At 29.9% G+C, this 56616-nt stretch overlaps 5 protein-coding genes across 6 annotated transcripts; all 5 read right to left on the reverse strand.

The window, feature by feature from the left end:
• Positions 1–1742: 1742 nt before the first annotated feature.
• Positions 1743–15614, reverse strand: LOC113516627 (retinol-binding protein pinta-like). 2 transcript variants are annotated; one of them, XM_026901067.3, is made up of 7 exons: positions 15390–15614; positions 10319–10478; positions 6405–6564; positions 5534–5705; positions 4652–4852; positions 3970–4075; positions 1743–2452 (listed from the first exon to the last, which is right to left on the reverse strand). In XM_026901067.3, the coding sequence occupies exons 2-7, from the start codon at positions 10458–10460 to the stop codon at positions 2301–2303; spliced, it is 933 nt and encodes a 310-aa protein (XP_026756868.2). In that variant the 5' UTR covers positions 10461–10478; positions 15390–15614; the 3' UTR covers positions 1743–2300. The 2 variants fall into 2 exon arrangements, with proteins under 2 accessions (XP_026756868.2, XP_026756869.2); XM_026901068.3 differs by lacking the exon at positions 15390–15614 and adding an exon at positions 13594–13753.
• Positions 15615–16709: 1095 nt separating this feature from the next.
• LOC113516629 (uncharacterized) lies at positions 16710–29610 on the reverse strand. Its single transcript, XM_026901071.3, is given in 15 exon segments — positions 16710–16941; positions 17898–18000; positions 19359–19469; positions 20769–20900; positions 21288–21417; positions 22215–22374; positions 23409–23554; positions 26428–26569; positions 26719–26824; positions 27077–27139; positions 27141–27188; positions 27629–27760; positions 27857–27986; positions 28612–28768; positions 29385–29610. Coding segments are annotated over 15 exon segments (1848 nt in total). The 5' UTR covers positions 29524–29610; the 3' UTR covers positions 16710–16792.
• A 3432-nt stretch (positions 29611–33042) lies between these two features.
• On the reverse strand, positions 33043–39884 carry LOC113516628 (alpha-tocopherol transfer protein-like). The gene is made up of 7 exons (XM_026901070.3): positions 39622–39884; positions 37442–37598; positions 36614–36743; positions 35365–35496; positions 34923–35033; positions 34399–34504; positions 33043–33751 (listed from the first exon to the last, which is right to left on the reverse strand). The coding sequence occupies exons 1-7, from the start codon at positions 39758–39760 to the stop codon at positions 33600–33602; spliced, it is 927 nt and encodes a 308-aa protein (XP_026756871.2). The 5' UTR covers positions 39761–39884; the 3' UTR covers positions 33043–33599.
• Positions 39885–43179: 3295 nt separating this feature from the next.
• On the reverse strand, positions 43180–47963 carry LOC113516759 (alpha-tocopherol transfer protein-like). Its single transcript, XM_052900881.1, has 7 exons — positions 47692–47963; positions 47001–47157; positions 45927–46056; positions 44841–44972; positions 44476–44586; positions 44041–44146; positions 43180–43510 (listed from the first exon to the last, which is right to left on the reverse strand). Exons 1-7 carry the CDS (start codon positions 47828–47830, stop codon positions 43359–43361), a joined length of 927 nt encoding a protein of 308 aa, XP_052756841.1. The 5' UTR covers positions 47831–47963; the 3' UTR covers positions 43180–43358.
• Positions 47964–49246: 1283 nt separating this feature from the next.
• LOC113516937 (alpha-tocopherol transfer protein-like) lies at positions 49247–55134 on the reverse strand. Its single transcript, XM_026901443.3, has 7 exons — positions 54914–55134; positions 54206–54362; positions 53557–53686; positions 52697–52828; positions 51970–52080; positions 51224–51329; positions 49247–49557 (listed from the first exon to the last, which is right to left on the reverse strand). Exons 1-7 carry the CDS (start codon positions 55053–55055, stop codon positions 49406–49408), a joined length of 930 nt encoding a protein of 309 aa, XP_026757244.1. The 5' UTR covers positions 55056–55134; the 3' UTR covers positions 49247–49405.
• Between the last annotated feature and the right edge of the window lie 1482 nt (positions 55135–56616).

Consider the following 56616-nt stretch of genomic DNA (forward strand, 5'->3'; position numbering starts at 1 on the left):
AAGAAAAATATCTTCGTTTTTCGGTGCATTTATTGTGTATATACCTATCTATGTTAATTAATTTAAAATAAGAGAAGGTTCTGATTTAAATTGTATTCACTTTTAGTGTGTATGGTATACATATACATGTGATATCTTCCATAATTATAAACCGATCCTGATTTTTTTACAATCGTTGAGATTTTTGTAGATCAATATTTAAATTTTATTTTGTATAATAAAACTTAAATTATGCTGCAAGTGATACGTACCTGATAAAAGATTGGACATCGCCTGTCAACAAACTTACAATATTATGATGATAATCATATTTGCTACTACAAATACGCCTGTTCTATTTAAACAAAAAGAACAACAAAAACTGATTAATGATTAAAATCTTGTTATCGTCATTTAAAAAAACAGTCGAGAAATTGACTAATTTCTCCCCACTACAACATCCGCCACGCCGTAAGCGGGAAGCAAGTATTAGACAACGAGCAAAAGGCGGTTCAGTCGGTCTCTGTGTAGGTTTACTAAGTATAGAATATTCAATTTCATTTAAAATTAGAAAGTACCGTTATGATTTATTAAACTTAAAATTCATTAGTTATGTTCTGATTTAGATGTGATTTATATTTAAACTAGATTATTCAAAAATATTAACGTTATAATTGCCTAAAAACAATGGTCTAAATTTATTATTGTCCTAATTTATATACATAATTATTGATTATAGTGTTGTTAAAATTGTCAAAAACTGATAAAATAATGTATTATTTAAAAAATCCAAGAAATAAAACTGTTTCAGATCATGTTTGTCATGACTTAGCTTAGACAGGACATGACTTTTACTTTAGTTTAATCTTCTAACCAACTTCCATACTTATCTCTATATTCGCCCAGGACTGCTGAATTTTGCTACTCACAAAAACTTTAAAACTTGGACTATTCGACGATTAATTATTTACATAATAATAGTAATAATTAAAATTAATTATGAATTACATATTCTATTAAATTTGTTATTCGAAAACTACCCCAATATTAAGATAAAATTAAACTCAAAATATGAATGTACCTATATTTATTAATCAATGATTACACATAGAATATAATTTGAAATACAGAGTAATTGTTTTCTAAATTTAAAATTAGAATACTAAAGTATCATAATTTTGTTTTTATTATATAATTCACTTTATACGAATACATGCAACTTCAAACAAAAATAATCAATCAAATATATAGGAAAGCATCACGTCATTATAGATCTCTAAATTCATTCGGTCTATCTAAAGAAATAAGGAAGTGGGAAGTTTCTTATTCATTTGCGTTCGAGAAGTCTAATAGACTTATTCAAAAATACATAAATAACTGAACTGTTATCTTGCATATCACTGGTTATTCGAATAATTTTGTTTAATTTCACTACCATTAGCATGTGTGTAGCTGCCAATACTAGAAAACTGACCACTACAAAATAAACACAATGGTATTCGGTGATTGATGGCTAATATGGAAAGTTGTGGAACTTTTGGTAATAATAATGGTAGTCAATCTTCGAATGTTGGAAGTAACACAAATACTAAAGGTCACGAAAAGAAACAAAATAATTCTATCCAAATAACCATACATAAATATATTTTTTTCGAACTCCGAAGCTGAATAGATAAAGAACCCGAAATACTTTTTGTCAGAACCTAACTTAACCAAATTTTCATTTATTTTCATTGCAGGGTTTGTAGTAATAAATAAAACAATTTGATGAATTTATGATTTATTAAACAATTTGGTTTTTAAAGTTATATAAAAATTTTAAACAAAATTTTGTTTCTGGCACTATTAACTGTTCGATTAATGATCAAACAACACTATTTACAGTTTTACCTTTACTGTACTAAAACTAATAATAATATATGTTAATAATATATATAACTTATATAACTTATCGTAATATATATAACTAACTATAATATATGTTTCGTAAAGTGCATTGTCGATGTAGTGATAATAGAATTTGAACAGTTTTTTTTTACATGGAACTTTTCAACTCTCTTCATCTCTCTATATGTTGTAGGTACACATAACCCCGCTCCCTATCTTTATTACACATGTATTGTGAATTTATTTATGAACTTAAACAGGTAATCAACTAGTTTCCATACAATTTTGAAGAGTTAGTTAACAAATTTAAAAAAAATTAATGGTTCTTTATTTGTAAATATATTTGATACTTGTTCCTGTATTAATGTATTTTGATGATTGTATTTATAGGACACCACAAACATAAAAAATTTACTAAAAAAAAAACGAAATTATTAATCAACTTCCAATTTTCGAAACGAGCCCTCAACGCCGAACAGTTCTGAGGATGTTTTTGGTTTGCCTGGCCTCTTAGATTCATCTGAGACCACCTTTTCTTCTCTTAAAAACCAATCACGGTAACTTTCTACTTTAGCTTTCCAGTGATCTGTAAAAATCAAAATTTACTTTATAATAATTTGATAGATAGATAAACAAAAAAATATTTCATCTAACGCACACACACATCAAGGTGAATCTTTTCTATCTGTAGACAACGGACTGTGCTCAAAGGAATTATTCAATATAATCATAATTAACAATTTGTCTTCCATGACTACTTTCTAGCATTGTACAGCTCGCCATCGACAGATAGTTCATCCCCATACTTTTTACCAGAGGGAGACTATGTACAAAAGGCTTTTGCCTGAGTACCTCTGTCCCATTCGTATTTCTACCGTGAAACAGTTGTGTTTGCACAGCTATGTTTCAATTTGAAGGGTGGGATATGTCAATGAATTTACAGGGTACATAGTAATAACACCTGAGTCCTCAGAAAAGGCAACGTATGGGGGTATCATGGGCGAAACAGTATACTCTGTTATGTCCATGATACTGCTCATGTCAATAGACGACGGTTACCACTTTCCACCAGTGGCATCAAAGGTCAAATTATAGTTCAAATACAGTCAACAATAGTCATCACAAATAAGTATATGTAATTATTTGAATTTCCAATTTTAAATTTACGGTTCATTCTTTTTATAATACTACTCATTGACCCGGCAAACGTTGTCTTACCACCTACTTCTTTTTGTTATCGAAATAAAAACTGGACTATTTCTTAAATTCGAGCAATATATATCATTGGGGGGAAAGGGGTTATTAATATAGAGTCCAACTACCCCATTACTAACAATATATCCTGTCAGGTCGACCTCCTTTCGGTTCTCCCTGTAAACCACAGTGACGAATTCCACAATAATTAATCAGAATATTGTCAAGTATTATGGAATTCGTCACGATGGACTAACTGACCTGTTTTCATCCTCATCTGACATCTCTCACTGTCTCATCTGTCCCACCACTCTCACCCATTAAAAAAAAACAATATACATTTACAAAATTTCATTAAAATCCCTAGAGTGATTTTAGAGATTAACTTCGAACATCAAAACATGGGATATGTCCCATGAATTAAGATTTAAATTGCCATACAAGCTTAATCTAATAAAAAGTAATGATAACGATCTAAAGACGTATGCTGTTCCACCAATTGCAGGCTCCATGCATTTCTACTTTTAAGATTTGTGTCAGAGATAATATTTGTTACCGTTTTATATTTAATATATTTTACACCTTTTTAGAATTAATTACAAATAAAATAACTTATGTAATATATAGTCTTATGAAAAGTGGTAATTGTCGCCAATAGATGCTATAGTTACTGGAAAATTATAAGACCATGATAGGAATCAATTCTCTTAGTTTTACGCCTAGATCTACCTGCGTACTTGTGATTATTGATACAATTGTGAGAAGTCGGTAAGTACATAACAATCTAAACATTGTATTCGTGTACATTATAAAACTTTACTGATTGTATAACCGTTACATATTTATTTTTTAAACCTACCGTATCATTTTGTCAAATCATGCGTCACATATTGACACTTCCATATTTACCTGTGAGTTCTTGCACGGAGCCGTCATCACCGCCATATTCTTTCGGAAGCACTGTTTGGGATATAGATTTGTACATAGCTTCATAATTTTGATTGTGAACTTGAATCTGTAAAATAAGTCCAATTGGGAATTTAACTTATCTATGTTTTATAAAAACCTAGCTGACCTTACAAATCTGCACTATTTTTCCCGTTGGTACCGGCAGATGATGCTAGGGGAAATTTTTCCTCATTGAGATAAAAAAATATCCTATCCCTCAAGTTTGAGTAAACAACAATTATAAAAGAAATTTCATTTTGTTTGTAATTGTTGTAATGCTGAGTGACTTTTGAGATTACCGGGTATGAAAATCGTGACTCGGGATTTTTCTCTATAAAGATTTAATAACATAAATTTATGTCAATTAAACTATAATTAATTAATAATAATATCAGTAATTAATGCTATAATATTTTCATAATTTTATGAAAAATAACGAGGTAAATTACTATTATTAAAATTTTTCGATGGAACTTCCTCGGCACAAACTTCTCAGAAAAGTTCAAAATCATATCGCATATACTTTTATACACACCAATATTATATAGTCAATTATAACGTAAAATTATAAGAATAAAAGTGAACAAGAAAAGTACATCAGTGTCACGTTTACCTGGATATTTAATGTTATAGTGAAACTTACCCTTTTCTTAAGTTTTTCTCCTAAGAATGCTTTCAAGATAGTAAAAGCCGTCTCAAATCCTGACGGCGTATTTAAAATATGATTACCCCTTACACGCACTGGAAGCGCCTTTTCAAAGCAGGCTATTGCTTTTTTAGCCAGCGCTGGTGTCCATTGACTCAAAATACCTACGCCTACATCCTTCATATCAATAATGACTTGCTGAAAAAAATATATACTCAATATAAATATAAACACAAGTTAAATAAAGTATATTTTACCAAAGAAGACGTAGCGCTAAAATTTTCTGTCATGGATACCTTTATGCACTCATGTTAATGCGTACATACGGAAGCTACCTTTGCATAACTGTTTTTCGATACAAAGGATGTAATAGAAAAATAGTATAATTAATAGGTACGTATAGAGGCATATCTTAAAATTCAGAAATGGGCATCACAGCTACAGTTGGTGCAATTCGTGTTTATAAGCGACTGTTAACTGTTAATAACTTTCCATTAAGTGGGCTATCAGCTTGTTTGTCATTCTTAATTACATAAAAAGATAGCAACGTACTTACTATCTTTCTTTAATATCAAATCTCAGATAAAACATATCACACCTTCAGTTCACAGGCAATAATCGAATAATAGACGGCATATATTAATTTAATCCCTTCAAGGGATAAGTCCGTCTGTGTATATTTTCGTTATAGCCCAATATGCATATTAAGTGGATTTACAAAAGTATATAAGAAAATAAAGAAAAATAAAAATTTAATTTAACAGTCGGCTAGTCTTATTTTGTTCACATTTACGTATGCCCCCCAGTTCGTATCTTATTCCCAGAAGAGATAATCCCTATATTCAAGAATGCAAAAATGTAATTATTATATATTCATACCTCACCAGCTACAGTGAAGTTGTCATCTTCTAGCATTAAAATCTCAGTGACCATAAATGAAACTTTTATCAAGTCCGTAAGGTGATATTGGGACGGGTTGAACACACCGATCCTAATTATACTGGTACGAAACGAATCTTCGGCTTCACAATTTCTTAGTGGCAAGAAAACACTACAATAAAGAAATTAAGAATGGTTACCAATCGTAATGGAAACTATATATATATATATATATGAATTAACTTTGTAATTGAGGTTAGGGTTTACTCTCGTTTCAGTCTCATAAACAGAGAAAATTTAATAACTTGTTACAAAGTCAATTTTATTTTTGTTCTTAGTAATAAAAACAAATATAGCAGATGTAATATACATCTGCTATAATTGTTTTTATTAGTAAGAACAAAAATAAAATTGACTTCTATCTGTATTATAGTCTATAGTTATATTAAATTGTTATTACCTCTACAATTATATATAATAAGAGTAACGTAGAGCAATAGATAAGTTCAGTTTCACTGATAGATATGTTATAGATACAAAGTAAATATTTCAGTTAAATTATAACATTTATATAGTTTAGTTCATTAACATTAACTTTTTTAAATGTAATTCTGCTGTGGACTGTTAACAGCGGATGTGATGATGATGGCATACCATTTATTTTTCTTCATATGATATCTTTTTGAAATAAGCTTTAATAATGGCAGATAATGTTGTATGCTTGTTTGCCAAATAGCTGACAAAAAAACTAAATATGTAATCTAGTTTTTTGTATTAAACTGCTATTAAAAGACAGTTATTTTAATAGCAATAAAATATAATATAGCTATAATCAATATTTACTGAAAAAGTTTTCAATAAGAATATTTACCCCAGCTTAAGTATTTCTTGGATTCTAGTATCAAGTGGGTCTCTGTTTGAGAAAAATTCAGGAACAAGTGTCTTCAACGTATAAAACATATCTAATTTTTCTTTACTCCTTTCAATGCTGAATTTGCTTCCACGAAGAAATGCGATAAGCCATTGATCCGCTATAAGAATAAAAAATAATAATAATTACTACATGCACAGTTATTTCTTCCGACGCCACGTGAATCAGTAAGTATATAAAGTAATAATACATAATGAAATAAGTAAGTATATTAAATCTGTTATGTTAGAATATAGCCAACTCGTGTATTAAATTTCATTCAAATACGTTCAAAGGTTTAAGCATGATAGAGTAACAAACATACAAACACAATTTTTAATACTATTTCCATTTATTATATTACTAAATTTATAAAATCATGTATTGACGACATCTGCGTATAGAAATTATTTCAGAAAAAAAGTATTTGAAGAAACAACATAAATCAAAACAATATTTTTTATATTTTTTGTTTATCTATCTGTCTGTACTCGTTTGTTCTATCAAACCAGTTACTTTCGTGAAGGTCAAACTTAAAATCTATGCCATTTAGAAATGGTGTAATTCACTAGTAATACTACTTTAAAATAATGCATATCAAGTCACAGGTAAAAGTAAGTATATTTTCCTAAGTATTATATATAAGAATAAAAATATACGAACAGCGACATCTGTGATACTTTGCCAATACTACTTAGTGAAATGGAAGCATGAACATTAAAATTTTCCTTTCAAACTTGAACACAAATTTATTTGATTTGTTTTTGGATAGCCATGACAGATGTCACTGTTCATGTTTATTTTATTCTAAATTACTCCAGTAAAGGCTGATTGAACAATTTATATTATATATACCTGGATTCAATCATTATATAGATTGACTAGTAAGAAAATCAAAAAGATTATTTCTACATAATACATATGTGTAAATATAGTCAGTGTTAATTTAGTAACTATCGCATTATTCTAATATTATAAATGTGAAAGTGAGTTTGTTTGCTTGTTACGCTTTTATACTTAAATCGCTGAATCGATTAAGATGAATTTTGGTATAAAGATAAATATGAACCTGGAGATGGTTATAGACCACGTTTTCTTGTGAAAAACTTATAGAGAATGGGAATTTATGTATGAAACATTTTATTGCGCGTTCCGATTTGCTTTAAACTTTGCAGAATTATTGTTTATTATTTATAATTAACCCGACCGTACGCCCGTGTGGTCACGGCATAGAAAAGGCCACTTTTTCCTTTCCCGTGGGTGTCATAAGAGACGACTAAGGAAAGGCGAGGGATGGGCAGCAGCGTCCCTCTGAAACATCTCTTAAGCCTGACTGCCAATCCGTTTGCCAAACGTGGTAACTACTGGCAAAACCTCTCAAGAGGAAGACTTATGTTCATCAGTGGACAGTTAAAGGCTGATATGATGACGATGATTTATAATTAAAGTATATTTATACATATTTTTTTATTTCAGACTATTCCTCAAAGAGGGTGGATTTTTTTGTAACAATTTTATCCCTACCTATACTGTTGGAGTTATTGAAGAAAATTAATATTAACGCGAGAAAAGCCACGAGTAAAGTTAATACTTAATAAGACTATAAACATGCATAAACATATTATTCATTCTTTCCGAGGTGTAGGTATCAACACTAATGCATAAAATACATGAATATATATGAACTCAAAGATAACTATACCTATATTTTTTTTATTAGCGAACATAGAATTTTAACCTCGCTGTGCGATCAATAAAGAATGGCGGGACATCAGTGAGACATGCTGGATGAGGATGAGAGCAGGTCAATTGGCCCATCTCGTCGAATTCAACAAGAATTCACTACGATGGTTTCCTGAGGGAACCGCAAGGACGGCGACTTAATAGGGTATATTAGGTTTGGTAATGGTATTAGTAATGGGGACTATCAACACCATTACTAGTAATATACCCTCAGGTAGTATATATCAGGTCGACCTCCCCGCGGTCTCCTCTGGAAACCATTGTGCTGAATTTCCAGGTGTATTCATCACGATGGGCCTGTCTTTTTATCTTCACCTATCATACCTCACTGGTGACCAGCCAACATATACCGATAACGCAGACAGGGTGACCATTTCACTATCATTAAATAAAAAGGACATATCACTAATGAGGTAGTTAGACCTTATTTCTAATTATTCCATTTCCCCCTATACTTACACATATATACCTTTCCAATTGCCGAACATTATTAATTATAAAATTAACAATAAAAACTAAAGACATATAACACGTAAACTTTATCTTATCAGTTCGTATTAACATCCATCACTAAAATCCGTATTAGCTTAAAATTATAACCACAATGATATGAATATATGTAATTTTGATTTCCGAACTCGTTAAATTAAAATTAACTTTGTCTTGAAACTTTAAAACTGCGGGAGTCAATAATTACATATAATATGTCATTTATATAGCGTTCTTAACTAATTCCTATACTCGTATTTAAGAGCATTTTAAAAGAGATTATGCTAATTATTATGATCTATTTAATTATATTCAAAATATTGTAATCGAATAATAAATTAACCGTATGGTCCCAGCATAGAATACGCCATCCCTTCCTTCAACTTAATCGTAAAGGAATTGGCAGCAGCGTCCCTCTTAAGACATCTCGTAAAAGCCTAACTGCGGTTGCCAAACCACCTACTAAGCATCAGCAACTTCATGGCAAAACTCCCCTTTATGGGGAACACTTATATTCTGCAGTGGATGGTTACCAATGGAAATGATGATGAGCTATCTAATAATATTAGATAAATGGCAACGATCGAATTTTTATAACTCAATAAAATCGAACAATATTCCGTATTTAATTACCTTATAAAATTAACATCCTTGTTACTCACGTAATAGGTATATATATAAACATAAACTTATGTACTGCTCCAGTCTGACAATGGATACAGGCATACCATCTATATAATATAATATATAGAATACTAGATTTTACCCGCCACTTCATCTGCATGACTTAAAAATGTTTACTGACCGGAATAAAAGGTAGACTATACATATTTTTCTGTATCTCGTATATTAGGCGTATATCAAATTTTATAGTGATTGGTTACGCCGTTTAGTAAACAAACAAACTCACTTTTAAATTTATAATATTAGTAAGCATGATATTGAAATAATTATTCTTCCTAACATTATAAATGCGAACTTGAGTTTGACACAAAAGACACAATTGCATTTTTGCTGTTTTTTATAAAAGTTAAAATAGCATAAAAACTAATCTTCCGCCCATTGATAAGTGATATTATTTTATAAAGTGATGTATTATATCATGCTTTGCCATTCCATACTAAGGTGTTATACCTCCACACCCTTGAAAAGTAGAGTGACTCTCAAAATGAAATATATCCTTTCTTTAGAATAAATTCAATGAGTCTTAAATTTACTATTGGAAATAGTTTATTAATGAAATTTAAATGTAAATGCATGACCAATTTAAAAATGGAAAATTCAAGAAACATCGACGCTTCAACTTCATAGTTGTAAAAAAAAATTGAGACAAATAATCTTAAACTTACTAGTATCTTATAATATATTGGGAGACTTGATACGACACGACGATTTTACGAACATTATAATAGTACCAACGAACATTATAATATAATAGAGACCAAGGCATAGTTACATCAGGCAGATCAAGGAAGGAGCTGGTCGTGTTGTATCAAGAGGTGAAGAGACTCCCTGAAAATCGTAGTGAGTGGCAAAAGCACCACTAACAAGAGCGCAGCTCTTAAATAGGATAGATAGATGGAATCTTAAGTGAATACACATTTTCTAAATTAAATATTACATATAAGTATAGTATAACTTACAGGGCTGCACCAAGTGCAAATGCGGTTGTTTCGTCAACCAACTTCTAAGTGCTGTTATGTCGGATTCTACCCTTTTAGAGTTTTCATTGAGTTCTTCATTGGCCTTCTTTTGGAGACTTGCAGATAGCGGTCTAATTGTCATTTTGCTTGCAATTCGTCACTATAAAAATATAAGAATAACAATTCAACATAAAATTAACATTGCTAAAAATCGAAATCTTACTATCTCATATCTAATTTTGGGAATTTTCAATATTATCAATTTAACTATCTTTACCCCTAATGCTTATTATGCCAATATACCCAACCAGGTCGACCTCCTCGTGGTTCACCCTGGAAACTATAATGGTTAATTCCTGATGAATTCATCATGATAGGCTAACTGGCCTGTTTTCATTCTCATCTATCACCCTTCACTGGTGCTTCGCCAGCGTATCCCGTTAGCGCAGGCGGGGTTACCAAACCTCCTCACATTTATCCCTTGCTTCATCCACTTTAACAACTCGTCTAATCTATATCGATACTTCTTTTTCGAAATCTCTTAACTTCTTCAAATCTCATACGCAATGGACCACAGTAGATTAAAATGTACATATATATATTTTAGTATACTGCCGTGTGGTCCCGGCACAGAATGGGACACCCCTTCCTTTTCCATAGTGTCGTAAGAGGCGATTAAAGAAACTTAATGATTGAGGGATAAGTCGCAGCGTCCCTTTTAAAACATCACCAAAGCCTAACAGCGGTTGCCAAGCGTGGCAGCTATTAGCAAACCCCCACTTTATGGGAGAGACCTATGTTCAGCAATGGACAATTAACGGCTAATATGATAAAAATAACTCTAGAATGATAATAAAGAGAAAAAAAACTATTAATACCAGTTAATACCGGTTACTTGTATGATACGGATTAATTTGGTATACTAATAAAATAAATAATATATTTTTTTTTACAACTTAGAATGGCAAACAAGCTCACGGCCTACCTGATGGAAAGTGGTAACCGTCGCCTATAGACATGAGCAGTATGGATCATGGACATAACAGAGTATACTGTTTCGCCCATGATACCCCCCATGCGTTGCCATTCCTGAGGACTCAGATGTTATTCCTCTGTAGCCTGTAAATTTATGCCATATCCCACCCTTCAAACTGAAACACAACCATGCAAACACAACTGCTTCACGGTAGAAATATAAATGGGACAGAGGTACCCAAGCAATCGACTTTTGTACAAATATTAACAAAATATAATTCTCAAATGAATATTGTAAAATATTAAATACATATTTTATGCAAATGTTATTGGTACTTTGGACTACACTATCGTATCTTTGTTGATATTGTTAATAACAAAACAAAAGTAAGTACATAAGGTATCAGTTAATGTCTGCTTGGAATTAAATTTGGTACGAAAATAACCAAAAATCTAAATATTAAAAGGTAAATAACAATAAAATCAATACAAATAACGTTGGCCACGATAATAATGATACGATAGCAAGGTTTGTCCGATTAATCAATATATTGATAGCTTGATACTACTGACCATACCAAACCGATAAATAGGTCGAAATCCATATTAAAATTTTTAAGCAATAGTATAAAAATGATCGTACTGAAAAAATAAATCGCTGTGTTACGTTTTTGTACAAGACTTCAGTCCCCAATACAAATATCTGTATTCAGGAGCATGACTGTTTGCATTAGTCTGAATATCTTCTATGCATAATATAAATATATAAAAAAAAAGTATTTCAACATTTCTATCATTGTGTTGCAACTACAAGGCATTGTTAATGTTCGTTCAATGATATTTATAGTCATTTCTTATTCTCTTATCGATAATATATATATATATATATATATATATATATATATATATATATATATATATATATATATATATATATATATATATATATATATATATATATATATATATATATATATATATATATATATATATATAGTAAATAAGAAATAAAGGAGGTAAATAAAAAATAGTATTCGTATGTACTCATAGCATCAAAAATTACGTAATGTCATAATCTCAAATTAATTATTGATTTTATCAATATAACAAATTAGATTAGTTAGTGGGGTACGATAACAATAAGTTCGATTTTTACAAAGATTATCTGGAAGGTTTATTTTGATAATTTAACATTATCATTTTTCAGTCCACAAAATTAGTTTAAAATTGATGAAAATGTATTTTATTGTTAATTTTTTAAATCAGTTTAAAATAGCCAATACTTTAATAATTCAGAAAAAAATACGTGAAAACAAAGTTAGAAAAGTCTCTTGGAAGAGTATCCAATGACATATCAGATGGAAACTGGTAGCTGTCCACTAATGTGACAGCAAAAATATCCCTAAAATTTTCGTGCTATAATTGGTACCTTCACGCGGCAATAATTACTCTTACAAATATCAGAAATATATACAGCTTTAATGTCTTAACCCTTAAAATGGGTATTATTTTGGTCTACCAGTGCATTGTTTTTCTATTTTTATGAATTAATGAATCTTATGATACCTATTGCAAATTGTCATATCAGCCGTTAACTGTCCATTGTTGAACATAGCCTCTCCCATAAGAAGGGTTTTACCAGTAGTTGACAAGCTTGGCAGGCGGGTTAGCAACAGCAGTTTGGCTTTTGGTGATGTTTTAAGAGGAACTGCCTATCCCTACACCATAAGCTCCCTTAGTCGCGTGTTACGACACTTACAAGAAAAGAAGGAGTGGCCTATTCTATGCCGAGACCTACACGGCTATTGCAGTAAATCGTATTTAATAATTGACTTGAGACAGTATTGATTTCTCTCATTATCTAACAACTTAAGAGAGTTATAACTTTTAGTGGCAATGTAGCAATTATTTGACAATTTTCAAAACAATTGAACATTTTTCAATGCTTCTGACTAAATATTTAAAAAATTCTCTGCTAGGAAACGGTAATCATTAAATATCTTGCACATAAATCGACTATTAAAAACTTTTCACCTCTTTCATATTTTGCTTAAGAATGTTTCCAGGTCATTTTTGTATTATAATCCAAATTTTCAGCAACAGCTTAATAGGAAACAGCTTAATATTATTGCATGAATAACGTTTTAGTTGCTAATAGTGTACATAAATAATCATACAGGAACATTGAAAAAGTTCAGTTGCTTTTGAAAATTATTGATAATTGCGACGTTGGTTACCAAACTTTTTTATGAATACTCTTAATTTGTTATAAAAATCTATTCGCAATATTTAATACTCACTGTAAACAATACTTTCATTAAAACTTTAAGTTTTTGTTACTTCCAATATTTATACTTTCAGAATTATTAATTAATAAAAATAATAAATTATTAATTAATAATTTAACTTTATCAGAACACTATGTATGTGTGTAAAATAAGATATTTATTAAATAATAATTTGGTATATATTTTGCCACACTCGCACAATTACAAATGATGAACGCATGTAACTACACTGTATTGAACGGAAACATTTATATACAGTAATTTATCAGGGGTTTATAGAAGTCCTATTTGACAGATAAAATTAACACCTAATATTATTGAAAGAAGTATATACAATAGTTAATCGGAGGTATTATAAAAGTCCTATTTGACAGATAAAAATTTACACTTAATGACTTTGAAACAAGTACATCCTATCGCTCCGCAAAAATGAAACGACTTCAATCGACATCTACCCTACAGAGACATATTTCGTAGACACCCATCATCGTAAATGTGTTTACATATAAATTTTAATTCGTAATAAGTTTTTTATAAGCAGTTTATAAATAATATACAGACAGAAATAAACTCATCGACTGCAAAATGAATTGTAAAAATCGATTTAGACCTATCTCGAAAGATAATCGTAAAAAAATCGGACAAAATAAGAACCTTGCATCTTTTGAAGATCTATTAATACAATAAAATCTAAGAAATAAAACATTTTATAATAAATAAAAAATTCATTTTTATACATTAATGAATTTTTTATCATTAAAATTGAATGCAAGCTATTACATGATGCATTTCCAGTAGGATTTACATAGTAAGTTATCCATGAATGGCAGTCGTAACTGTGGTAAAATAATTTTACGATATGTCATTTGAAGATGGAATAATTTTGTGGAATGGAAGATTATGTATATTACGATGCTTGAAAAAGAGACATAACGGCGTCAAACAGTCAACAGTGGTTTGCCAAAACAGACAACGAAATAATCGTGTAATGGATGCTTTAATATATATACAGACTCTAAATTTAACTAGAATAAATGAAGTCTATTTGAATGCTGGAATTATTAAAAGGCTGCTATCTTTCTAGGACTAATTAACCTTTTAAGATTCACCTTGTACATATGTACAAGGTGAATCTTTTTTATCTATGTACATACAACGGACCGTGCTTAAAGAAGTTGTTCAATATTATTCCTACGGCTACTTTCTAACGTTGTACAGCTCGCCATCGACAAGGAGTTCATCCCCATAACTTAGAACTTAAATATACATTGTATACAGTGCGATTTCAGAGATATTTCCTCCGACGAACGCTCAGGTTTTGAAATAAGCTTCCTGTCGAGATTTTTTAAGAGACTATAGCATGGGGTTCTTCAAAAAAGGGGTAAAGAGGTTTCTTCAAGTATGGCAACGCACACGTAATGCCCCTATATTGCAGGCGTTCATAGGCTACAGTAACCGCTTACCATCAAGCAGGTTACTGTTTGATGCTTATGATTTGATGCGTATACTTATTTGCCTCAGTGGTATATATAAAATATTATTAGCATCTTTTAAGAGCAAGTAGAAAAACGACAAAAAATTTTGGGCCTCTAATACTAATACAGCGCTTCCTTAATTTATCAAGATAGTGTGGGAGACTTAAAATCGTCATATCATATTAATTATCATTTATCATATATTAATATTTTTGGTAGAAAGATGACAAATATGATTTGACTCATGTTTGTATTTGGTTTTAACAGTAGAACTTCCGTAAAAGCATGTTAATGTATTTAAACTTCATCTTGTATAAAAAAAAAAAAACTTACCTGATATTATTTTCCTTAATTTAAACTACAATTTATTAACACCATTCAAGACACAATGTTTCTATTAGTCGGCTGACTTTAACTAGGTAAAAAATGCAACTAAAATGCAATCGCAGACATTAATTTTCATGAGTGTACTAAACGAAAATTAAACATTCGCTTATCGTTGTTGTTTCGTTTACGTATCACCCCTCGATAACGCTGATAAGGCATGAAACGAGACACTACTACAGCGGAGGTTTCATTCAAACTGACTAATGCAAGCCGTTACCTGTATTATGTTAATTACTTCTCACCTAACAACTAACTCGATACGCTCGAGTTTCTTGGTAGTGTGTGTATTATCAATTAGGTAATATTCTAATTAGAAGAATTTAATATCTTCCAATGTTTCATTTGTTCTATTTATACAACTCTAAAATTTTAAATGATACATTTAAACCGTGTAGGTATATAAACAGTTTTATTTAGTTCCGTACGTATTGTATTAGTATCATAAATAACTTCAAGTAGACACAAAACATTTAAATTTTCGGCAAGATATTGCGGCAAACTTGATAGGTTCTTTGGTTCAAGATACGATAAGGCTCAGCCAGACGTAAATGACGTCTTTGCTCTGTGTGGCCATGAGTATATATTCATGAGCTATGGCGGTCGCGATCATCAAATGGACCGTATGCTTGGCTACTTGCTAGGCTGTTTGTATAAAAAACTTAGATCAGACAGTCAGTATTTCAAATAAAGCAATCGAACTTATCAACTAAGAAACACTTTTTAGTTTTTGTTAATATATTCCCAAATATTAAATGCTCTCTTAGAAAGCATATATAGTACAGATATATTAACTTATTTTGAACCGACATCAAACAGGAGGTCCTCAAATCGATTGTATTTTTTTTATATTGCTAGCTCATAAATCTATCAGTTGTAAACCGATTTGGAATATTCCTTTTTTATTTATTTATTTAATTAACTTTCCTACACCCAGATAATATAAATGGCAGACTTAACAACATATGACATTATCTACCAGTCAACCGTAGACAGAAACGACAGAAAATATATTTTTTATCTGAAAAAATATACTTACAGATTGGCCTATATAAATTTTACCACAATCGGTGCAGTATTTTAGTTTTTAAATTAAACTGGCCACAATTGAAGTCAGCTTTTTTTATGGAACCCAATTCAATTATTATCATATATCTTATTAATTAAATATTTTAAACAGTAATGATAAAATTTATTATATTAAAAAAAATAATTAATAAACTAGAAAATTAACATCTAAAAATTGTTAGGTAGTACAAAAACAAGATATAAAAACATATTATATGGGCATTTTAATGCGTAGCTCTTATAAATCTTAATGTAATGTATATTAGTCTATGTTAATATGTATGTTAATCTATGTCAAGTTTCCTAAATGATCCTTGATTGCTAAACTCGTCATTGTTATCTAATTTGACTGCCCGCTTAGACTCGTCGGTACCAAACTGTTCTTCTTGCCGCATCCATGAATTGTACTCTTTCAATTTTAATGTCCAACAATCTAAAACAATATTTAACAATATTATCATTGTTAAGATTAAATATTTAAGTACATTTATTACGATTACATATTAAAAAGTTATTATTTTTTTACGTGAAAATTTGTCAACGTAGCACGCGGCTGACCTGATGACTATTGCCATCAGGTCAGCCGAGTACTACATTGACCACATACAATATAATACTGTACTATAACCATGGCCCATAGGTGCTAGCAACACTATACAAATTACCGATGCATCGCCTTTTAAGAAGAAATAAACTCTCTTCTTGAAGGTTCGCACATCGTATTTAGTAAAATATGAAAATCATATTCTATTATTACATATTTGATTAAATGGCGAATGTAAGATGGAGCTTAAGAATGTCATAATATGTATTTTATATTTATATAATTTTATTTAACTATGTATATATGTAAATATACCAAAAAGCAACAAGTTGATTTTGTTTTACACAGAAAAAACGCAGTCTTCGATCGCGGCATAACCAGTATTCTGATTTAAAAACTAAAATACTAAACCGATTTTAATAAATTTTCTATGAAACCAATCTGAAACTATATTCTTTCAAATAAAAAAAAAAGAATTTTCTAAATCTGTTGATAAATAAAAAATCTGAGGTAACTATTTGTAATATTAAAAAACCCAATTGAGAACCTCCAATTTCTTTGAAAGAAACTTCAAATTTTTTTAAAATCGTTTGAATGCGAAATGGAAATTAATAACATGAATTTAATTCATAAAATTAGCTAATACATAAGCGTACATACAAATACAAAAAAAACATAGGCGTAACTATTATCTGTATACTTAATTATTTATCTAATGTATCTGCTACGTATCTATTAAGGAGCTCAATTGTATTGCATTTATTGGACCTAAATTGACTTTACTTCAAATATAATATAATATCATATAATATCAGGATCATATTATATAATATACAGTAACTAACCGATAAGTTCTGATACAGTGCCTCCATCACCTCCGTATTCAGCCGGTATAATTTCTTTAGGTATAAATTTAAATAAATCCTCTTGATTTTTATGGATATTCAACTGTAACCAAAATAAATGTATTATTAGTTAAAGTTTTTATACATATAATATATACCTGCACATACAGAGTGAAATCGAAATCGTTAGCATCCATAGAGAATTGCAAAGTATTGTTTAAAAAAAAAAAATTTTGCGTTACCGGCTCTTTACCTATATAAAATTATCTTGTTTAATCGAAAACACATTTATTAATAGTTATAATTTAACGTAATCGATTTTGTTAATGTTATCTCTTAATATTATTACTGTGTTATTCTATTAATTACAAAAAGAACATATACACACCTACGTAATGGAAAGTATTGCTAATAATTATCATTAAATTTAAGATCTACTACTGATTATTACCAATATTTAGTAAATAAAATTCATTCATTCATTTGTTCCTTTGATGTCGGTGTTCTACTAGTGAAACTGAACTTTTAGCAAAAAAAAAGACAAAAAATTGAGGTTTCCATATTGCGCGGCGAAATTAATATGGAGCCCCATAATTTTTCCTCGTTTTTAACTTTAGTTTTTAACTTTAGATATTAAATTAAATGTTCTGTAACTTTAATAAGCTCTTAGTTTTACGTGTCATATTCGTACTTACTAAAATTAGGATTCGAATTACACCCTGTATTTTTACACATTGCTATGCAAATTTAGACGGCGGTAGACTCATCTGCTGTCACGTTGAATTCGAGTAATACCAACGAAAATGTTACGTGCACAAAATAACAAAATTTCAAACGTTTCTCACTACCGCATCAAAGCGACTTAACAATAAGACTGCCATTTATATTGCTTCATCTAATTGACTATATATAACTATTTCTTATATTTTATATATTATACAATAAATGGTAAAGGTACGAAAATTACAAAATAATATATAATAACTATACCAACACAAGATTGTGAGTTCGACTAACTCCATTCCAGACCATATCGGACATTAAGTGTGTACGGCTGAACATATAGACATATAGAAACCTGTATTGAAGGGTTTTGCCAGTAGTTATCATGCTTAGCAGGCGGGTTGGCAACCGCAGTTAATCTTTGGAAATGTTTTGAAAGGGACGCTGCTGGCCATCCCTTGACTATTAAATTTCCTTAGTCGCCTCTTACGACATGCACGGGAAAGGAAGGGATGGCCTATTCTATACCGGGACCATACAGCATTAACTGTCATGGTGATAGATAATACTGATAATAAAACAAATAAATAACGATACAGACTCAACGAAATGTAATTATGTCAAGAGTTACATTCTCTACAACACGACGTACGACAAATACCTTGACTACGTAAAGGTTTATTAACAAAAGTGAATTAAATTATCACTATATCGTATCGTATAAATAATTATACATACTCTCTCTTTAGCTTTTTCATTTAAGAAATTTGAAATAAGTGAGAAGATTAACTCAACACCAGAAGGCACATTTATGTGATGACTACCCTTCAAACGTAAAGGCATTGAATCCTGAAACAAAAAAATAATAATAAGGAAAAAATAATTAATTTGTCTCCTATTCCAATGAAAATTAAACAATGAACTTATCTATAAGATTTTTCCAAAATCAAATGCAATAAAAATACTCGTAATTAAAGATTTGGAAAGAATAAGAAATATATGTTCAAGAATCATTTCGTAATAAATTTAATATGCACACATACATCAATATGATCTAAGTACCCGCATAAATATAACATGAACTAACTTAAAATAACTACATCAACTGTCCTTGAACTTGACTGTCTTGTAGATATAATGAATTCAAGCAACAAATTTAACAATCGATCAAATCAAACATTCAAATGTTAAGTAATTAAAAAATATCTAATAATAGAAACTTATAACAAATTGATTCTTACAGCAAATTAATTGTTACAGAATCAATATGTATAATCAAGTACTTCGATGTTCAGTCAACAAAATAACACAATTTTTATACGATGTGCAAAAAAAAAAACTAAATCACGACCCGTCGATTCCACTAATGGCGTTTTTAAGTACTCTGTAGGTACTTAGTATTCACTCAGATTAAATAATAATAATTGTAGTGACTAACATGGTGAGTACTTGCTCGATGATTGTGGCCTAATGTTATAGTATTGTGTATATATAGTGAGACCGACCAAATAAAGCCCTAGTAACAGGCTCGCCTCCTGATACGTTGATAGATGAACAGATAAATAAATTATTTATTTGTACCACTTTACAAGATAAAAAAAAAGTAAATAAATACAAAAAAAAAGATAAAAAATGACATATCGTCATAGTCGTAGAATACTGACGGATCTTTATATGTAATCTTTATCAGATCCATCAGTATTCTATGACTTTGACGATATGTACATTTTTTTTTCTCTTTTGTTTGTGTGCCTGTTCTCGTGAAAATGGATACAAACATATACAGAGGTATGTAGGAATATCGAATTTTATATTCCCTACAATGATAAAATGCAGCACATGCTTCTGACTACCGCATTAGAGATTACATATGTGACCATATTTATATATATATATAAACATACAGGGTAAAATCGAAATCATTAGAGGTACGTAATATTAAGAATCTACTTATGCTTATTATTAATTTCGTGAATCCAAAATTCACAAAAGACCAAACATTTTTTGTCGATTTACTACTAGTAACTCAATAGCTAAACGCGCTGTATTAATACAAGAGATTCAAATTTTTCAACGCATGTTTTGATTGGTAGAACGCTCCTTTCAAATAATACTAATAATTTCTCCTTGTACACAGTATGAACTTACTTGACAAACTGCTACCATTTTCTTCAGTAACGACGGGCTAGCTTGTGCGAAATGAGTCATAGTAACACCTTGATAGTCTACCAAAATCTTTGTGCCAATCACTGTCGCTGCATCATCTTCCATCAACACGATCTAAAATTGTACAGGACGATACCATTTAATAATACATTAAATATACACAATTCAGCTTGTAATGGTATTATTAAAAGCAGAATTATTTAATCACATATCTGTATAAACCCATACACTGCACATTTAAGTATCTATACTAATATATATATAAAAAATCTCTGTAACCATGTGTCGGATTTGAAAAATATTTTTACTTTTGATAATTCATTTCTTTAAGGATAAATTATAGACTACTCAATATCACGATATGACAACGGGCAAACCTGCTAGATGCAGCTAGTATTCAAATGAAATATGTACTCCACCATATCCTTAGTAAAAATATACCAAATTTTGATTGTTGATATGTCACCTAATAAATTATAATAAATAGTTACGTCTATATACCTGAACTAAGTAGTACAAAATACACATGATATCAGCAACATTATTCTTCTCAGGATCATAAGCACCCGCTCTGAGAAGAATAACGCGTGGTTGCAACCCATTCTTCGCCTTTGGTAAAACTAAACATGTCCTGAAAAATATAGTTATGTAGATTTAGTTAAATATTTATCAATATAATTGAGTACGCTTATCTACGAGTGTTTAATATAGTTATAAGTTCTACCTTGATTTCAAAGAAACTGGACAATTGCAATGTCTATTTAGACATTTCATCATGAGACTGATAACATTTATTTATCTGGTATCGACGATTGTCTTTGTTTAGATGTAAAAAAAGATAAAATGACGAAAGAAAAAAATGTGTACATAAGAAATTACTGAAACCTAAGATATAATTTTCTATAATCACAAATTCTTTTAAGAAGTACTTACTTCAGATTACAATTGAGGCAAAAAGAAGCTACATATACATTTAAAAAACATACAAATGCAAACATGCAATAAACATTATAGAAAGGTAAGAAAAAAAGAAATAACGTATGGATTAAACGATTGCTATTTAATTAAACAGGTTTCATAGAAGGTAAGTAGTGTTAGTTAATGGCTTAGCTTAAGTAAGCCGATGTCAACAACTGTCAATTGATAAAGTTACAAAAAGAAACTGAATTTGACAATTAATTATTAAATATGGATTTTACATATTCGTAAATGACATCAAATCTATATGGATTTAACTAAAAGCTACTTTAATAATAAAATATTTGGATTAGTAGTAGCCCCATTGCTAGTAATATGCCCTAGCGCGGGTGGGGTTACCATTCCATTATCACTCATTAAAAAAAAACCCCACACTAGTATTAGCATGAAGAAAATTCGAATTAATTCTGAACTTTTACCAATAACAAAATATTAAATTTGTTTACATACCCCACTTTAAGAAAATCAATGAATTTGGAATCACTGGGTTTTAGTCGTAATGTTATATCGGGACTAGTTGTCCTTAACCTATAATACAAGTCCAGTTTCTTCTTTACTCGTTCTAAACTGAATTTACTGCCCCTCAGAAATCCTACTAGCCATTGATCATCTGAAATATTGATAAATTACATGATTATTTATATATATATATATTAAGATATTTTTTATTATTGAAATAAAAACTATTCTACTTCTCAAATTGAAGCAAACAATACCTACACATTTGCAAACATTCAAATCGGTTAAGCAGTTTAAAAAATTACTCAGAATGAACATTATCACTTGGGATTTTGTATAGTTGACAAACAAGCTTAACCAATGAAAAGTGGTGACAATATTCACCAATATTTTTTATAGTTTACCTATCTAAACCACAAATAGAATCAATTCAAAATGCGAAAGTAAACATCTTCTGTTCCCGTATTATACTAATAGAAGAATCAGTTTTAAAAATTACCTTCAGCAGAAAATAATTTTGTTCATAAATTGACTGGAACTTGTAATGTGAAAATAAGTAATAAATACATTTCTTTGTTATTAAATAAACATTATCTTTGAAATGTAGGTTCAAATAATATTTATTTATATAGATATATATCAGTACCACAATACTAAGGGATTGTATTTTTTAATTATATTTTATCCTTATTTCAAAGCTAAATTCTATTCATTTTAATAACAAACAATAAGCTTTATCTTTAAAAAATATCATTGTATTTTTCCTTAGATCGAAATATACAAAAGGTAACATTTCATTATTTTCCTTAAAATAAAATGTCAATGTTTATTGGAGAGAATTTGTTCTATTTTACATAAAAGCAATATTTTTTTCTTTTTGTATAATTACCGAATAAGGCACGTTTTAAAATATCTAAGAAAGAAATGAATGTTTCCTTTAATTCATCAAAAAATTATTTTGTTTCTATTTCTTACATGTCCTTAAAATAGATCATGTATTAAGTAAAGTATAAACTCAAAAATATGCAGGTAATAAAATTCATATTCTTTATATTTTAATTCATTAAATGTCATTTTTATAGTTTTACCTAGAAACAAAAAAAATACATACATCGAAATACATACATTTAAATGAAAAAATACAGCGATATATGTACTTATTTTAATATTCATGTTATAACTCACCGACTCTCGCTTTCAAATGTGGTTGCTTTGTAATCCAATCCTTCAAATGTTGCAAATCGTCGTTAATTCTTTTCGGTTCCTCGTTCAATTCTTCTTTTGCTATTTTAGCCAATCCTGGTGTCAGTTCACGTATCATTTTTATCTCTGTACTATTTATCTATACATATATATATCTATTTATGTTCTGTACAACAATATTTATCCTTAAAATAGTACATAGAAGAGTTATTATTAAAAATCACTAAAAATAAAATGTACTGTGGTAAATAAAAATGCTGTACAAACATTAAAACTATTTAAACAATGTTGAACCGGTGTACCTTTTGTTAGCTGAGAGCGAAACGCAACACCGTCTGACTGATAATACATGACTGCTCCAATGTTGTTATCTACACCGTCGAACCGTGATACCTACTTATTCGTCAGTATATATAATATCTATGTACCATTTATTACATTGATCCGTATTCAACCTGTATGTATGATATGAATAAACACAAAAACATTTATTTGTACTGTTTCACAAATTATTGTTAACTTTTTCCCAGCCTTTTTAGACCTGCCCCAACTAGAGGAAATTCTTTGCATATTTTAACACACACTATCGGAATTTAATGCGATACAATTGCAGGTAAATGGTACCTACATTCCTGATTTGGGGGGTGGAGGGGGAAGGATTGCTAGTAATCCAGACTACCAGTCCCATTGCTAGCAATATATCCTGTCAGGTTGATCTTAACGTAGTCCCTCAATCAAACCATCGTGCTGAATTCCAGGTGTATTCATCACGATGGACTAACTGGCCTGCCTTTTCATCCTTACCTATCATCTCTCACTGGTTCCTCGCCATTAGCGCGGGTGAGGTTACCATTCAATAATCATCCATTAAAAAAAAACATTCCATTCAACACACCGCACTCACAATATCCACACTACGTAAAGAAATGAATGCGTGTCTTAGGTATCACTCAATTCCAAGCTGTGGAAAGCCTATTTTTCTTCCTAATTAATTTTTTTCGGATATTACCTAATTTCAATTATTTTAGGTATAATCCAAGAATAATAGTGACGCTCGATTGATAGAATTTCCAGATCGAAGTTTTAAATAAAAAAAAAAACATTCGTACATTCTATAATTTCTCATAGCAACAGATATTTTAGTTTGAAATCTAATATCATCCTTATAAATGTGAAAATAAGTTTGTTTGTGCAATGGCTTAACTAATCACTATGAAATTTGGTATACACGTACTATATGAAATGGAGAAAGATATAAGCTACTTTTTAAGAAATATATTAAATATAAATATAAATCTTAAGTGAGACAAAATCCTTATTACCTACTTGTCATTTTGTTTTGTACCTAATATGAGTGTCTCTAAATTCTGAAGGACAAACAAATAACAAACAGACAAACTTTTTTCACGTTTATAATATTAGTAATACTAGTAGGTATTATCTTCAATTCAATTAAAAAATTAAAAAAATCTAAAATATATCGGTTCATAAAAAAAAAGTGAAAAACAGAACAAATTTTCTAACTAGCATAATTTTTAATAAATTACCAAAAAAAAACCAAAAACGACAGTTATACAGTTCGGTTCTTAACTACAGTTATGGACCAAAATAAAAAATTCCTAATCCCACTTTAGACATGTGGTGTTTTCGCCAATTCTGAACCGATTTTGATAATTATTTTTACAAATACAAACATTTAATTATATTAAACATTCCTAGCGAGTTTCAAACAAACATTTTTCTAATCGAAGAAACAAAATACAAAAATGTCATATCTACCACGTATTGGTGTTTATTACTGTAATAAACATTATTTCTATAATACCTAGATAATGATTGCTTAATTACCAAACAATATTTAAATACATTTGAATACAATTCAAAAAACATCTTATGTATGTTTTTATATATATCAAATTAGTTGTATACTTATGCAATATTGACATTTTCTATATTGTATATAATTTTATTCACAAACATTAATACCACCGTTTAAAGGTGCGATCAACTAGATAATCATAATCTAAATATAATATATAGACAATTGAATGAGAAATATGTGGGTAAATCCTACTTATATATTTAGGTAGCATTAAAACACAGTTCTACAAAAATTCCGGCTTTAATTGTGACGACAGATATTTTAATTTTAAAACTGAACTACAAAACCGATTTTGATAAAATTTCTATGCAACCAATCTATAAGTGTATCCTTTAAAAAAAAATCCAAATCAGTTTACAACGGAAGGAGTAATGAGATAGCAAACATAAAAAATTATAACCGAAACTTGTTTTTGAAGTTGATTAAAAAACCAAGTGGACCCATAAGCATATTTAGTGGGGAGAGTCGTGTCAATCCCAGAATCGTCAATGCCTACCCTAAGATGTGAGCAAAGCTTCGTAAAGACGTATCTGAGAGTAGATATGCGCCTTCTTCAAGGGGCCAGGCACCTCCTAGAAAATAATCTTAAGTTTGGCAGTGGATGAAGCCAAAAGGATTAGCAAGCTGAAATTACAATAGATCAGCCAGATCTAAGAACTAACAATCTATAAGAAAAAGTCCTACACTACTAATGTAAGAAATCAATGAACTCAGATGATCTTATAACAGTCATAAAGGTAATTATGTTCTGCAATGAATAATCGAAAGAAATCATGGTACAATTCGTTACCTAAACGAAACTTTATTTTTAATAAATGCTAAAAGAAATATAACAGTGTTTGATAAATTTATAAATAAATATGGATATAGGACATTATTTACTTCATAAAATTTTATTATTTTCCATAAATATCTAAGATAAACGAATTGCTAAAAAGTACAAGTATCTAAACTAGAAACTAAACTTACTTTTATTAAATTTGTTCGTAATGAAATAGTTTCAAACCAAACACAATTATAAACAAAACCCCAGTGAAAAAAGCACTAAAATATAAGTAAGTATAAATATATATAACTACCATTGTTATATAAATCTTTTACCGAACTATTTAATCAAATTCTAATTGTCTGAAGGATCCTTCTATTCCAAATATATCTGCTGCTGTTTTTGGATTTCCAACCCTTTTACACTCATCGGTACCGTACTGCTGGTCATCTTCTAGCCAATCTCTGTACGTTTCTATCTTCTTAACCCAATAATCTGTACACAGAGTTACATGTAAATAAGTTTTACTAAATACTTTATTTTCCTGCTTGTCATGATTAATTCATGAAGTAACATGACATGTTCCAATAAGATAATATATTAGTTCTTGAATTTTGCTCTTTCAGTACTTAAAGCAGACCTACCTATTATTTCCCGCGCTGAACCTCCATTCCCTCCGTACTCAGCTGGTAATATTTCTTTCGATACATGCTTATACAATTCATCAAAATTTTTATTGTGCACGTACAACTGAAAATAAAAACAAAATAAAAATAAAACTGAAACAAAATAAATCAAATAAAACATCATGAGGTGGATCTTTTTGTCTATAACTTTTTCATTTATAACTAACTCAAAAGTTTTATATAAACGACGTGGTTTTTCAGAACAGACACCATTAAATTGAAAAAAAACTGTTCTGGCATTAACTTACATCATTAATTCATTAGACAAATATCAAATAATGGTCTTATTCTTATAATCGTATATTAGGATACATACTCTGCTCTTAAATTTTTCACTCATAATTTTTTTACCGATAGTAAGAACTGTATCAAAATCCCGGCGGCGTACTTAAGTAATGAGCACTCTTCAATCGAGCAGGAGATGCGTCCTGAAAAATAGGATTTCATCTGTTAAATGTTTGTAAATTTAGAAATGTTTATTTATAACGTTTCCCAATTTATAGATATCCTTGCCCCTAAATTAATGAAAAACGAATGTTTTGATGGATATATTTTCGCTACTGCATGCATGAAACAGATTTCATATGACATCTTGTCCTTTTCCACACGTACGATAATAAAAACGTATCTATTAATATTAAAATTATTTGTGACTTACAAAGTACGACGAAAATATAATATTTGTTCTAAATTGATTAATACCACGGTATACAACCACTAACTGAATAAAAATGGCATAAAACTTTTGTTCATAATACAATAATAGGGCCTAGAGGGGTACCGGCAAGACAAATACCCAAAGCGGCATAATAAGTGCATTATAACCTAAAGTAAAATTATACAATTATTTATACAACGCAATAATTACCTGACCGGTAACCATTAGCTTCTTTAAAGTCGTTGGTGTTATTTGCATAAAATGGTTCATACAAGCTCCTTCCAAGTCCAATATATTGATAATACCAGATACCACTAAAACATCATCTTCTAAATATAATATCTACAATACAAAATATAATGTACAATAAATATTTAAACAGTTATGATATTCAATACTGTCAAATAAGAATAATTATATAATATTCACAATAATTACCTGTTGTATAACTAAAGATAAAGCTAGCAATTCGGTCACGAAGTATTTGTTTGCATCATACTCTCCTGCTCTTATTAGAATGACCCTTGGATCCGTTGGATTTACAATTTTTGGAAGAACTAATAGAACCCTATAATATAAAACACAGTCTGATTTATTATTTCTAGAACATTGCATACTACTTAATATAAAATAAGTCTGTGATAATAACAATAATGTAAATTTATATAATATACATATGTGATTATCTCAACTTTTTTTTTATATAACCTCTAATTATAATAGAGGTTTGATGAATAATAATTATCCTATGATATTTACCTAATAATTACTACAAACTACATGAGTATTCGTATAATTATGAACTTTAATAAGATAAAATTATTTAAGTACCACTGACAAATTAAGCTATTTTATGTAACATGAATGTAATTTACACAATATATGAGTATTATTACAATAGTGTTTACATTAATTTGTTTGTTTATAAAGCATAAATTTAAATAATTGCATTATTATTATTTAAACTTATGTCTTAAACATATATAATAAAAACTGTCTGTCTAATAATGATTCCAATATTTGGCCCTTTACAAAATGGAACAAAAAAACAAACGCCAGAAATGAATTCATAAATGAAAAAATAGCTACAATATAAGGTAACGCATCTAAATTAAGTACATATATAAAAAAATTGTATAACTAAACCTAACTAATTTTACTAATATATACATAATAAAATATCACCACTAAACCCTGATTTTAGTAGCTCCATAAACTTGAAATCAGTGTGTTTCAAACTAAACAAATCCGGTGCTGTGCTTCTCAGAGAATAATAAATATCAATTTTCTCCTTCGCGAGTTCTAGACTGTGTTTGCAACCCCGCAAAAACGCTGCAAGCCATTGATCATCTAAAAATTACATAAAAAATACTAAATCATCATCATCACAATTATTGTGCATACAATTTTAACATTTCAAGGTTAAACAACTCCTATATTACAAAATAGTTTCCAACAATGAAAATACGAAGTTACTTTGTAGTTGCCTGTTTTGCACTTGCATTTTAGTTACCCATAATTGATATTTAAATTAAAGAGATGCAGACTATACAAAAGTCATTTGCTTGGCCACCTCTGTCCCGTTCGTGTTTCTACCGTGAAGCAGTTGTGTTTGCATGGCTGTGTTTCGGCTTGAAAAGTGAAATATGCCAGTGAATTTGCAGGATACAGAGTAATAATACCTGAGTCCTCATAAACGGCAACGAGCTATCATGGGCGAAACAGTATACTCTGTTATCTGCTCATGTCTATAGGCGACGGTTACCACTTTTTGAGCCGTCAACTTGTTTGCCATTCCTAGTTTCATAAAAAAAAAGATTTGTGGGATATATTTACTATTCTAAAATTCTGTAATTTAATCACTAGTAAAAGATAAAAACCTATAAGAGATATAAAAGTTAAATTAATGCCTACGAATATATGGTAAAACGAAAATCAAAACGAAATATATTTCCCATATCATTACCTGTTCTAGCACGTAAGTGAGGTTGTTTTGCAATCCACTCCTTTAAATGTATTATTCCATCTTCTAGACGTTTTGGGTCTTCATTTAGTTCTACACGAGCCTTTTCTATGAGTTCCAACGGTAGAGGTCGAATATCCATACTTACAAAATAAAAAAAAATAAAAAAGAATTGGTTTCAACTATAAATGTAAATACTAAAAAAAACTGCTAACAAATAAGCAGTCCACTCTAGACGATCCATCTATCGATACTTGTTTCACTCCGGATATTTACAAAGGATTACTAAATATGTATGTACCTATATGCGAAATAAGCAATCGTTAACTGCATAATCTAGTAAATCCTGCACACAGCGAACGTAATGTTGCAATAGAAGAACTTTCCGTTAGGGTACGTCAACCGTGACTTTGAGGTAATCAACACAGTTAATACATAGATAAATATAAAAATCTTCTTTAACATGCATTAATCATCACTAAACATCCTCCATAAACTACCATAAAGTTCTAAATAAGGTATTAAAAATGGAATAGTATTTACTAAACAAGAATTTCTAGTCTATAAAGTTTGTATATTATATATATTATAATCGAAATGATTATAATAATAGTAAAAGAAAAAAAAATTGGATTACATATCTATAATGTTATTATTGCCATATGGTCCCGGCATAAAATTAGCTACCTCTTCCTTTTCCATGAACATAGTAAGAGGTCACTAAGGGAAGACGAGGATGGGTAGCAGCGTCCCTGTTAAAACATTTCCGAAGGGGAGATATATATTCAGCAATGGATAGTTAAAGACTGATATGATATGATGATTGTTATTATAGTCTATGATTCCGCTTCTGATTTCCGCAGGTATAAATTTTTTAAATCAAACTTGTTAAATGACAGGTGAGCGAAAATTCAATACAATGTACCTAGGTGACTTAATGTCCAGCCACAACCTAGGATCGCCGAGTTTAAATAGGTAAAATGTTTGATAAGTTGAATTAACTCATCATGCTTTCTGATGAGATATATGTACACCAAACACAAGTTTTTTTTTTTTTTTTGTTTACGGTAACGTATGGTTGTATATGAAAAATTGCCGCGTGTAAGTGTTGCCAGTATCTAAAGTTTTGTTCCAGATGATGGTGCTGCAGTTATAGGAAATGGTAATTATTGACAAAACTTATACTAATCAGTAGTTTTTTACCTTTTTTTATACAACAATATGGGTATGGCTATAAAACAATTGCCACAAGTAACAATTTCCCCCGGGCAATTCTAGATAGCAGCTAATTAAGAGCAGGTGCCTCGGGTGCATTATTTTATATTTTCACTCATCTTTCAATTAAACAATATGTTACCAAAAATAATAAATGCAGAATTCAACGACGGGATCTTAACCTATTATACTAACTACATAATTCTGATATTTATAAGCAACAAATAAATAAAACTTTGACGTTCTTATCGTCATGAGTACACCGATTGATTACAAAAATTATCTAGATATATAACATTCTATAAATTAATATTTTTTATGGTTTCTAGAAGGGTCGATATTTGATAGATAGCAGTATAGATAATAGATACCTAGGTGTTCCGTGTAGATACTGTGCTAATAATACGAGACATTTGTTCGGGTAATTTTTAAACAAATTCCAAAATAAGATTGTGTTCCATAAAAATACAGCAACATAAACTATGGTAAAATTTATTATTTTTATTTAAAAACTAAACTACGGACCCAATTTTGATAAAATTTCTATGGGATTAATTTGAAAACATATTCTTTCAGATAAAAAATATAATGTTCTAAATCGAATTACAACTGACGCAATTATGAAGTACCAAACACATAAAAAATACAATCGAATTGAGAACCTCCTTCTTTTTGAAGTCGATTGTAAATAGGAGAAAGATTACAATTTGTAGGTATATATTTTAATGGCTATGATAACCGATTATGTAGCTTTTTATTTATTTATGTTAATTCTTAAATATTCTTCTTAGAACATTTTACAATCAATTAGCATTTAATACCGTGTTAGTCTCCTATGTGATGGACAACAGCGTATCAGCATACAGCTCTTATAACATTATCCAAGCCTAACTGCGGTTGCCAACTTACCCGTCAAATGTGGCAACTACTGGTAAAACCCTGGAGAGACCTATATTTAGCAGTGTACAATATTATAATAACGCCGTGAATGCCTCGACATAAAATGGACCACCCCTTCCTTTCCCGTGGATGTCATAAGAGGCGACTAAGGAAGGCGAGGTATGAGCGGCAGAGTCCCTCTTAAAACATCTGTAAAAGCCTAACTTCGGTTGTGAACCTGCCTAACAAGCTTAGCAGCTACTAGCAAAACTCCCTTTATGAGGAAAGCTTATGTCCAGCAGTGGACAGTTAACGGTTAAATAATTATACGAGTAATAATCCCGTATTAATTTTCGAATATTACTAATATAACCCTTTCAAACCCAATTTTTTTTTCTTTCAGATTAAATATATTTTCGTGTTTTGGAGCCAAGCCATCTTGCCGGCACGCACGAGACTACTGCACCACCTAACCGCTAAAATGATTTCTTACTGGCTGGTTTAGAATCTCACTATCATGTTATTTCAGCTTCGTGCGTAAAAATGAATTGCGCGCGGTTTTAGAATTTTTTAAAGTTACAACTCACGCTCGTATCGTTCAGGTCTGAAAGCGATAAATAATTAAAAATCGAAGCTGCCATCTTTCTGTGCAGAATATAATCTTGCTTATTGCAAAGCAAAATATAGTATAGTTTGCTACCTAGAAATTATACATGGACTACTGGTTTGAAGAATGACATATAGTATTTATATTACAAAATAACATTACACCATCATCCTCAGGAATTTGCATTTGAAATAATTTCTAAATTAATAGCTAAAACCATGATGTTGCTAAGTAAACAGCTTCAATATAACCTACTTTCGTCTATAGGTACCTACTCGTCAAAATTTATATTACGTAAAAAGTCCTAACAAATTATTAACAACAAACTGTTTTGTGGCAAGTTCCATGGCCAAGAAATTTGTTATGTAGAGTTAACAACAGTTTAGCCTTTACAATTACCATCATATTAAACTATTAACGTCCCACAACTAATAAATGATCAACAATATTAGTCATTCACTACATACTTATCTTATGGCAGTCTTACATAGACTGCCATAAGGAACGGTTCTGAGCTACCTGCATTATTGACTCCATGCAGTACAGTTGATGTTGTCGCTATTTATTTCCGCCATATAAATGAAATTTAAAAAACTATTCACAATCTTATTATATAAATACATATAACAATGCTTATGCAATATGAGAAACAAAATAAGAGGGAGACTTTGTACAAAAGTCAATTGCTTGGGTACCTCTGTCCCATTCGTGTTTCTACCGTGAAGCAGTTATGTTTGCATGGCTGTGTTTCGGTTTGAAGGCTGGGATATGGCGTCAATTTACAGGGTATAGAGGAATAACATCTGAGTCCTCAGGAATGACAACGCATGGGTGGTATCATGGGCGAAACAGTCTACTATGGTACTGCTTATGTTTATAGGCGACGGTTACCACTTTCCATCAGGTGGGCTGTCAGCTTGTTTGCCATCCTAAGTTGTATAAAAAAATAAAAACAAGAAATAAACGAAAAAAGCTTGATATTTATTAAAAAGTTACCAATAAATAGTATACAAATAAATAGGATTGGATGGAATTGACCCTAGAAAAGAACTTTGTTTACCGATCCAAGTTAGAAGTAAGGTTTTATCTATTGTACTAGTGATTGTATTCTTCGTTTCCCCAACTGCTTCTTAGAATTTCGAGTTGTTATTATTGGGAACTAGCGATTCCATTTCTAGCATATATTCTGTAAGATCGACCTCCACAAACCAACGACACAGACATATCTGCCATTTCAATATCATCCAGTAAAATATCTCCTCTTAAAGATTTATGATAATTGAAAAGAAACAGTAACTTTAAAATATGTAAGTATACAAAAAAAAACTATTTATGTATGTCTGTTAATTATCTACTTATTACGCTTAATTTGATAATTAAGATAAGGCTTAATTAAGTTCAATGGTTATTTTCTTTTATTTTTACGGTCCCATTACTTCAAATTAGAAATACAATAATATTACTTTCATTAAAATATAAATGTGTATAATATCGTAATAAAAACATGTATTTATAATTTAATCAAAGTCCAATTTTCTGAAAGTGCCATCTATGCCTAACAAATCTTCAGCAGTTTTAGGTTTCCCTGGCCGCTTAGACTCATCCACGCCGTATTTTTCGTCTTCCTCTAACCAAGAGTCATATTCTTGGACCTTTTTCTTCCAGTAGTCTGAAAATTAATTATATTGTACATAAACAATTACCAAAAAAAAAAACAGAATCTTCATTTATCACAAAATTTACATAAGACCAGTGCCCAAAATGTTTCTGAAAAACTCTTTCTGAAATGTTTCTAATTGATAGAGATTATGTTGTGCAAATGTGCAAATTTTTACAAGTCTGGTAGATTTTGATCCGTATAAGCCTACATAATATCATTTTCGCGCAAGAAATGTACATAATTTACATCGTGGCTTTAGTACAGAAGAAATATGCATACAAAGAAATATATATCACAGAAAAATTATGATTTGCTCTATACAGTATTCGTGAATTACAAAATTATGAGGAAAACGATATTCACAATGTGTATTTACCCTAGTAGGTTTTATTGCTACCTATTTTTATAATTGCTATCTATGAATTTAGCCCAAAATGATTCAACCATTTGATTGAAAACTTGTCTAGTTTTTATAAAAAAAAAAAAACTATCATAAAGTCATATAAGGAAGTATTTTTATATGATTTTCAACTAACACGAAAAACAATTTTGAATTCATCTATATTTCTTGTACGTGTGTTATGCGATGTCCTTTAGAATTAACCTTTAGATCACGAAATAAAATAAATTAATTAGTAATAAAAATTTTTACTTACTTAAGATTTCTTCAATAGTACCGCCATTCCCACCGTACTCAGCAGGCAGAACTTCTTTAGGGATGTGCTTGTATAATTCATCGTAGTTCTTATTATGAACATGAAGCTAAATATAAAAAAAAAAATATTATATTAAAATTAACTTAGGTATAGTTAAAAAGTTCACGTTGGGCGTTCACGTCTGTTTAAAAATGGTGTCCCCAGATTAGTGTTTTTACAACAGAGTTCCTTATTTTTGTATAATACAATATAGTTAATCCAACAGAAAAACAAATAAATAATTACGTTTTAATTTATTTTTTTCAAATTATGTGAGTCAAGGCGTAATGTTTAATTTGTTTAAATAATATTATGAAAATATTTATTATAAATATTTATAAAACTTGTTTCTAAATTGTAGTCTTGGTACATATAATACTGTTTATAGCTGTTTCTTATCTCTTTAATTTTTACTTAAAACTTATCCATTGTTTATTATAAAATATTAACTAGTTGTCATTTTTGCTAAACACGAGTATACTTACTCGACTTCTGTTTTTCTCGTTCATGAAACCCTTCACTAAGTTGAATACAGTTTCAAATCCTGGAGGCGTATTTAAATAATGAAACCCTTTCATGCGTATTGGTGCTGCGTCCTGTGAACATTGTAATTTTATTGTAATATATAAAAATCCCACTGGATGGAGCAACGACCTCAAATGCATTGCAAGGAGTCAGTAAATGCACCTGTCTCAGGACCGTTTCTTTCTATGGGGTCTTCTTTCAAACAGTCTATGGGGAGGTCTATATACAGCAGTAAACAATTAGCGATTGATATAATGATGATAATATAAAAATCCAGTGTCATGATGTACGTACACACTAATCTTCGATACCGTTTTTATATGATTTTAAATATTTGTGCTCATACCACTCCTCCTCTTAATGATACATTATTAAATAATACATAATCGAATAAATAATTACCTGGGAAAATACCATCATTTTCTTCATTTGGAAGGGAGTCATTTGCGTGAAGTGTGCCATTGTAGTACCTTCTAAATCCATTATTGACTGAAAACCAGCCACACTTGCGTGGTCATTGTCCACTAACACTACCTGTAATCATAAAATAATTTTTTTGTTAATACTTATAAAAAAATAGAAGTAAACTTATTTGAGAATAAGAGACTTTGTATGTAAAACTCGTTTACTTAAGTTCCAATATACCTCTCTTATATCTGGTGTGATTCGATTTAAAAGAATATACATTATATAGCAGTAAAGTAACGTAGGTATAATAGATGGTTGCAGCTTTCTGATACCAATAAGAGATTTCCATCTGAACCCACATAAAAAAAAGTTTATATTTCTTTGTTTATCTATATATATATAAATTTTAACACGTACGTAAGTCAATTATTACTAATACCGCATTCCAGTATACCAGAGGAGACTTTGTACAAAAGTCGATTGTTTGGGTACCTCTGTCCCATTCATGTTTCAACCGTAAAGCAGTTGTGTTTGCATGGCTGTGTTTCGGTTTGAAGGATAGGATATGGCGTAAATTTATAGGGTACAGAGGAATATCATAGGGTATCATGGGCGAAACAGTATACTCTGTTATGTCCATGGTACTGCTCATCTCTATAGGCGACGGTTACCACTTTCTATCAGATAGGCCGTCAGCTTGTTTGCTATTCTGAGTTGTATAAAAAAAATCAAATTATAGTTTAAATACAGTCAACAATAGTCATCACAAATAAATATTTGTAATGATTTGAATTTGCAATTTTGAATTTACGATTCATTTTTTTATAATACTACTAATTGACCCGGCAAACGTTGTCTTACCACCTACTTCTTTTTGTTATCGAAATAAAAACTGGACTGGACTGGCTTTATACACATACATACTAATGAATAAATAAGTAAATAGTAGTTCTCATAAATGCATGAAGCATCTCATTATATACTGTGCTGTCCACAGTGCTATTTATGCCTATAGGCAAAATTATTACTTCTATCAGATTAACAATTGGTTTGTGTTCATTGTAAGTCGTAGAAAAATGTCTCTAGTAACGGTAAACACTAATAAAAATATAAATTTATCGCAGTGACAAGCCACCGCTCAGCTTACCCTGCTTCACTGTCAATACAAATACCTCTGGCTACACTTTAGTAATTAAAGTCGTAAATATACCTATTTATAATTAAAAAAAAAATAATTACTTACCTTTTGGAGGACGTGAGTGGCAGCCATAACATCCATAATATCGTACTTTTTGGGATCGCATGGTCCAGGTCTGAAGATACCCACTATCGGTGAAGTAGGTCCAATAGGCTTTGGCAATACGATCATAATCCTGTTAATACAATGAAATATTATAATACCAGAGGGAGACTTTGTATGTATAAAAGTCGTTTGCTTCTGTACATCTGTTCCATTCGTGTTTCTACCGTGAAGCAGTTTGCATGGCTGTATGTCAGTTTGAAGAGAATAGATATAACAGTAAATTTACAGGATATAGAGGCATATCACCTTAGTCTTTAGAAATGGCAACACATGGGGGATATCATGGACAAAACAGTATACTCTGTTCTGTCCATTGTCCTGTTTATATCTATAGGCGACAGATACCATCATCATCTTCCTACGCTTATCCCAATCATTTGGGGTCGGCGTAATATGATTTTATCCTTATTACAAAAAGATTTGGTTTTTAGTTTTTCCACGTAACAGTGTGAGCCGTCAATTTGTTTGATATTCTAAAAAAAATTAAATTAAGTTCTGCAGATAGACAAAAATCTTGTGTGTGTAGTTTAAAATTCGTTAGAGTTGATTATTACAATTGTTGCAGGAGCCTCTATTTTTTATTAAGCCCACGTTACTTGCTGATAATGTAGCTTTTAATAGGTCAAAGAATTTTTAAATTCGCTAAAGAATTATATATTCTGTGAATAATAAACAGTGATGACATATTATATTCTTACCTGGTCACCGCATGAAATAAAAGTGTAAAAATAGCAATAATATTTAAAAATATAAAACTGTTGTCATTACCCCAAATTAAAAATTTCATAAAAATATGGATCGGTGTGTTTAATCCGGAAAAACTCGGGGGCTATGTTCCGGAAGGTATAGAAGAGATCCAGTTTTTGCTTCGTCCTTTCCAAACTGTACTTGCATCCTCGAAGAAACACCGTTAGCCATTGGTCATCTATAAAAATTCACATTAGGTCAGTAAATAACACAATTTAAAAATATTGGATTATACAATAATATCTGATAAATAGCCTGAGACATGCATCCTATCATATTTTATAAATATATATCATAGTTTATAAATATAATGTAATAATTGCATCATGGCTTTAATAATTATGCTGTACGGTCCATTCGTATAGTAGATATTTTATATCTATTCCGTGGATACACTTGATATTAAGTGGTAGCGTAACTGATTATATATTATTATTTGTTGATTGATGTAGTTCAGGTAATTATTATTATAGATAGAGATTCGTTGCTGATATATTTTTTATCTACTTGTCTACAAAATAAAATTTTGTGACTTATTAGCCAACTATTTTGAAAATTCATTTAACTCATGACTTTTTTAACACAAGCATCACAATTTTCTACGGTCTAATTAAAATTCTCCAATTTTTATATATTATGACAAAAAATGCGTTTTATAACATATATTATCTGTATATATGTATAATAGGAATTTTATGAACTATGTCTGTCATTTCCGATAATATAATTATTCCATAATCATAAAGTAAAAAAAATAATAATAATCTTAAACAGCGTTAAAAAAGAACATAAGTTTAAAAAATAATACGTTTCTATTATTATGATTAGTTTTCTAAAGATATTTTAAGGAAATAAATAGCCTTAATCTATCTCTAGGAAATTCCATCAGGTAGCATTTACAATAATGTACATTTTTTTATCTAGTTTTCTAAAAATGCCTTTATAATATTATTGACAACAATTGTCATGTTTAGTATTATCTTCCTTCGTTATCTACTCAGATAAATTAGAAACTATATATTTTTTTTAAATTCTAATCAGATAAAGTGACAACACGGAACGAGATATTCTTCAGTAACATTAAAAGTAAGCACAGTGTATGTTCGACATTTATTCACTTAGGATTCCATAGCATATTTTGTGGAGAGTATCCCAGAGTTATTGGTAACAAATAATTATGAATAGACTAAGTATGGAATAAAGGTCAATAAGTCATAATAGAATGTCTTTAAGATCTATATTTTTATTTTCATTTCCTCCTAACATATAGACATTATCCACCTACTAAAAAACCACAACCCAAAAAACGTAACTAACTAAACGTAAAAAATAAAAATAAGTTTTTTATTACCTCTCACGCCTTAACAATAATTAAATTAAATTTACACATAATATAGAGACATACATAGGGTACTTTCATCCCGGTCAATCAATAAGTATGCCTGAGGAGAAGGAATTGGTAGTAAAGAGAATCTAACAGCTTCATTGCTAACAATATGCCCTATCAAATTTTCTCCACGTGATTTCTATAAAAAATGATCTTAATTAATTCTTGTAGATTTCATCACGATGAGTTAACTGACCTGTTTTAGTCCTCATCTATCATCCACTACTGTTGTCTCGCCTGTATATACAAATGTCACAGGCAGATTATCCATTCAATTATCATATCACCTATATAAAAAAAATTAATATATCTTGGTGGCACGAACTAAATATCCAACCAAAAAATCTATAACATATATATAATAGATTTGCAACTAAACAATTTCTGTACTTAAGAAGTATTTAAGAAAAAAAATATAGCATAATAAAAGATAAAAAAGCAACAGCGAAATTTTTTATTTTATTTTTTTTATGTATGTTTTTGCTCCGATATCACATAAAAACTAGTGCGTCAAACTTGATGCAAGATTATTTATTATAATATACGCAGGTGTATATGTAAACCAATTGAAATTGAAATCATTAAGTATTTTTTGAGAGCGGACCAACGAAACTGAACATTTTTCTTATGTATAGTCGATAAAAAATATATTGACTCTTCCATGCTAACACGTCTACCTATCAAGTCAATATGGAAGCTAATAATTTTTTTTTGTTTCCATATAAAAAACACTTTATTAATAAAATTAATATTAAACTCCTAAAAGACGAAAATAAATTTTTATTTATTTATATTAAAAAAATGAAATGTTTACCTGTCCTTACTCTTAAATGCGGTTGCTTTGCTATCCAATCTTTCAAATGCTGCAAGTCTTCTTTCAACCTTCTAGGATCCTCGTTCAATTCCACACGAGCCTTCTCAGCCAATTCAGGTGATAAAGGACGGATAGACATTTTAAATAATCACAAAATATTGTGTAGAATACGTTAAACCTCACCTAACGCCCATGCAAGTCTATTTTTAATCAGTTAATGTTATCGTTTGATTAATCGACCAATAAGTCGCTGTAAAAATTGTAATGATGATATTGCCGTTTATTAGCCTCTTATGATAACATCATATATTTAATAAGTTTATATAATAATATCTACCTATAGGCCATAAGTCAAAATCAAAATGTTATTACCATACAAATAACCGTGCAAAAAATATATTTGAATATAGGGTAAAGTGGGGCAAACACAAACGGCGCAGGATTACAAGCATGATACGAGTAGTTTTACAATGTCAGAAAGAAATTCAAGTTTTTCATTCACCGTCATATTAGAAACAATGCCACGCTATGATCTTGACAAGTTACGAACATTTAGATACTAAATAAAATACAAATATTAAAAAAAAATTTACAGTTTTCGACGTAACATTTTCATTAGAAAAAAAAATTATATAGAAAATTCTTCTATTCATGTAGTAACTTACTAACTACAAGTTTATAATAAATTTATAATAATATGTCCCACAATAAGATCGACTTCAATTGTGACGAAACCAGTTATTACAGTTTCTAAATTTAAATACTAAAGCTATTCTGATCTGTAAATATATCCTTTTAAATAAAAAAAAAATTAAATCGGTTTACAACTGACGGAGTTATGAGGTAATAAACATAAAAAAATTCAATTGAATTGAGAATATCTCCTTCTTTTCGAAGTCTGTTAAAAATAATGTTCATCCCGAAGTGAAGAATTTCTAATGGACCATTTTAACAAGAACTTCTTATAAAGAAGGAAGAGAAAAAATTAAATTAACTATAAAAAAAAATAGAAATTTAGTAGTTTTAAAGAACAAAGAAATACTATTGCCGACTATTGAGTATTAGTAACTTTTATAGCCATTTTTTTATATACATATTGTTTTGAATTCCATTACTCTTTACGTAAATATCTTATAAACATGTTTCAAAATTTACCAATCTCGTAATACTACGCGCATTTTACAAAATTGTGTATATATTATATAATCCTTAATCTTTTTTTATACGCGCCACTTTACAATTTCTAATATAATATGCCGCCATATTGAGTCACGAAACCCTTCCAGATTGTTTTATTACTCGCATGGCCCACTGTACTGTCGCCCATAAAGGACCCTTCAGAGCGAACGATCCTTGGTTGGCTCTTGACACTTTCTGTCAAGTTGGACCTGCGCGGTGTTATAGACGCCGTCGGACGTTTCAGTTCCCGCACGACCTAGAGCATTATTGTTCATAAAGGGCCTTCATAACGTCGCCCCATTAGCCATGCTATATGATATTATATTACCTGTGGCCGTACCTTAGCAATAAGAGATGCTCAGTAGACTCTTCCAGACACCACATTGCATACCTTATTTATTTCTTTTTATTAAATTGTATTTTTTACTTTTGCCTTAAAAACAAATACTGAAATAAAACATAATTTACAGGAACATGGGTCTATGACGTAATATTCCGTTTTAAGGACTACGAGTAGATTATGTGTAAACGTCATATGTAAAAGTTGAACTCATAGGCAATAATAAGTCAACATTGACTAATTACCAATATGCTTTAATTATGCTTGTTCATTTGTATTTCCCAAATGTTATTCGAGTTAATCCGAATATTAATAGTTTCATTTTTTAATTAAATGGTTTCTTTTTATAAAAAAAATCTATATTTTTAAATAATAATATCTTCTTAAGAAACAATAATATAAGACCTAAGTTTGTTGCGTTATAATTTTTCCCATATTTCCCCTACCATCCTCTAAAAGCAACAAAATACATTGTATTCAATGTAGTTGAATATATAAGTTGTTTGTATTAATCATTTGACAACTTCATCTGAAATACATACATGCCTGTTATTTCGAATCATATTGGAAGGTGAAATATAACTATAATATATTTATTTTTCACATTATCGAAGAATAAAAATATATATTTATAATAATAATAATTTCTATAATTATTCAGAGTTTATTATATATACTTACCAATGTGCTTATATGCAATATATGTATGTAGTTTAAAAAAAATATAATAAATAACATCAACCTAGAATATGTCCACTTTCCTTTAAAGAAATATTCATTTCCATAGGCCTCCTTACATAAAATTTTGTTATACAAAAATAATTCATTTAAATATTTCGTGTAATTTAAGATAATAATCTTAAATCTTTTTAGATAGCGTCTTTATATCGCGTAAGTAAACAATAAGAAAGGATTTAGAAATTTCAATCCCTAGGGTGTAAAATATCCAAATTCCATTCATTCAAAGTCGCCGGTAAAAAGTAGTTAGATATAAATTTGTTATTGTTCAATATTATATAGAACGCTCTTAGATATGTATATACATAGAACATCATGATAGGGACAATAACGGGCCATTGTCCATTAAACAAACATACACAATAGGAGCCACAGACAGCCCTAGAGGGCTCGATATAGAGTCGAGGCTGTTTCGACGCCGAAGAAACGGCTGCTCACGTAATCCTGGAATGTGAAGCTGTGGCTCATCAACGTTTAGAAATCCTCGGAACAGTGAGGTCGCTCCGTGAGGCCTGTGAAGATCCCAGGGAGCTTCTGTGCTTCTGGGCGGAGCTAAGTTGACTGAACTAGCCACGACTCATACGCACAACGGCCCAAATGAGAGGCTAAGCGCGGAAAATAGAGTCCAATTTACATTACATTACATTACATTACATTACATAGAACATCGTATCTCAAAAACAGGCTAGCTCTTATCAGCTAATTGTCAAATTAGTTGACTCTTTTTTTTATCAGTGTTCTATATAATATATTTTAACGAATCTATATTTAATTATTTAATAAATAACATAAGTTTTACGCATTAAAAAGATGCTAAAATTATAAAACAAATAAATATAGAATTATAAAAGAAACACTCACATTATTCAATTTCAAATTCAATTTATCACACAAAATTGTATGAAAAAGTTAACCCACTTTACTCGTAGCATTTATATGGAGATACTCTATTTATGTAATCTAAGAGAATGCTATATTCGTATTTTTTCACCATTAGGCATATAAATATAATGATTTGAATTATGACTGTTTTAATAATAAATACTTGTTTCCATTTTCCAGCGCAGTATTCTTAAATATGATATTTATTCATTCATTGATTTAATTTTCTTTTTTAATAGTTCCATTAATTATTAACTTTTAGCTGATACCGCAATTATTTTAAAATCATGAGAAATTAAGATAAATTTACCATTTTGAATATTAATAAACAAATAACAATAATACATAGATCTAATGCTACTTAGGGATTGATTGACTGGGATATTAAATAAATATTTTTTGTAGTAATATCATATTCCTTTTTGTTTTTAATTACTTCTTTATTTACTTAAAATAATAACAAAAATGTATTCCACAGCTCGCCGTTGTACATTACATTTAAAATTAAATGTTCTATCATTCTATTTGTGCACAATAAAGTATAAAGAAAAAAATTGTAGTCAGAAAAAAGCTATATAAACCCCATACGCAAAAAAATTCAATCAAATTCAAGTTGTCTGAACGAGCCTTCAACACCAAATAAGTCTTCAGCAGTCTTAGGTTTTCCCGGCCTCTTGGACTCATCTACGCCATATTTTCTATCTTCTTCTAACCAGGAGTTGTATTCCTGGATTTTTCTTCTCCAGCTATCTGTAATTGAATAAAATAAATATAAAGTATATACATATATAATGTGGTGTATTAATATCATATATGTGTATTCACTATTTGCCATCCAGGCCTATATTAATATTTTTTCATTTATCTGATAAATAATGTCGCCTTAAAATTAGAACTAAAGTCGTGATGAAATCATTTTCATCGTAATCGATCAATAAGTAATTAATTATAATATAAGCAACTTATATATCAGAAAGAGTTTTAAGACTAAAACATAACATACATATCGCTTTTTTACGTAAGAAGATAAGACAGCGCTACATATCCAAGCGTGTAAACAAATTTCCAATCTAGTTCTTATCAAGACCTAGGTATTAATAGGATTAATAAAACATCATGTCATTTATTTTTATATGCAAACACGCCTATCAAAGTTATGTAATTTTTGTACATTCAAGAATAATTTATTCTTTCTTTTGAATAAACAGATGGAAAAAAAAGATAATATATTTTTCTTTTTCTTGCCTTTTTTTTATTCGTTTTTTTTTTTTTATACGTACCCATAATTTCATCAATTGTTCCACCAGTTCCGCCATATTCGATTGGTAGAATGTCTTTGGGTATGTACTTGTATAATTCTTCATAGTTCTTGTTGTGAACATAAAGCTGTTGAAATAAATCAGAAAATATATAATTAAGAATCAAATAGGAAAGTTGGTTGTCCTATTATTAAAATTTTATGCCTATTTTAACCAACCTTAAAAAATGGGGAGGTTCTCAATTCGGTTATGAACCGATTTAAACAATTCTTAATTTATTTAAACAAATATACTTTCAGTTAGGGTACATAGAAATTTCATCAACTTCTGTCCAGTAGCTTGGTTTTTAAAATTAAATTAATGTAATAAATTACATAATTAAAAAAAAACACAGACATATCTATAGGTACTATTCTTAACTATGATAATAAATATTTCAAGTGCAAAAGTACTTACCCGACTCCTGTTTTTCTCATTGAGTAAACCTTTAATAAAATTGAAAAAAGTTTCAAATCCTGGCGGAGTGTTTAAATAATGGAAACCTTTCATGCGAACTGGTGATGCATCCTGAAATAATAGTTTTATTGTGTTTTTATTATGAACCGAAACAAGAAATTTGATACAGATTTTACCCAATATTAATATATACATAGATATTATTTATTATTTAACCAATGTCCTTATTGATTATTATATATTGGTATATATACGAGTATATATATATATATATATATATATATGTGCGTGTGCGTTTGCGTTTGCGTGTGCGTGTGCGTGTGCGTGTGTGTATGTGTGTTTGTGTGTAGAACTTGTCTAATTACTTGAGAATACACCGCTCCTTTTTTCATCAGTGTCGGAGACATTTGTAAGAAATGCGCCATTGAAGCTCCCTCCAAATCCATTATGAAACGGAAACCAGCTACAGACGCATTATCATTATCAACCAACATTATCTGAAAAAAAAAGATATAATAATTATCCTTTTCGTTTAAAAATTGGAGTGTTACAGAGTTCCTTTGCTATTCGTTCGATCAGTTTACGCGCCATAGTTTCCTTCTATATCCAAATGATCTTAAATTATATTAAAGAACTGTGTTGTAATCGTCCTTATAAAAAGTAAAAAAATGACAATTTTGAATTACAAATTACGTTATATACAAATATCTTTGAAAAATAATACTAAATTAAGAATAAATTATTGAACAACAATTAAATTTATTATTATTTAAATTATCATCATCATTTTTAATATTCATTATTTACAATTGAATATAGTCCTCCCAAAAAATATACTAGGTGACTCTGTTTTTCCTTATACCGATTCGTTCAGTCAAGACCCTTAAATCCCAACACCAATTGTTCCCCGAAAACCCATAATCGATCCTGTGCGTGGTTCATATCTGTATAATTATTAATAAAAATAATTGAACATCAATATAAAATTCTAAATATATATAAACTAGAACATATAAAAGTTAATCGAATTTTATAACTAAACACACTTATCTTTTCTCTTATAGTAAATACCAAAGGGAGACTTTGTACAAAAGTCGTTTACTAGGGCTCTATCCCATTCGTGTTTCTACCGTGAAGCCACCATCAGAGGGAGACTTTATACAAAAGTCGATTGCTTGGGTACTTCTGTCCCATTCGAGTTTCAACCATAAAGCAGTTGTGTTTGTATGGCTGTGTTTCGGTTTGAAGTGTCGGACATGGCGTAAACAGGGTACGGAGGAATAACACCCGAGTCCTCAGAAATGGCAACGCATAGGGGGAATCATGAGCAAAATAGTATACTCTGTTATGTCCATGGTACTGCTCATGTCTATAAGAGACTGTTACCACTTTCCACCAGGTAAGCTATCAACTTGTTTGCCATTCTAAGTTGCATAAAAAAAGATACGTACCTTTTGCATAGTATTTGTCACAGACATTATATCGGTAATGTTATATTTTTGTGGGTCGTACATTCCAGGTCTGAAGATGGATATTAACGGAGAATCCGGTGCCGGAAGTTTGGGTAGCACTATTAACAGTCTATTGTATGCCAATGAAAAAAAAAATTTTATAAATTGTATTACGTAATATAAAGTGCCTAAGTAATTTTTAAACTGCCCGTGCAGTGTTTCAATTGTGCTTATGCAGCTGAACGAATTTGAAAGTAATATGACATGTACATGGATTATCTTTTAGATTACACACACAGATTAATTTATGATATTTAGAAAGCCAAAGAAGTTGACGGCACACCTCATGTGAAGTGGTATGGATATTATATAGGTAGATATATTGTGATGCCAACGATTTTCCTTATGCTTTTCCTGATGTTATGATTTCGTACCTTATAATTTAACTGCCATATCCCAACCTTCAACTTGAAACAACTAGGACAGAAGTACTCATACGTATTTTATATTATTACGTGACGTATTTTATACAAAAACTTCTTTTGGCTTTTCAATTTTTATTTATGCAAAACCACGCGAAATAACTTCTAATAATATAATACAATATATTATGTTATGAAAAAAAAGATAATATGACAATACTTATTGAAATTAATTGGTATTTATTATACATTTGATGACTTATGGAACCAAAGCTATGCTCGGAGATTCTTTGCGTGATAGAATCCGAAACGAGAATATCCACATAAGAACCAAGGTAACCGATGTAGCCCGAAAGATAAACAAACTTAAGTAGCAATGAACTGGTCGCATAGTTTGAAGAACCGACAACCCGACATTGGCGACCCCGTACAGGCAAGCACAGTGTAGAACGATCCCACACTAGATGGAGTGACGACTTTAAATGCATTGCAGGGAGTCAGTGGATGCAGGTAGTACAAGACCGTTCCTTATGGCAATCTATGGGGGAGGCTTATGTCTAGCAGTAGACGGATAATGGCTGAAATGATGACAATGATATATATTTGAATCCCTAAATAAGGAACTTTAAAGAAACAAAAGTAAAATAGTTACTTCAAATTAAAAATTTCCTCAAACAGCGGATCAGTATGCTTCACTCGGAAGAGTTCCGGAGCTGCAGTATGTATAGTATAGTAAAGATCCAATTTCTCTTTTACACGTTCTAAACTAAATTTGCAACCACGCAAGAACACTGTAAGCCATTGATCATCTGTAAACATACAAAGGTATTTATTAAAGCAAAAATTTTTGTTACTGAATGATGGCAAAGGAATGAAAATTTTGTAAATGGATATTACTCCCTCCAAAACGCAAAATGAAATTTTAGCATAAAGCTCATTAATAAAGACTTTGAATTAAAAAAAAATGCTACATAATACAGTTGTTATCATTACTTCCTTGGTCAAATGTAGACCATAGTAAGAATATAAAGCTAAATAAATATTTTTTTATACCACAAAAGTGACAAACAAAAAATATACAGCCCATCCGATAATACACGCAGCCTATGAGTAGTTATAACACTAAAAGCATTAAGGCATGTTGCTAACTAGGGTTAAATATATATATTTATATAGGTAGAAACATATAATATTAACATAGTAATATTTTTGAAGAATTCCATACTATAATCGCCACAGAAAAAACGGCAAGGAACTAAATTTAGAATTCAACCGTTTGTGGAAAAAAAACTCCTCCAAAATAACACTATATTGAATAAATATAAATAAAAAATAAATGTTACCAGTTCTAGCCCGTATGTGGGGTTGTTTCGCTAACCAATTTTTTATATGCTGTAGATCTTCTGTTAATCTCTTCGGATCCTCATTCAGTTCCACGCGGGCCTTTTCAGCAAGCTCAGCTGACAAAGGACGGACAGACATTTTTTTTAATTTTAAATATTTTTGTCAATGTATGTCTTCTTTAAAATAGTACTTGGTACTTATATCAATTGCCACAACACTTGTAATGATATACTGGCTTATCTATTACGAATATAATAATTGATATTCGATCAACAGTGCCGTAATCATTCTTATTGTAATCATTGGTAAGGCGAGGAAAGTCAAACACTATTGGTACCTATTAGTTTTATACATTGTATCGATGATTTTGTCGCAGTATTTAAATTTAATTTATTATTGGCAAAAAAAAAGTCGATAAAAATCTAGTATAGTATGTTTTTCTAATATGGGAGAGTTCTTTATATTTATTAATGATTACTAAATATGAATATTGTTTAAAATTAAACTCAAAAATGTCTCATTACAATGTTAATCTTTGTTCATCCTGCCAAATCATTCACATTTGCACAATTAGGAGCTGCTCTCCTAACTTTGCGAATCTGAACACCAACTTTAGAATTATAAAAATTTAACCTTACTGGTTTACCAGGATATTGAATATTGAATTCAAACCACGTTTCGACACACAAGCACATCCTTAAAAGTATAAAAAATATAAATTAAAAAATTATCTCTAATTAATCGTATATAGTTTATTCCCGTAAATATACAACGTACAAAAATATCGACAACAATTTATCGATTGAAGGTTTGCACTAGCATAATGTATATTTTATAATGTTACTGAAAAGATAGTAAATATGATATGAGGGTTTAATATGCTAGATTATAAATTTAACTCTGATAAATATCATTGTTAAATGCGAAACATCAAACCTGATAGATTTAAGCCGTGGTACTATAATAACGTTTTTTAAACGACTTAAAAAGAGATTCTCAATTTTCGATATTTTTTGTATTATGTATGTTATGTGTCTACGCCACATCTGAAACGATGTTGAATTATCCTATTACAAAATAAAAATCTTATACTATTTAACTTAAAATATTTTCAAATAGTGGCCTTTCTAAATCGTTATAATTTTATTTAAGTCCATTTTTTTTAATTTTCGCTTCAAATATGGTTTTACCAAGAATATAACTATATCTTTGCTTAAAACGTATAAGGTAAAATCGGGAGGTAAGAGAGGTATTGTTATTCATGGGGATTATGTATCCCCATAACTATCAATATACTCTATCAGGTTGACATCTTCGCGGCTTCCGCTAGAAACCATTGTGCTCAATTGCAAGTGAATTCATCACAATAAGCTAACTAATTTGCCTTTTCATTGGTACTTCGCCAACATGAACCGTTGGCGCGGGCCGGGTTACCATTCCATTATCAACCATTAATAAAGAACTGGTCAAATCATAAGTATAATTAATTTAGTAATTATACATTAAGCTATTTAATATAACATATAAGGTAGAATAAGAAGAAATGCAGTAATCCATTATTTATTGTTGTAAAATCTTTAATTGTACAGTTTAATAAGCATAAAATACAACAAGCCCACAAATTTCTTAGTAAACAATTAATTATAATTACTTTCAGTCAACCAAAGTTTTGCATGTTCACAATCAGAGAACCACCTCAGTATTGGTCAACAATTAATCGAATTCTAGTTGCCTAAAAGAACCTTCTACACCAAACATGTCTTCTGCGGTCTTGGGTTTCCCGGGTCGTTTAGACTCATCCGTACCATATTGTAAATCTTCATCCAAAAACGCGCTGTATTCTCTCACTTTCTGCTTCCAATATTCTGTGAATAAAAAATCGCCATTCTATCATATAAATTACTTTATATATTAGTTTAGGGCATACCCTAAACTAACAAATACTTTAAATTATATAGTTCAGATAGACCATAGTCTATCCATATTGTTTTATTATTTCAGCCGTTGACTGTCCACTGCTGAACATAAGCTTTTATTCACCTTTTTTTTATCCATATACGAGTACTAGTTTTTTTTTAATTTTTTTTTAATCATTTATGTTATCTCGCTTTTTTTTGTATATGTATGTTGTAATTTATGTGTTGTAAGTAAGTAATGCAAATAAATTATCTATCTATCTATCTACTACTCGTATTCATTCAAATCCAACTGTTTAAGTGTAATTAAGTAACAAAGATTCAAATATACTAATATTTAAACTTCCACACGTATAGTATTAACAGTACAGATGACTTTGTTGTCAATCGACTGGATATCACTAAAAAGTAAATCATTACATTGCAGTCAGAAAAGAAAAATATCTAATGTCATTTAAAAACAAGATAAGAGATATCTTGACTGACGATGGTGGTTTTGGTTCTAGATGGTTTATGGTTTAGCCAGAGTCATTATGTAAGGCTTTGCCAAAATTTTTTTAACACATACAATCCTGCATACTCAAGCATTGCTTCTCTTGATGACTAGATGTTTTCTAATTCTATACTAGCTCTCCTTCTAAAACATTTTTTTAGTGTCGCATTGTGTGTGTGAAAGATGTATTAACATTGCAGAATAAATTATTACATAATCCATTAACTGTCTACTGCTGAACATACGCCTCGCCCTTAAAGAATGTTTTGTTAGATTTTAATAATGTTTTAAGAAGGACGCTGCTGTCCATCTGTCTTCCAATAAGGTTCTTTAGTAGCCTCTTTCGACACCCATGAGAAAAGAAAGAGTCACCCATTTTACGTCGGACCACACGGCATTGCAGATTAAAACTGAGGCACAAATATTTAACAATGGTCAATATCGATTTCGCGATAATCTAAGACGATTTTTGAAATGAATTCCGCCGAACCTAAGATTCCATAAAAAATTCACCAGGGTTCCGCGAAATTATTTATACAGTGAAACAATTTCATTCTACACATTAAAAATTTAAGGAAACTATAACGTGTTATACTTTTTAAATATTTCTAATAAAAAGTTTTGTTTTATTCTTCAAAATTACAATGTTTTTGATTTATAATCGTTTGATATAGGATTCTATAATATAATAGGTATTTGGTAGGCGTTCCGTTAAATTAAAAGTTTAGGAACCCCCAATTTAAAGAACGGTCTTGTGATATTGGGCGTATTATCATAGATGATTATATAATAGTTACTGTATTATATATAACTTACCTAAGATATTCCTTACATTCACAACAATATGCTCAATCACTGATATAGTTATTTATATATTTTAATCAAATTATTGTTTATCAAAATAAATATCTTTGACGTTAAAATTATTTGTAGATAAGTCAATTGTATTTGGCAAAATATGGATGTTGTAATTAATAGAACATATAATTGTTACTTGACCTATGTTATCATAATTATATGAGTACTTATTTAATTTGTAATTGCAGGAATCAAAATCTACAACCATAAGAAGGTCGTCATGTAATTAATTATTCCAGTTGTTAATTATTATAATTAACATACCAACGATTTCTTTAATTGTTCCACCATTTCCACCATACTCAGCAGGCAAAATATCCTTAGGAATATGTTTGTACATTTCTTCATAATTCTTATTATGAACATAGAGCTATAACAAAAATCATTTTATATGTTAGGATAATATATTATCGTACGCAATATTATAATAATATTAATATAAAAATAATATAATAATATATATAATATATTATAATACGCAAAAACACAACAGTCAAATGTAGTGAAACAAAAAAATTTAAAACACGTGTCTTAACTTCGGTATGTAATTAAAGAACACAGATATGAACAAACAAACAAAATCGGACAACGATTTATACAACTATGTACATAATTTCAAAATTATTTTTAAACTTTTCATAAATTCTGTGATTTCAACTGCATTTCTTTAAGGGGCAAGTTGTTCAGTTTCATGTATACTACTACTAGGCTGCAGCTTACTCCATGCATCATTCCTGTATATAAATCAATCCAATAAAAACATAATGTAAAATTAATAATTAATTAATTAATGAAATGCTCATTTTGTTCGTCTACATATTACTAATCTGTATAATCTGTATCATTCTTTGAAAGGAATAATTAAGAGTTTTCATTTATTCATTCAAAATAATAATAGCAGTATTTAAAAAATAGTAAAATAAATGGAAATAACAACGAAACTTTAGTGATTTTTGTTATATTTTAATATCTAATAATTAATTGCATAAAATATAAGAAACGATGCTTACTCTGCTTTTATTTTTCTCATTAAGCAAATTCTTCATAGCATTAAAGATGACCTCAAAACCTTTTGGAGTATTTAAATAATGAGTTCCTTTTACCCGAAAAGGCGTCGCTTCCTGTAAATAAATATTTTCAATGAATAAATATATATCATATTAAAAACAAATCTTATGTTTAATCTAATATTGTATTCTAATAGTTACAAAATCTTTGGTTGGGCGTCTAAGATAATTCGTATTTCTTACTTTCATCCTTAGCGGTCATTTGAAGTAACTTCCTCAGTTCCCTCAGAAAAGAAATAAGCATTATTATGTAACAAATAAATTACCTATTACTCCAGCAAATAATGACACTCATGTCGGAAATTGGGAAACTATAGGGTTTATTGAATTTACTGAGTCAAATAAAAAATTTGCTCTATTTGAAATACGCTTCTTTGAATTTAGTATAATATTAACCACTTTTTAGAACCCTGAGAAATGTCTTGATTTTATTTGATGAACCTTACTGATGTAATAAATGTGATAGTAAATTTGTTTGTTACCTCTAGATGCCTTAATAGTTCAATCGATCGTCTTAATCCGCAAATATGGCTGTAGTATTTAGGATGAAAAAGTACGTAGGCTGCCTCTTATCCTAGTTAATCAATATATTCCAGCCAAGTGAATAAGAGGAACGAAAAATAATAATTTCACAATTAAAATAATATACAAACAAGGCATAACTTCATACCTGCATATGAACGACCATTTTTTTCATCTGAACCGGTGTCATTTGCAAAAAATGTCCCATAGTGACATTTTCTAAGTCCAAGATATTTTGAACTCCGGATATAATAGCATTATCATTTTCCATGAGAATAATCTAAGAAAAAAATGAAAAGATTAGCTATTTGCTCCAATGAACAGAAATGAAGGATAACAAAATTGAAAAGACATTGAAACTATAGATACGATTCACATCGTAAGTATATACTCATTATGGTAATTTAGACCTGTTCGATTTGAAATTTTTTTAATTTTTTTTTTTTTTCATTCTGATTTTGGAATGATAATATTGTTAAATTTTCTAATAAATAAAAGCTATCTGATCATTACTGTATGGTCCCGGCATAGAATGAACCACCCTTTCTTTCCCGTGAGTGTCGTAAAAGGCGACTAAGAGAAATTAATGGTCGAGGAGACGGGCATCAGCGTATCTCTTAAAACATCACCAAAAGCCTAAATACGGTTGCCAACCCGCCTGTCAAAAATAGCAACTATTGCCAAAACCCCTCTTGATTACATTTACATGAACTTGATTACATTTATGTGCTTCTATATATGTAGGTTACACAGAGCTGCAAAGTACAAACGAATAACGTATGGTACTCAGTAGTAAATATGTCGTTTTACATAATTAAGGTCCCGCGTTTGATTCCAAATCAGGCCAATTTAGAAAACGAATTTCACTAAATGGGCTCGGGCTTGAGTTTTCCAGATTGTACTTTTAAATGTTCGTTGCCTGATTCGTCATATTAGAGGATGAATCAGGTAATAGTGATTGTGTGACACTTACTATTGTTATTATTATAAAAAATATATATATAATACCTTTTCAATTACATTGGAAACAGAGACAACTTCAGAAACTGTATATTTATTGGGATCATAAGCTCCAGGTCGCACTAAGGCTACAGCCGGCTTCGTCAATCCAATACCTTTCGGTAAAAATATGAATGAGCTACAAAAATTAAATACATGACAGTTAAGTTGCGAAATTTGGTTGTAAATATAACTATGTTGCTGTTTATTTTATTTCTCGTATATAATAATCCTTTAATTGGACATTACGTATCTAGATCAATTAATTGACCAAACGTTAATTAAAATTTTCTAGAAACTCTCCTAAAATGCTCAATATTGTTAACCTGTTTACCTAATTCAAGATATACTAGTTAAACCAACCCTCCTCCTCCAAATAAATAGTACTCAGTTAAATCTCAACAAATCGTATTGTGTAGGATATTTCTACATTCTTGGTTCAATACTAGATCCAATGAATTTCAGAAATAATCTTTTCAAAATGTTTAATCGTGCTCAGATGCTTAGATCTAAGTATTCTGAAATAAGTTCAAACTATTCATTATATGGTTAGAATGCAGCTCCAAATAGTTTCAACAGAATTGCTTTGATTACTTCAGCATAGTCACAATAATTATATTAACTAGATTTTTCTTTTAAAAATTTAATGCATACGTACCCCAGATCAAGAATTTCATTGAACAACTGATGTTTATGATTAATTTTATATAAATCGGGGGCTGTCGTACGTAAAGCATAATACATGTCCAACTTCTCTTTGGTCCGCTCCAAACTAAACTTGCATCCACGCAGAAATGCCAACAGCCATTGATCATCTTATAATATATAAAAATAAATTCATTGTTTTTCGTTTTCACAGTGAAGTATTTTTTACATTTTTTTTTTATTTTTGTGAAATTTACTAATACAATCTTTAAAAAAAAAGAGTTATATTTATCTTATTCAATGTTGTGTGTTAAATCAATCTTTTTTTAAACTTTACGAGTATTTTTATTAACATCTCACTATTAAAATGACTGACAACATAATTTTTTATAGTCTACTTTGTCTGTGGACTAATTATATCTATGTAACTACAAAACTAAAACTCAAAATATACAATTTCACGAATAATAAATAAATTAAACATTTTTCTTCAAAACCACCATAATTCTTCATTTAGCAGAAGGTAGTTCTCAACTAAATTGTAAACTGACTTTTAAAAATTTTAATGTCCACATTTGAGATATAAATATTGTTAGTCATGATTCTAAGTATTCACATAGTACCTAATCTTACTAAATTAAAGAATATTGCAAAATCATATCTATCCATCAACGTAAAAAATATAGACTAACAAACTCAGACAGTAACACGATAGAAATACCTGTTCTAGCGCGTAAATGAGGCTGCTTCTTTATCCACTCCTTGATATGTTGAAGATCGCTGCTCACTGTCTTACTATCCTCATTCAACTCCTGACGAGCCTTCTCAGCTAATTCTGCAGGTAAAGGACGTATGGACGACATTATCACAATTAATTATATATTATTACGAGAACTCGAACAAACAACTGTGAGCAATGACACCCGATATTAATATTAATTTATAATATACAACACTTAAGATATTAGCTATTGCACGTAGGTAAATATTATATCTTATTCGATAACTGTAATCTTTGAGCTTAAATACCATGCATTGATATAAATATGTTCATATAGATTTTAATTTTAATTATTATTTTTTATTATTATTATTACTGTCACTTTTGCAATGGCTTTACCAAGTACCAATTGGCTTCACTTGATTCTGTTGAACGCCGAGCTAAGAAACTCATATGGAACAACAACAAAAATGTGTTAATTAAAAGTTTTAATTAATTGCAATATTAAATTAAATATCTCTCGAATTTATAGAATCTACTGTCTTTAATCACACTAGATAATAAAACACAATGGGGTGCACAAATTCAAAGCCTTGCAGCGAAACTAAGTTCAGCAGCTTTTGCCGTGCGTAAAGTTAGACAGTACACTGATACTGATACTGCTAGATTAGTCTATTTTAGTTATTTTCATAGTTTACTCTCTTATGGAATATTACTATGGGGAAAAGCGGCAGATATTAAGAATATATTCATATTACAAAAACGTGCCGTTCGAGCGATCTACTGTATGAAGAGTCGTGACTCATTAAGAGAGAAATTCAAAGAGGCAAATATTCTCACCGTTGCTTCTCAATTTATATATTCAAATATCCTATATGTTCATAAAAATCTTGACTTATTTCCAAAAAACAGCAATATTCATAATATTAATACTAGATTTAAAGACAAACTTGCTGTCCCCAAGTATCGTTTAGAAAAAGTTAATAGGTCTTTTATGGGAATAGGTATAAAAATTGACAATAAGATACCAAAGGATATATTGAAATTACCCTTAAATAAATTCAAAACATCTGTTAAATCATATTTACTGAGCAAAGCCTATTACTCACTAAACGATTACTTGAATGACGAGTGTGCATGGCAATAGTTGTTCATGCACTGAATTTTCATTTAATGTTAGACATAGACACCTATATAAATATACATTGTAAATAAACTGGCTTTTAAAAAAAAGTAATTCAATTGAGTTTCTTCAGTTCTTCTCAGTTGGATCTATATACCGAACTGGACGGTAGGGAAAAAAATAAAATTATAATGTAAAAATTTGACGTTCATAAGCGGCTAAAATGTCCTACATGAATAAATGATTTTTGAATTTGAATTTGAATTTGAACGATTGTTGCTACATTCCAAATTTCAAAATGTAAAACATTGCCGCAAAATTGCACGACTCGCTGTGTTTTACAGAATACATTTTGGAAAGTGTGCTTAAGAGCTACATGACTTAATTTTTTCTTCACTCTTTCAGCATCGGACGACAAGACGTGGCGAGAGCCTCCATACTTACGTCGTAGACATAACATTTAGAAGCACAAAGCAGTTTGCATCTTCCTTCATCATGAGTATGGCAAGAAGTGAAACTCTCTTCCTGCTTATATTTTCTATCCAAATATAATCGGCACCAATTTAAGGCAAATGTGAAT

The sequence above is a fragment of the Galleria mellonella genome, unplaced genomic scaffold, assembly GCF_026898425.1.
Source record: "Galleria mellonella isolate WM207_F2 unplaced genomic scaffold, CSIRO_AGI_GalMel_v1 utg72, whole genome shotgun sequence".
In the NCBI taxonomy this organism is placed as follows: Eukaryota; Metazoa; Arthropoda; class Insecta; order Lepidoptera; family Pyralidae; genus Galleria; species Galleria mellonella.

What these genes read in the sequence shown, in the direction of transcription:
- LOC113516627 (XM_026901067.3), bottom strand. Translation starts at nt 10,460, where the DNA reads ATGACAATTAGACCGCTATCTGCAAGTCTCCAAAAGAAGGCCAATGAA. An exon ending in TTTGCACTTGGTGCAGCCCT is followed by an intron (nt 6,565 to 10,318) that starts GTAAGTTATACT and finishes TTATTCTTATAG; the next exon opens with CGGATCAATGGCTTATCGCA. An exon ending in GAGAAAAACTTAAGAAAAGG is followed by an intron (nt 4,076 to 4,651) that starts GTAAGTTTCACT and finishes CTTATTTTACAG; the next exon opens with ATTCAAGTTCACAATCAAAA.
- LOC113516628 (XM_026901070.3), bottom strand. Translation starts at nt 39,760, where the DNA reads ATGTCTATCCGTCCTTTATCACCTGAATTGGCTGAGAAGGCTCGTGTG. An exon ending in AAATGATGGTATTTTCCCAG is followed by an intron (nt 35,034 to 35,364) that starts GTAATTATTTAT and finishes CAATGTTCACAG; the next exon opens with GACGCAGCACCAATACGCAT. An exon ending in TACTATTGAAGAAATCTTAA is followed by an intron (nt 33,752 to 34,398) that starts GTAAGTAAAAAT and finishes ATTAATTTTCAG; the next exon opens with ACTACTGGAAGAAAAAGGTC.
- LOC113516759 (XM_052900881.1), bottom strand. Translation starts at nt 47,830, where the DNA reads ATGTCTGTCCGTCCTTTGTCAGCTGAGCTTGCTGAAAAGGCCCGCGTG. An exon ending in ATGAGAAAAACAGGAGTCGG is followed by an intron (nt 44,147 to 44,475) that starts GTAAGTACTTTT and finishes TTATTTCAACAG; the next exon opens with CTTTATGTTCACAACAAGAA. An exon ending in AACAATTGATGAAATTATGG is followed by an intron (nt 43,511 to 44,040) that starts GTACGTATAAAA and finishes ATTCAATTACAG; the next exon opens with ATAGCTGGAGAAGAAAAATC.
- LOC113516937 (XM_026901443.3), bottom strand. Translation starts at nt 55,055, where the DNA reads ATGTCGTCCATACGTCCTTTACCTGCAGAATTAGCTGAGAAGGCTCGT. An exon ending in TTTCCAATGTAATTGAAAAG is followed by an intron (nt 52,829 to 53,556) that starts GTATTATATATA and finishes TTTTTTTCTTAG; the next exon opens with ATTATTCTCATGGAAAATGA. An exon ending in AACAATTAAAGAAATCGTTG is followed by an intron (nt 49,558 to 51,223) that starts GTATGTTAATTA and finishes TTTTATTCACAG; the next exon opens with AATATTGGAAGCAGAAAGTG.